A 72,089-nucleotide genomic window follows, 5' to 3' on the forward strand; every position below is an offset into this window, starting at 1 on the left:
TAATAATAGTACCATCACATGGCACTTACGAGGTTCATTGTAACAATCAAACTCAAGTATTGTCTTCTTTCTTACCAACCTGGACATTTTGTTCGCGTACAGTTTTTTTCATGCTCTGCTTTTCAAGTGGACACTTGTTTTCTGAGACTGTCCTGATGGGGCTGAGAAATTCATTGAAATCCACAGTACAGGAAGGCAGGGTTAATATGGCCACTGTAAGGCTTTTGATGCAACAACTTTTAATCTGAAAATGTTCAGAAAAATCTCTGTATGTTTGGTGGTTTTTTTAAAAATATGTTAGTGTCTTCTTCTTCTTTTTTTTTTTTTCAGTGTCTGAGTCATAATCTGGAGGATATTTTGCAGTAACTTACTGCTCTGGATGAATGTATCATGCACATTAAACAAGTGGTGCTACTGTTCACTTTAAGCCAGCTCACAATCTGTATACTCATTCAACTTTTTTCTCCAAACAGTATACATCATTCTGAGCAGCTTCTATAAACAGACCAAGTTCTGCTTGCTATAGCAACACACCTCCAATAAGTGAATTTTCTCCTTGATTAGACAGAGGAAAAGTAATATTTCTTAAGTGCTCTGAAAGAAAATTGGGAGATCCAGCATACTTGGGTCAATAAATATCTGCTTGTAGTAACCCCACAGTAAGGTCCTCATCCATCCTTAGGGTGTGATGGATGCGCAAAAGATGGGGGAAAAAAGTAAGAGATAATGATAACAACTGTGTGTAAACTGGGGCCTGTCCCAGTACAGAAGAAAGGTGATGGAGAATGGTTCTTCCCTGCTCATCTGAGGTATCTGCAATTTGGATGTCTGCCTCTAGATAGATGGGCTAGCTCTGAGATGAACTTACAAAGCAGGTCAGATGAATGCTACTCTGTTTCTCTATACCTATATTACCTATAAAAAGACACTCGATAATCAGCTTGAAGCTAGATATTTCCAGTATAAAATTAGGCAATATGAATCCCCTGGTTTCTGTGGGTGTGCCTATATTTCCCCATCTAATTCTGATTTCTTTCCTTTTCCTTCTCTTACTCCTATTTGACCTGACATACAGGCAAACTTTGGAACCCAGTAGGTTATTTCTGTTAAGGCAAAAATTAATAATTGTTACCTATAGGTGTGACATAACCTTGTTTAGTGCAAAGGACAAAGTGATTTCTGCTCAGAGCTGGTTAGAATCTTTTTCATCATTGCTTGAATGCTTTTAAATTAATACTGTTATTTTCCTTAAAATGGACTATTTTCAATAAGATAAGTACTTGCTTAGATGAACACTGTCATGAAGAACTATTAAAAATAATCTTTTTTCAGCTTGAAAAATTGACTTGGAATTTGAGTTAGAAATTCAAACATTGTTTTGAGAGTTGTTTTACAGATTTGTAATGCCTGTATATGTTCTTTCTGGTCAATGCCATCTCTATGTTAGGCCTCCATATGTCCTTCTGAGTCACAGCAGAACCTTCTAGGGTCACTAGGATTTAAATAGAAGGATTGACCAGCTCTTAAGTATTTTTGGATTAAAAAAACTGAGATTGGGAAACCATTTTGCAAGGCAAGCAAACCTATTCTGGAGGACAAGACGACTGCACGCCTGGACCTGTTCCCTCCTAGGAGCCAGCACGTGTGTGTTTCGTGTGACCAACACGGCAATTGTTCCTGCCACAGAACGAGACTGTGCCAAGGCACGTGTGACGAGAAGATCCCATTACTGGAACTGAGGGAGGTGGATGTCGCATTTCAGTCGGATCAGGGAGGGGTTTCACACAATGAGGAAGCGCTATGATTTGCTTTGGTGGGTCAGAGCACGGATACTTCATCGCCGGTTTATGTTCTGTTAAAGTATGCCAAGAATATACCATTTGTCATTTAAATGAGCCTATTTTAATGTATAATGAAGCATGATTCATGTTTCCTTATACAGTTTATTAGGCTTTTCAGTGTTCATATTTATCTGTTGTTTTTCTTCTTTCGTGCATATCCACCATGAGTCATGAGGATAAAGGGGGATGATTCTTGTCTAATAGGAAGAAAAATCAGGGAAAAAAAAGACTGAATAAAATATTTTCAATTTGTTTCAACACCACACATACTTTGTTTTGAATAAAACCAAACAAAACAATAATCTGACCTGGAATGAACAGAGAACAGTATTTCAAACTAGGTGACTTAAAATGAGTTCTAATTATCCTGGTACATCAGCTAAAGTTACATGTATCAATAGGCCTTTTACTGGGATGAAATGTAACGCTTGCATACATACAGCTGACCCTTAAATGTGCAGATCAATGGATTTAAAGTTATGCATGTAAACGTTTGAACCACTGAAGCATAAAATAGATAAACTTGCCCATAAATAGAATTTGTTTGTTGAAACAGTGTAAAATGAAACATAATCATAAGTGGAAACATTTTTGTCTTTTAAATTACAACCTTGAGTTAACAATGAATCACACTTTTTTCTAAACATTGTTTGTTTCTTGCTCTGAGCTTCACTTAGAGCTCGGGGGGGGGGGGGGGGGGGGGGGGGGAAGACACGAGGAGGAAGGGTTAAATTCTGCAGCCGAAGGTGGACTAAGGTAGCGTTTCTTTGGCAGCAGAAAGTAAGTCATTTTTGTTTGGCAAAAAGGGATGCTTGCATTTGCACAGACGTTTGGATTATGAGAAGCAGCCCTAGCAGAAATGAATGAGTGGACAGCGTGCAGGTGAAGTCTGAATGCAGATCAAATGGCTCGGAAATGTGGAAAATGATTGTCCTCAGATAGGATGCAGTCCCATATTGCATGCATTTAGCTTTCTGGATGTGATGAGTCATACGGACCCCAATGAGAACACCCATGTGTGCAAAATTAAGATTTGAGTATTTACAATGATATCACCACAGCAGGTCAGATCAGTCTAGTGTTTTAAACTTCAGCATTTTCTTTCTGGGAGATATCACTAAGGTTTAAAAGTGTTGGCAAGCCTGGACGGAAAGTATTTAATTCTTAAGCAAATAAGATTTTAGTATCATCAGCTCCTGACAGAAATCCCTAATTAGTATATCTGTTGTTTATAATGATATAGTATATCCTTTGTTTATAAAGACAGACAGTATATCTCAAATGTGCGTAACAACAGAAAGTTTTAAATATTTAATATGTATAAATTACTGCACTGTTTTTCTTCCAAAACTGATGTCATTCTAGAGCCTTGTTCAGGCCCATTTGAGAATTTCCGTTTGGGGCATTTTGAAGTATCTGAGAAACACATTTCTATCTGTAAGTTCCTGGAAAAGGACATTATAGATCCTGAGGCCAATATGCATCTAGACATAGTGGGAGATGTTCATAAATCAAAAGAAGTGAACAGCTGGAACATCCATTCAGTTCAATTGATGTTAGGAGTACTCAGCACCTCTGAAAATTAGCTTGCTTACCAGCTGCCTAAATAAGGATGGATTGGTGCTTTGAAAAATGTGAGCTTAATAAGTCAGTTTTGTAAATGAGCAGCAACATTTGCTATAACATTTCCATCACATGCCACAGTCAGAGAGGAAATAGGATGTCTGGAACAACTGCAGGTTATGCCTCTAGACTTCACCCTGGCACACACTGCATCTGGAGACTGGCAGGGTGGGATTCCCAGCTCTTCCAGAGCTCTGTTAAGCTCAGCGGTGTACAACAGCCTGCAAGGCGTCATTTTCAGGACTGGAGGCCAAATCGATGTTGTTATTTATGGAGAAACTTTTCTCCATACGGAAGGCTTTCCTTCTAGGAAGGTTTCAACCACAGCAACCAGCTCTGTTCTGCTCTTCCAGCGCTCTTGTACGGAATACAACACAACAGTGGGGAGCCTCTTTCTTTGCTAACACAAGTACTGAGGAGGGTTTTACAAGACCCATCAGGGAAGGTTGCAATCCAGGCGTGTGCTACAGCAAATTGCAGTCACCTTGAAAGCAAGTGATTTCAGTGGGAACTGCTTCAAAACACATGATGCGGTGTGGTCTTTGGCGCTTAGATCTTGTCCTACTTCAAACAGGGAAAAAAATCAGGAAAATTAAAATAAAACAAATTTAGATTAATGTAATCTCAGAGTTATGAATATATATGCTCAAACTTCAGGATTTTTTTTTTTCAGCCTTACGTCAACTCAGCTGTTTTGCATATGTTAGCCTTGGTTAGTTCTGCTCTGTTTTGAGGCATAGACATTAATATACTTTTAATATTTGTTTCATATCTCTGAGATTTACAAGTGATATGTATACTTTAATACTTTTGATAACATGTGATATTTGGCCCCCAGAACTCTGGGATGGTGGCCGTCAACCCATTCTTGCGTTGGTAAGCTAATTTTATGTACATATGCATGAAAATATGCGTAAGTGTGGATCTTATTTTGTGACTATGGCTCCTTGGTGTGATAGGTACAGGACCTATTTAACAGGATCATATTATGCACTGAGGAGGATGATTGTTATGAGGGGACTCTGGCTCTGCCCATGCCCAGCCTCGGAGGACCAAAGTTCCACAGAATGGTGGAGGCTGGCAGGTGCCTCTGGAGAGGGCCTAGTCCAGCTCCCTGCTCAGGGCTGGGCCCGCTACAGCAGGTGCTCAGGGCAGTGTCTAGTTGGGATTTTAACATCTCCAAGGATGAAGACTCCGCGGTCCTTCAGGACAACCTTCTCCAGTGTTCCGCCACCCGCACACTAAAGGCATTTTTTCTTACACTTAAATGGAATTTCCTCCATTTCAGTTTGTCCCTTCGCCTTGAGCCCTGTCAGTTGGCACCACTGAGAAGAGCTTGGCTCCCTCGTCTTCACTCCCCCCGAGGTATTTATGTACATGGATTAAGATCCCCCCTGCTCCGAGCCTTCCCTTCTCCAGGCTGATCAGCCCCAGCTTTCGGCCTTTCCTCACGTCAGATGCTCAAATCCATTAACTACCTCCGTGGCCCTACGGTTCTGCCCTTAGATCCAAACTCATCGCGCCTAATCGAAGCTGTGCCCCTCTCAAGACAAAGCCTTGGGCAGAGATGCTGCCTCCTGCCAGAGGTTGGCAGCGACGGGGCAGTGGCAGGCCCTGCTCAGCTACAGCCGCCCCACCGTCTGCCACAGACCCCTCCGTTTGGTCGCCTGTGACGGGACAGGCTTGAAAGGAAGCCTTTGCCTGCCAGCCCTCAGGGTGTGAGGTGGGGGGGGGGGGGGGATAGACGTGTGTGGGAAAGCAGCCCTATTGCCCGTCCGCTCCCCAGAGGGGAAAGGAGCTCCACAGCACTGACCGCCTCCCTCCAGCCCCTCAGGCCCAGCCGCCTCCAGAGCGCCGCCGGGCTGAGGTGAAGTGACAGGAGAGACTTCGCCGCTCCCTGTCCCGCCCGCAATGGCCTGTACCATTCCCTCCCCGTGGGAGGGGGGGGAGAAGAGGGGCAGCGCCGCTCTAGCTATCTCAGGGCCCCGGCTGCCACCCGCCCCCCCCTCTCCTGCCCGCGGGGTGGCGCCGTCCTGCCGCCAGGCGCGGGGCTTGCGGGGGCGCGCGGCGGCTCTTCCCGCCTCTCTTCTTCCCCCCCCCTCCCCCCGCGGCGGCTCCGCCCCGTCCGCCATGTTGTGGCGGCGGCGGCGGGAGCGGGAGCGGCGGCGGTGGTGGTCGGGGCCTACGGAGCATGCACGGAGCGAAGCAGCATCCCGCGGACGGGCACCCAGGCCAGTGGGTGCTCATTGCACCAGGTAACCCAGCGGGGCTCCGAGGTGGGACAGGCTCTGCCGCAGCGCCGATCTCTCGTTCTCCACCGCGCCCCGCTGACTGGCCCTGGCGGTGCTCGCCCGCATCGCGGCGGGGCTGGGCCGTCGCTCGGGCAGGAGACACGGGTGCCTTTCTCTGAGGGCTGGGGCAGGTCACTGGGCTGCTGTGTGCGGCTAGCCCCAGCCCTGGTGTGGTAAGGACGTTTTGAGACACAGGTTTACACAAGGCCCTACAGAGTACCTCCCTTTCTCCTCTCCAGGGACCCTGTTTCCCTCACTGCATTTTGGTTTGGTGTGTCATTAGGGTTTTCCAAAAGTCAGCTTCCCCCCCGGTTTGCAAACAGCGTTCTGAGCCCTGGGGGGAGGAGCTGTAGAAGAGAGGTCTTGTCAGCGAGGTCCCTGATGGAGCCTCGCCATCGTCTCCCTGCTGCTGGCAGCCCACCTTGCCTCCATCCCCTTAGTCCATTCCTGCATTTTTTGAAAGAAACGGTTTAGTGCCCTAAGCCTCAGCTTTAAAACAAACTCCTTGGAAACCGTAAGTCCTAAGCCAGAGTGAGATCTCCTCGGCTCTTCCTCCTTAACAGGCTAAAGAAGTAGACCTCCCCATGGCAGCTCTGCAGATGCAATATATTTACACAAGGCCTTAAACACTGTGTAGGCTTAGTTTCTCTCACTTAGCACTGAATAAATGGGAAGATGCCTTTCCCCCTTTACATTTATTTCTGCCTAGTATCAGGTTTTAGAATTTTAAATTCATAGATGACAAAAAGTTTTTGTGTTAAAAGAGGATGAGTGAAATAGGATGTGCTCAAACTCCAAGACACTAAGAGGAAGGAGGCGTTTTGTAACTGCTTTTTTTTTTAGTTTGATTTCCTAAGGAAATGCAACTTCCACAATTCTCTGTGGGTCAACTTTGTACTGTGCCTATTTCTTACCCCACCCAAAACTTTTGAGTGTTAATTTCAACCAAACCTGATAAAAAGGAGGAGCTCTTTGGAGTAATTTTATGAGCTTTGTGAAAATGTTGGCAATGATGTGAGAAATGCTATAAATGGCTCCACTGAAGGAAAGGTATAGCAAGAGCTTAGTTCAGCAGAGGGTGAAAACAAGGCAGGAGTTCAGTCTTAAGACATGCATCTGTGACAAACCAGGCTTCTCTAGTTACATGAGAAACAGAACCAATTGTTTTGATCTCACTGATTCCTCTCTTCCTCTGGTTTTAACTTTTCAATCCCACCCTTTGGTATCCGACATGCCTGATGCCTAAGAGAGGAATTTATAACTGAGGAATTCCGTTTTTTAATATTGACTCTCTGCAGACTAGGATTTAAAGCTGAATCTTGTGTATCAGATGACTGGCTATGCCAACAGATGTCCGTACTGTGCAAATATTTACAAATATGCTTAACTTATGCATGAGTAGTCAGTTCTGTGCAGTAAGTTAAATTTTTCAGTAAGTGTTTGCAGGATTGGAGCCAGAGCTTGTAACTTTCATGAAGCCAGACAGTTTGCATTACCAATTATGCCAGCACAGCTCTGTCAAAATTTATATAGTACTCCAGACCTGTAAGAAAGTTTATTAAGTCTTAGTAGAACCTCAAAGCACATAGTGATTTTAAAAAAAATCTGTGACTGATAATTTCGGAACTCCATGGCTGATGAGACTTTCCAATCCTATGAATAGGACTTCTGAAATGAAATAGATTTAATGATTTTAGTTTGATTTTAACTTTTTTCTTTTTTTTTTTTTTTCAGAAAAGAGATTTTTAAAGTTAATGTCTGTCACTTTTCAAAGTTTTGTATTTCTTAACTGTTTTGTTGAATGGATCTCAGAAGTTCTTCATTGGCCATTTAGCAGAATTTGTAGTAGGAAGACCTGATTACTTTTAGGAGTGAAGGTGGATGCAGTTGGATTTATAACAAAACATGCTTTTTCTTTGAGTATCTTAAATTTTATTCATATGGCAATCTGTGTCTTCATAATACCCACATGGCATTATGCTGCATACATGCATAAAAACGACTCATGTAAATAATTGCAGGATCTAGTTCTGGATATGGATTTAATACCATTTGTTAATAAGTCTACCAACACCTAGGTGTAAATAGCCTATTTATCTTCTTGTATCTGTGGCCATTATGCTGTGCATAGTGGGAGGAAGGAGCAAGGTGTGTTTTAATGCTATCCAAGAAGCTCCAAAACTTTTCTTGTAATAAACGCACTTTCTAAGGTCCCGTTTTCAAGTGCTTAAGTTAGTTTTAACTACTCACCTGGGTAGTCTGACTCCTAGAGCAGCCTGTAAGATTAATAATGTATACCATCCTACGCAACCTTATAACATCTCCACTTGGATATATGCCATTCCTCTTGCTTTGATTGTGACATCTTAAAAGTTCCTGTGTGGATGGAGATGGTGACTAGTTTTGCAGAGGGACTAGATATCTTAGTCTAAAAAAGAATGAAGTCTGTCAGAAGTATAGAAGTAAACCAATGAGAACTGAAACTTACTTTCTTAAGTATCAATATTTTTCAATCATTCAGACTGTTAGAGGTTCAACAGTAGCTTCCTAGAACAAGGTAAAGATATGGCTGGAGTTCTGAATGATGATGCATGTGTTGCTCTGATTCTTTAGTTACTATGTCATTCTGAGAATCTGTCTGATTTTGCACAAGTCTCTTGACTGGGGTTTTGCTGCTTATGTGACATGTAGAAACACTTAACTGCGTAAAAAGCGCATGTAAGAGAAGGTGAGATTCTTTCTTATTTGGACTTCAGCACTGACAGCACCAGGTTGATATCTGGAACACAGTGGCTAAAAAGTAGGCAGATTTCATTTTCTAATTGCTGTAGAAAGTGAGCAGAGTATGCTTGTCTGCTTTAGTGTTAAAGGTTATAAAATTATTACTAATTTCCTTGTTTCAGTACACATTTATACACTAGGTTATATTGCATAGACAGTAAATTGCTGCTCTGCTGTTCAAAGCGTGTTTGATGACTGAGGAGATAAATTTCAATCTTGTTTCTGATTTCTTAATTTTTATATTGATTTCAGTGTTCTGGAAACAGCTCAGAAACAAGGAATCTCCTCTGTCAGGTAGAACTGCCCATGTTCTTTGTTGAAGTCATGGTTATGGCTAGAGGAGTAATGCAGTTGGAGTGGTGGTTTCACCAATGATGTGTGTTATCCCAGCCCACTTGAACTGCTCTAGAGGGCCAGACTCTGTCACTTTCTGTTGCAAGTGGTTAACTTTACCATTTTATTTCCAGTACTGTAAAACTTTGATCATTAGTGTCCATCTTGTGCCTACACATCATAGGACAGAGCTACAAACCACACAACTCAGCAGGTATTTGACGTGGATTGTAGAGATGGGTGAAGGTAAGAAGGGGGAGCAGAGTTGCCTGAGCTGAGGGGCAGAGTTGATGTTCAGTCAGCAGGCCAGTCACCCTGTGCTTCATTTCAGTAAGTCTTTGCTTACCCTCATTCTTTCCTATGGCATTCTTTCCTCATTCACTGATCTTAGCAGCAGCCTGATGACAGTCTTTGCTCTCACCAGCCCTTTGCCACACCAAGACACTGAGGCGGTTTGGCATGGGAGAGTCACACAAGGGAAGTCTGAGTAGGAAGGGAAGGGAGAGCCTCAGGCAGTTATACCTGGGCTGGCTGGTAAGCAACTTCTAGGTGAGGTAGCACATTTTACCTTTAGAAATGGTAGCCTGCCCTTGTCCTGGTGAGAGCTCTTGTGGTGGTGTTTCTGCTGATACTTATTTTTTTCCATGGAGGCAGGATGATTTGATATGCTAATACAATCATCTTTTAGTTTTGTTTCTATAAGCATAATTGTCCCTCTGTTAGGGATTGAAACACCAAGGGCAGGACAAAGGGGAAGCCAGAAGTCAAGGGGAGAGGAGTTAGGAAGTGTTGGTCTGGTGGAGAAGGTAGGATGAGGAGAAGGTGGTAACCATATTAATCACTCCTGAAAGGCTGGAAAGTGCTGGTGTACATTGTGCAGCCTTGTCATGGACATTTAGAGGAAGGTTGAGAAATGGATGTGAATAGTCAAGAAAGAAAATGATGAACAAACAGGAAGAGGGTAGATGGAGGGATTGGTCATATGGAGGGAGGTGATGAGGACAGAAAACTTGGGCATGTGGATAGGGGTAGAGCTGTGCACGCTGGGCTCGAAAATAGAGTCAATTCTTTGGGTGGTTTCTCCAGTTGCAGATTAACTATGCTGTGGATATACAGGCACCAGATTTGGCCTAGAGCAGAGTCAGCTCAGCACTAACAGTTTATTAGTTCAAGTGCTGTGCCATGTTAACACATCTCTGCTGTTTCCAGGACCAGCTTTGCAGTGCAGCTGCTTTCAGACAGTGTCTGAACAATATAAGTCCTGATGGACCCAAGCTGGCTCTGTGCAGACCCACTTGGGTGTTTCTGTGCTGTGCTCCACGTTCCAGGGGGTTTTATTAGCTTGGCTGGAAATCCGGATCTGAACTTGCTTTGTGCAGGGTAGTTGATGTTGATGGTTAAGAAGACCTCCGGAATTTGGAGTTCTGGAGGAATCGTGGTACAGAGACACCAAAGTGCTAATAAGTCCTGAAGGACCCACATGGACTTCATTGGTGGGTGGCCGAGTTTCCAGATTGTGCTTTTCTGCATTTCCCATAGTAGTTGGATAATCAGGGATGTTATGTTACCCTTGTATCTAAGCCCCGCTCTACCCTTGAGAACGTAGAGCTTCCTATACAGGCTTCTTGTTGTATTGGTCTAGCTACTGAACAGGTACAAAGGAAAAGAAGTAGCTCCTGAGGATTAAAACCTAGCCATCTCACAGCTAGAAAGTTGCTAATGATGTGCTTTAGTAGAGGAGAGTCTGTCTGTGTTTACTGCATATTCATATACATTTTTGTAAAATCCTGATACCTGAACCGATGAGATTTATTTTTTTTATGTGAATACAGAACATTTCTAATTTGCTTTGTGAGCTGGGCCCATGGAACTACCATTTTTAATGTTTTCTCTGAAAATCATAAGAACTAGAAATTATGTTCTAGAGAGAGAAATAATACTGAGACCCCACCTAATTGTAGGGTTCTAAGGGCAGAGCCCTGGAAAACCCTCAAATACTGCGATAAAGTCACTGTGCGTGACATAGATCTGATCTGGGCTTTAATAATAAGAATAAACATTCTTACATAATGGCTTCAAACTGGTCTTACCAATAGCAACCAAAATCACACTAGCTGCTTAACAGGATGGGTGTGAAGGGCAGTCTCTTTTCAGTACACTTTCTCAGAGATAGGTGTTATGTCAGAACTGGAACTATTTATATCCTTCACTGGTTTTAGCAAAGAGGTTACGAATTGAAGGCAGTTTTCTAAGTCTGGTGTTCCACTCTACACCTAAAGTTAAGACTGCTATATTTAATTTGTTCTGTGTTTGTCTGTATTAGGAGAAAAAGTAGGGCTTAGCTGCAAGCTGAAAATTATTTTCAACCTTTAGTTTTCTGAAGTAGACAAGTTTAGTTGACTACATTTTTTCAGTCTGCTGTTTTCTTAAACAGTAAATTGATTAGCTTTTTTATTGTTTTATGGGAACTGCCATATGAATAGCACTGGAAGGATTGCAAAGGGGGAGGGAAATTTAACAATCCTATTATTTTTAGGAATTACTTATTTAAAAATAAAAGGAGCAGTTTCACATTAGACTTGGCAAGCTGTTTGAACAAATCTCATATATGCCAAAAGTCAGATGGAGGCAGAAATAAATGGACTGTGCCAAACCATAGGGCATCAGCACACATTAAATTAATCCTTCGTTCTTTCAAATGAGACTAAGGAACTTTTGTCTCTGTGCAACAACAGAGGAAGCATTTGACTTGAAAATTTTGGGCCATATTGAGAGAAGATGTCATAGCAAAAGAAGCTGTGGAATACTTAATGCATAAAAGTAGTTTGCTTTAAAATCTGAAGTAGGTAGGTTTTATTTTTATTTTTTTTCCATTCTTACACCTTGCACTTAATGCTTTGATACATGCTTTTATTCAGCTTTTAAAAACCACACTGCTGAGCTGTTAGGGAGCTTGATTCAGAAGTTGAATGTCAAATGAATGTCAAAATTGAGCAGGATACTTGAACATTAATACTTCCAGAATAATTGCGATAAACAACTTGGAAATAGTGTTTACAATAAACAAATATGTAAGTATTTTAACAGCTGACTTAAAACAGTAGAAAGATTATATAAAATATATGCATGTATTTATACACGTTTTTAGTAAGGTGAATGTGAATCTGCTTATTTTAGAAGTTAGCACTCTGTGGGCGTATTTTACTTAACCTCCCCCTAAATAGGCATTTGCATCTCCTGAACAAAGCCTTCTGCCTGCAGGTAATTTGCACCATTTCTTATATGTCATCTCTTAAAAGGCATACTGAGCTCAGCTGTGTATAAAGCAGATATAACTGGCAAGCTAAGGAGCCAGAAGGAAGCATAGCAAATAAAGTAACTGAAAAGAGATGTTTTAATGTGTAACACCATCTCCTACTTCTGCTTTCTGCCATCTGGCTTGGAAGAGACCAGCTTATGCCAACTTAGGCCTCTCTGCGCATGGAAATAGGGCTGATTCAGCCAGTAATACAGCTGCACCAGTGCTGACCCTATAAATATTGCAAAGGGAAGTATGAAGTTTTTATCCTTTCAAGTGATAACCTGTTCTTGAACTTCTCAAGATTGACCTCTCCTTCATTCAGCTCAAACCCCTGCATGATCTGCTAGCATCTAGATTTCAATAATGGATGAATTGGTACTGTCCATTGCTGCCAGTGAGTCCACAAACATGTGTTTTTGGCCTAAGAAGTGAACTGTGCCAGCATAACAGGAAGCCAAAAGATGCTCTCAGGCAGAAGTCTTAATATTTAGCTGTATTACATAGCTCTGTACTGGAGCAAAAGACCACTCAAACCATCAAGTAGCATTTGCATGTGAAGTTTTGCTCAAGATAGAAGACAGTGCCATTTTTAGGTGTCATTGTGTTTTATCATAGGATTTTCAGGTAAAGTGGGAGCCAGAAAGACTTTAAGGGGTGTGAATTGTCACATTAAATGTTATTTCCTTAGGGCACCAAATAATAAATGCTGTGGTTACCAGTCTGATAACCATTCTGTCTTTTACAACAGGCATGGCAAAAGTCCCTTCACTGATACTAGTACTACTACTATGTATGGTCAAGGAGAGGGTAAGGTGGTGAGGTAACATCAAGTTAACATAACTGTGTAACAACTAAGAAGATATTTCCAAAAATCAAGTGTGTGCAAGTGCAAAGCCATACCTTATATCTAAGCACCTGCAAAAGATGCTGTTTGCAGAGGTAAATCGAGCTGTGTGCCATTTAGTACTCCCCTGAGAGTATTGTGAGCCACAGAAACAACAGTGTAGTCTTGTGGCTCATCTCTTGCTTTCCCACCTCTGTAAAGTCACATACGATCTAGTTTTCTAATTAGCTTACAATGGTCAAAGACCCCCAGTGTCACATAAAGAGTAGGTTATATTCTGTGCCATCTCCTGCTATGGGTTCTGTCCTCTTGTTCCAGTGATCGTGTAACTATTTGGTGAGTGAGAATAGCTTACTGATCTGGGTGAAAATTAATACTTCTTTTTTCTGACTGGTTATTTCTCAGCTGGATCAGTGAACTGAGCCGCCATGCTGTGTGGCCACGAGGTTGCTAGCTTGAATGGAAAGAAAGCAGAGATGTGCAACAGGGAGGGAGCAGAGGTGGGGATCTCAGGACCCTGCTTTTCAATAGCCTGTGATCTTTGGTCATTTGAAGCCATTCATGAAACTGTATTCGTAGTCTGTGCGTCATTATGCTAATAGTTAATTACCTTGTAACTTAGAAAATTGTCAAAAGTTTGGGTGATACGAAGTACTGGATTTATTAACTAATTTTCACTGGGCTTTTTTCAGGGCATGCTGCAGGACAGAGGACACAGGCACTGAATTAAAACCATTTACTTCAGGGTTGACTGATTCTAAAAAGAACATAAATAAAATGATTATTAGATCTAACATGTCTGTGTGCCCTTAGGCTACATAGTTTAAAGTCTTCCATAAAATGTCCATTTAATGGGCTCCATCATAATGTCTCCATCTGACACACCTTTCGTGCATGGTTAGAAGTTAAGAAGGGAATGGAAAAGACTTGTGTAGGTGACGTATGGTTTAATATCTGTTTTTAAATGAAATCTTAACTTTATATTTCCAGACTTTTAAATAATCCTGTTTTTTTGCAGGGTGATGGTGGTAGGGAAATTTGTGCTCTCAGAGGGTTTTTTCCTCTTACGCAATTGACAGATATTTACAGCCTTCTTGCTTGCTTGGCTGGCAGCTTTTTGCATGGGAATTCCATATAACTTGATATTAGTCTGTTATATATAGTATTCTATAAGCAATTTTTAAAAAAAAAAAAGGTGAATAGACCTTGCATCATCCGTAACATTTTCATAGATCTTAGTGGGAGTTTTTATGTTCTTTTCCAATTTATTCATGTTGCTGTACCAGCTAACACTCTCTTTTTTAATGGCCAGATTCATTAGTGCCTCATATCTATCCATTGTGGAAGAAGTTATTGCCAGAAGTCCTTTGACAGCTGGTTCATTTTCACTTTGTTCTGTTTATATTTTTTATAGAATTTGCCTGGTTGTGTGTCTGACCTCCACGAAATACGATAGGCTTTTCTCCTTTTCTGTAATGGAAAGCTTTGTTTAAGCTTTTATAGTCTCTTTCCCTCGGCTTCAGGACTCTGAGGTTCCGTCTGCAGACTCCAATACAACTGATGGATATATCACCCACATTTTTAGATGGACTTCGTGTGATTTGGTTAGTAGTGAATGACAGAAGACTATAACTTAAGCAAGGTAGACATACTTATCAGCCCAGTGTTGGCTTTTAATTGTCCTGCATTGTGCTTGCCTCAGAACTCCCTCCTCTGGTATAGCTGTAGTGGTACTGTATCTGGATTCATTCTGTGTTGCTGGAGGTGTCCGTAAGCTTGATGGAGACAGAGGCGTATGCTTGCAGGGGATGATACAGGTGGGTTTAGGCTTTAGGTGGGTTCAGCTGCCTCCTGGAAGTGCCTGTCATCTGTCTTCCCTGGCAATTTAGAGAGTGGCTTGCTAATTGAGATGCCTCCTTGGGACAGGATTAATTGAGCCCGTATGTACCCTTGTATCAGTTTTTTGTATCCTTGGAATGAATGTTGTCCTAGGAGAATAGCATGCTGTACTGGCACATCTGTTAGTAAGTTGACCTGTACTGACTGTGTGTTACCGGCAGCTTACAGCTGCAAGACAGTTGGTAGAGAGTATAATAGTCAGAAAGGTCTTACCTCTCTCACTTGTTGTTCTTGTAGATGAACACATTTCTCAGGGGTGAGCTATGGAAACTGTTGTAGTAAGCATAGTGGCAATCATCTGATGTTTTCCTTTAGGATTTAACAAAAAAGCTCTTCCTGTAATGTCCCTTTTGTCTGCTTATTTTTTGTAAGATTATTTCTTATCTGGATGCGAACCTTAAAATGAAAAAAAAAAAAAAAGACCCAGTTTAACTCTTAGTTTTGCTAGAAAATTGCTATAGTACTGCTTTTTAAGAAGTCTTTATTTATTTAGCTGTAAGAGATCCTTGCTCAAATACAAGGACTGATAAATGTAATGACATTAAAGAAAACCAGTTACCTTTCCTGGCTAAAGGCCAGAACACACACAAGTTAGGTTTGGACACCTAACTTCAAAAATCCCTTGCTCAGCATTTTCCTAGTCATGAAGTGTTTAAATTCAGATAAATAGGGCCTTCTTCGCCCTTAAGGCCACGTTAATATTGCATCCAGTTTTCCAAGCAGGCATTCTCCCAATTGCCTCTTTTTATCTGCCAACTTGACATCTAGTAGAGCCAATCTGTAACAAAAATATACTTCAGGTGCCCCTGGAAATGGAGTGGAGTATTGCCTACATTTTGAGGAAACTGAAGGTAAAAGAAATTCAGAGAAACCACTTTTGCCTTTGCCCACTCCTTCCCTTCTTCTTGTGTGTGTGCACATGCGTGTGCGTGTCCCTTCTGGTAAACCATCCATCTTCTGTGGCAGCTGTGCGGAGGATGTGACGTATACTCTGATCCCATCAGCATGAGATACTGGGACCGAAGGCTGCAACTGAGACTATTGCACGACCACTGCTGTCCTCTGTGCAGTGGTGAACCCCGCAGAGCTTGGGGAGGACCAAAGAACTAAATGGGCAGAGCTGTGCTTCTCTTCACATGGGGAAGAGCTACTGGCTGAGCCAAGGCAGCTGCGGGGCCGGGCTGCATATACAAAGGGGCACAGCAGAGGGTGCTGAGCCTGGGATAGCATGGGGCAGGCCTTAGTGATAGAGAGCAGTTATCTGGGTGAGGAAGGCAGAGGATTGATGAGGAAGAGATGGGACACTGTATCCCTTGGGTTTGTTATACTGCAGGTGTCTCCCAGGCTTAGCGGGGATGGATAAATTCAGTGTTTTACTAGAAGGTTAGGAAAAGAACGTACCTACTAAATAAAGATGTGAACTTCATTAAAAACAGCTACATTAGGAATGATTGTCTACTTAATTGTTCACGTTATACAAGATGCAACTTAGGGCTCAGCTGGACTCATTCCCGGTGTTCATAAATCTGTACATGAAGAAAGCAGAGCAAGTGAGCGCTAAAAGTTCCTTTGGGGTTTTTTTTGTTTTGCTTTTTGTTTTAAATTTTGAAACTCACATTTAGTGTGTATATTTTAACATGTTCATGTGAAACACATCAAAGTAAACACATGCAGTGTGTTTCTTTCACTGTCATTAATCACTGTAGTCTTTTAAAAAGTAACAAAAAATACACTAATGTTAAACTGTGGTCAAGAATTGAAATATACACAGCTCTAGAAATTTGAAGTTTGCCTTTGCCAGGGCAAATGTAGCTTGACAACCGTGTGTGTTTATGTATCAGCATATGAAGCAAGTCTGGTTAGCAAATACGGACTTTTTCCGTTAAAACCCCTCAACTTATATTGAAACTATTAAAAGCACTTTTTCAAGCCACCTGAAGACTCGGCTAAAAATTCAGGGGAAGAAAATGACTGTAAATTCTCCGACCCACTCTGAGAACTATTATCGTCCAACACTTTATCACAAAACACACTTGCTTTTTAAGCCCTGCTTATGTCTTTATCTGGGCAATTTCTGTTTGTGACACGGCTGAATAACCAGGAGTGGATGTGAAAGATGAGGGTTGTTTGGGGTGCTTTTTGCCACTGAGGTGCCTATGAAGAGCCTGTGAGTCCACCTGTCCGTTCTAGATGTGTTGGGGATAGGCTTTCAGCCAGAGTGGAAGACAGCTATTTTTGGTTGTACTTGAGGTTCCTACTTGCCTGTTTTCCATAGAAAAGAACTGTGCTATCTCCCTCTCTGCAAACCTCCTGGATGCAGCTGAAAAGGGAAGGATGATGTGGCACTTCTGTTCTCTCCAGCAGCCTCCCTTGTGAATAGCTGTGCAGCCCGCCTCTGCTGCTCCTCTCTGCTTTCCTCAGCAGCACCATAATGCAAACGTCAGCCTGATCCCTGTCAGTCCATTCTCTGGGGCCTGGATACTGGTTATGTATGTGAAACGCTTTAGTAATTTTCCTTGCTCTGATGAATGCCTATATGAAAGGAATTGGGACAGAACTGGCAGTGTGCAAGCTAAGAAAGATGATGCTGTCATGTTGTTCTTCACTCAGATGTGGGAAGTTGTTTTCATAAATACAAGTTAGACTTTCCCTACAAAGAGAACTTGGATACATTATAATTAACTGGGGATCCTTATGGATCGTTTTTCAGACGTGAATCAGCATCCTTGTGGGAGCTGTTTCCTTTCTAATTTTTTTTTAATTTCAGAGAGAAATCGTACTTTTGTGGCTCTGCTTTTTGTCTTTTTTTACTTAAAGACACAGAAAAGAGAACAGCTGTCAGAGGCTTAAGCCAGAGGTGCTGTATTCTCTCAGCTTCTTTTTTCTGTGGGGGGAATTAAATGCACTTTTTCAAGATTATACATAACAGATAAACAAGTGTGCATATTTTTCACAGAATTAACAACTGTTCAGACAATTCCTGCCCCATATTCCTGCATAATCTGACTTCCTGAAAGCTTTAGAGGACCGCTGTTTCTTCCCACAAATATTTTACCTTTTGCACTTTTAACTTTTTAATGTCCACACTCTGCTTGGCCTAACTTACCAAAGCATTCTCATTGTCTTTGTGACTAATCAGGGCAACATATCAGTTCATTTCACTTAACTGAGATGTCAAACTTAGGAGCTCTCTTGCCTGGGGCTCTCTAGGGGGAAGTGGTTTTCAAAATCTAAATCATCTCCAGGTGCATATCTTTCCTGTGACAGATAGAGAGTGCCAGGATGTCTGGAATCATAATTTAGGTGTCTTGATCAGGTAGGATGAATTTGGGCTGAGGCATATAACTTTTAGGCAGAAAATACGTGAGTTTTCAAAAAGTGTCAATCCAATTAATTCTGAATGTCTTGGAGAAGCATTGCAGAATGTGAAATAATTTACAAGTTCATAACTTTTTCCTCTCCCCCTACAGAGTCTGCTACTGACCCCCCTAAGACACCTGACAGTGAACCTTTGTTTACAAAACTGCGCAATCCAAGCACAGGCAAGTTTTGGAATTGTGACATGAGCCTGTTAATGTTCTGGTTGATTCCCTTCACCACCAAAAGATTCATATTTTGCAAGCTGAAATAATGATGATAGTGTAAGTCTTATGTGCCAAAGATACTGCTGGTGATGCCAGATAGTTAATGCTGTGCAAACATTTAGGATTTCTTTTATAATTTTAATTGGTTGAACTGTTTATTCATCAGGAATATTGGCAGCACAAAAAAGAGTTGTAATTTAAGTTCTGTTTTTAAGTGCATTAGTTTTGGGGAGCTTGCAGTGTTGGGTGTTGAGCCTGGGCTTTTTTTTAATCCAAATTTAGGCTTCATAGCATTCATCTTATGCTATAAAAAAAATAGTCAGAGTTAGAAGAAGTGATTCAGTTATACTTACCAAGGTTTTTGAGCCTTTTCGTTTTTAAATCTAATTTTCTTCTTTCACTGGTCCAAGGGGTGGTGTCTCTTTCTTATTAATAGATAATGAGGCACTTTGAATTCAAAATACATTGGAAAGACCAGCAAATGCAGATGATACAATGACACCACCATCCCACAGTTACTTTCTTCTAGTCAGATTTTTCTTTTTGTCAAGGATTATTATTATATGAGTAATGTAATAATCAGAGTATGACATACTGCAACAGAAACTTGCAGTAAGCCTGTTAGGGTTAACATTTTGTTTCAAAAACACGTTTCATGTTGTGTTTTTTCCTTTTCATTAGCTCCTTTGTTTTCTGTAGATTTAAGTTGTATGTTTTTGTTTTGAAATTCACTGCTCATTTATATATGTTTGTAACTAAAGTCTCCAGGTACATTTTAATGCCACAGCATAGTAACTGCTACTTGTTCTTGAAAGAGGACAATAATTAAAAACAATAGATCTTGAATGTGAAATCACTTACTCATCATGATACCTGTTTTTCGATTGCTCAGATTTACAGTGGGAATATATAGCCACAGATATTTTCCACCTGCTGTATTATATTGGCTTTCTAATTTGCTATGTTTTTGAAAGCACAGATACTAATTTGCTTTTCTCTGTGGAAGAAGAGAACTGTTTACCTTGTAGAATCAGAGATCTTGGGAAAGGTTTCTGGGGAAAACCTGAAGTACAATGATTGCCTGGGTGTGTTCCTTCAGAATTTACAGGAGCTTATTTATAGACCTGCATAAACTTTCAGTTATGTAGCCTATTATAAGTATAGGGTCTGAAAATGGAAGGACTGAGAACACCCTATTAATGTGTTTTCCTTACATTTTGGTCTAAGAGATGAATTGCTGGTGCCAGATATTGTATAAATATGCGCTGAAGGACTCAGCACACTATAGAATTCATGCTAACCACTTTATTAAATAAAAGGGTACATGGTCCTTTTTATAGACAGGTAAAAAGGACAGAACTTATATCCCTTACAAAGACTATAAACTAGGGTTCAGCCTGCAATTCAGAAGTACCACAAGAAGCATTTTTCAAAGTGCTGAACTAAAAGAAGGGAAATAACCATACCACAAGTCTTAAGCAACTAATTGAAGTGGTAAAGTTGTGAGCAAAGCTGCCTAGGTTCTCTCTCCATCCCCTAGAGTTTCTGTCTAATGACACTGTTGGGAACCTGTGGTGACTGTCCTTTCAACATAAGCAAATAAATTAAGGAGCTGGAGTTAGGCAATAGGAATTATACCTTTCCCAGGATTTTGTAGCTCACCACCGCATTTGGCTAGTGCGCTCACTGGTAGGAGTCTTAGGTTGTTCAGTGAGCACTTCTGTGAGTAGTTTGACGTCTGGTGCTAATCAAACTATGGTGTATAGACCCTTGTTGAGAAGCACATGGTAATGATTGAAACCACTACTCCCCCTTGTATCTACTCTTCACTCCTCTCCTCCAGTTAAACATCTGGTCAGCCTTTTGGATAAAGGGGGAAAAAATGCATTATCAGTCATTTTTGGGAAGAGATGTGTCTGCCATTTTAGCTGGCCTCCCTCCGCACCTAGGGGTCTCTGTAGATGGAGAACAGCAGTGATGACGTCGGCTTGCAGGGGCTTACATTGCGACTTCTTTGAGCCAGCCCGTGATCTGCAAGCCAGTGCAGCTTTGCAATTTACCTGTTTTGAGCAGGACTGCCATGTTATAGTTGCTCTTGTCTCTTGAAGATGGATTGATAACCAAGACAGGACCAGTCCAGCCGACAGACTCAGCTGACCAAATTTCAGTGGCCCCTTCTGCAGTTTTGGCAACTTCTTGTTTTAGATACAGAAAATGCCAATCTTCTTTGCAACATACTCATCACCCTTTCATCGTAACGCAGAACTGTTGTGAAATGGCAGAGCTGTGCTGTGGGGTGGCCTAAAATAAAGCTTTCCTTTTCCTTCCAAACTATCAAGATTCTGATGGGCACTTCAAAGCAACTTTTTTTAGCTTTCTTATTCACCTCATTTGTCTACCCGTACTTAGTCATTGGCAATCCATTTTGATGCACAAAAAAAAAAGATTTTAAATTGTCACTTGAAGGTTTGAGACTTTTGTTCCCGTAACTCAGAGTCTGATATCTTGGAGACAAACATGATGGAAGTAGAGGGGATTTTCTTGTTTTCCACCTTCCTCCTTCAGTACAGACAAAAGCTGATTTCTTGAGTGATTCTGATTTGGGTTTGGATCAAAGGCTTTGTGTTGTAAGATGAACTATTCACACATCTTATTTATTGATTCAAATTCAGTTTGGTTTATAGAGCTGGTGAATGAACATCTGTATATAATAGTTTTCTTTGTCTGAGCTTTCTTTGTAGTGAGTTTATGTAGAATGTGTGTATGTTTGTGTGTCTATGTATATAAGGCACATTCTTCAGACGTATTGGGTATTCTTTTGATTTTTGTGAAAGCTTACAAACAGAAACCAGATTTCTTTTCAACAGGGGAAGCAACCCTTTACTTATTCAATAGTGGTGCACAGCAGCTGTTTGAAGTAAAAGCTTTTCATGAGGAATATCGTTCCTGGTTTATAGGTCAGACTGTTCAACAAGGTGAGTAATATAACATATTCTTCCCCCAACTGTAACTAATATTCATACACAGACCTTCCCTCTCTCTTCTAGTAAATTTTCTAGTAAATTTACAGGTGTTTTTCCTAGTTGTTTGAGGCATGCTGCATCACATCCCCACCTTCTGACACGCTCATTTGCCATCTGGATTTAACCAGGGCTGGGGGCTTTGTGGTCTCTCTTTAAAAGGCTGCCTTTGGCAGCCTCAATTAGACAGATGTTCATTTGTCTTTGAGGAAGCGGGGGAGGGGTGGAAGTCATTCAATTGTATTTAAACTGAAGTGCCATAAAATACTTAGCTTGCCTTGTCAATCAGACCAGCAAGTCCTCAGTGTAAGTAAAGTATATGTTACCCTACAGGAGGGAAGAAGGGCTGGAAGGCCTTAGCTAGCTAAGCAGAGCGGTGTGTTAAGAGCTCCAAGCGTTGGAATGTATGGTCTTGCTTTCTTTTAATAACCTCCATAGTCCCCTGTGTGAGTGCTGGGATCTCAGGATAGGCCTGCTGTCTGAAGGTCCCATTTCAGTGTTTGGTCTGAAGTGAGCTCATCTATACCATCCCAGTCATTCTGTGATCCTGGCTCGCCTTTCTGAGAATGAGGAAACTTATGCAAGTGCTTGTGACAGCTTTAACAATCCTTTATCAGTAAGGAGGTCATTGGAGTAGTGTTTCTCTGCCAGCCTGTCCATAGACCAAGCAATAAGTATTAATTCAGGACATGAAGGTATATTTATTTTGTCCTTTTTAACTATAAAAAATGACTATTTATAGTAATAACTAAAAGCAACCCTACCAGACATAGGCCTTTAGTGGTAATATCCCAAAGTGTGTGTTAACTTTTAAACATCCTCTGCAGGTGCATATAGCAATGCAAGCAGTATGTCTGTGAGCTTTTCCTTGCTCTGACTGGGGGTGAGCCAAAAGACTGAGTCTGCTCCCCGCTCCCAATTATGTCCACATTGTATTCTCCCCCTCCCTTTCTAACCTCTATTTTGGCCCTTGGGAAACAGTTGCCTTAAGGAATCGCCTCAGCTTTCTTTAAAAGATACAGGGGTAAAAATTGTTGCTTAATGTTAGGGCTGCTGCATCTCTGAAATGGTCAGGGGAAGAACAACACAAAAAAGCTGTGTGTTTGCAGTTAAGGCAAATTATCTTACCTGTAGAGAAGAGCAGAGGTCTTGCAGAGTTCTTTATACACCTATACTGAGTCTGAACTCTTTAGAACTAATAAAAATAACTCTTCCTGGAGGTACAGTGGAAAGCATTTAAATGGAAGCTTTGAGAAAGTGGCTAGTGGGTTTTTTTCCCCTCAGTTTTGTTATCAAAGCTTTCATGTTTGTAAGAAGTCCTGATGCTTGCTTTGCCTCACGCAATGCATCACGTTAGTAATACAGATGTGAGATTGGGTATCAGCTTAGTCCAAACCATGTTCTTCCCACACCATCTTTTGTTAGTTTTAGGGCCATCGCAATAGGATTTTCTTTTCTTTAATTATCTTAATCATGTGATTTAAAACAAAAAAAAGTATGTTTATTTGCTTTTGGTTTGTTAATTAATGTCAAATTGTCATCAATTATTGGGTTTCATTAGTGAATTTCCTTGATGTTACGTTGTTTCCGATTATCTACAATTATACAAAAAGCCTGACTAAGCCTTTGTCCTGCAATGAGCTCCAGATGGGCAGAGGTGTCTGTTTCAATGGGAGACCAAGTTCTTCCTTTGTGTGTAACTTTGAATACAACATACTGAGTCATATTTTCTGATCTATTTATTTTGTTCTGTTAGGAGACTGCATGCAGATTCTCCCCTTACAGATGAGAGGCAGCTCTAACTTAACTGGCTCTTGAAATTCTTTCTTGCCCTGCTTACCTCTTCTGCCAGCACAGTGTTGCCTTGCCCAGTGTTTGAGGTGGAGTATACTGGATTTATCTGGTATCCTAAAAGAAGTTTGTTAGACCCAAATCTGCCAATAGAGGGCAGCTTCAATTTTGCTGTTTTTAATACAGTCCTGTAAAAGGAAAAAAACCTAAGAGTGCTTGAAGCCAGCAGACCTGCAGTGGAGCTTGTGGTTTACTTTGGCAGGGTTGAGAATTGAGTTCTCACTGTATTTTTAATATAAAATCACAACTATTATTTTCCTGCCCATTTATTAAAATATTGGGATACTTACTGAAAAAAAAAAAATAATTCTCTTCTTCTCGCCCACACTCCTGAAAAACATCCAAAGAAAAAAAAGGTCGATATATTGTGCCTCTTGGTACTAAGCTTACTTTTACATATCTGTCACTTAGATGGGCGCCTGCTGTTTGTTACACCAATGGACCCCTTATTTCTGATACTTTACTACCTCATAAAGGCAAACAAGGAGGTAAGCCTGCTTTATTTTTTCACTGGAATTCTCAGGAGAAAACATTATTTCTGACTTAATTTTCTGCAGAAGTTATGTTAATTTTACAACGAGGTGGTTCCATAATAATGGAAATTTAATTTGCATTTAAAGCAGAGATAACTTCCCTAGAAGTATTTTTGTTGCATCAAGTTTTTTGGTCAGTACAGTATATTCCAGGAGTCAGCTTGCAATCCTCAACAAACTCTAATCACCTCCTTTTTGAGAGAAGCAGAGAATCTCTTTTGTCCTTTTGTGACAGCCTATCTCAGAACTATTGAATTTTAAATGATGAGGTGTCATCAGAGTAAAACAAACTAGTGCCCTTTCTGAGGCATCAGTAGATGAGTCATTTTGGGAAAGAAGGGAAAAAGAAAGAAGAATTTGGATGCTATGGGGGAGGAAAAAAGAACATTTCTGTGGCAGTTTGAACTTGAAAGGTAACACTGCCTTTTTAGAAGCAGTATTTGCAGAGATGCTGTATCATAGAACAGCAACGGGACGATCAAGTATTCAAAAGTTGGGTAATTAATAAATGGCTTAACTGTTTTATCATGTGTGTGGCAAAACCTCACTTAAATTTCTGAAGTATATCAAAAGGCATAGGCAAAGTTATTGATTTATTGTTTATAATCTGCCTGTGGAAAAAAGGCCATAAAATCAAATGTAAATGTTGATCCTTGTTTTTTTGTTTCATGGAGGCAATACTTTCACTTCATGCATCCTAAGAATTTTTGCTCATAAGAGCATTTCCTATAAGGTTGGTTGCTATTTTCGTCTTTAGATTGCAAGTGGAGAATGCAGGAGAACAATTTTTGTGTGGTGAATAAAGTCCCACTACACATTTGTAATGGTAACCTATTGTTCTGTAATTATTTTAAAATTATTTATGGCATAGGGTGTGCAAACATATTCTGTATTTCTGTGGGTGGCCCATAAGAAGAAGTAATTTCAGAAGGAATAGTTCAGCTCATTCTCTAGGTGCTGTGCTCTGTTTGAATTCAGCATCCCTTTGAAAGCTTTATACCAAGCTTAAATTAGGGAAACAGTAAATCTCCTCTGTCTGTGTGGTAGAGTGTTGAGGTAGCCTGAGTAAAGGACAGCTACTGCTGCTGTTCCTGTGCATGGGGAGAGTCCTGTACTGCCATTTACTTTCTTGGTACATTGTTTTCTAGGTTTTCTGGTTTTCTAGGCCAGGCATGATGCCAGGTAAATGCATATTGCTGTTCTGGGTCCTAAATCAGGGCAAATGCGTTCCTGCAGTGCTCTGCCTAAGTTAGAATATTCAGTAAAGGGAAGTCTTGAGGATTGTGTTGCAGATTCCTCATGCAAGGCCAGCTTAAATGTACCACCATCACTTCTGGCTTGAGCTAATGAGTATCAAGGTACCTACTGGGTATCTTAGGATCATCCTTTGCACCATCCTTTGGTTTTGATAGTGTGATGCAGGGTTGCTTAATGTGTTTTCTAAGCAGAGCCATCTCCTATCCAGCAGGCTTTCTTGGCTTAGGCTCTGTGCCCCTGCACAATGTAAATGTAGCTGTCTGGTTTTGGGACACAAGCAGGTTTGTGCAGGTAAGTTATCTATAGGAAACAGTTTACTGCAGCTTTATTTCTGCATCTCATAACCTTTTTTTTGCCATTGTTATTGTGCCTTTTCTTTTTCAGGAGAAAAAAACCTTTAAATCCTTTCTGGGTTTTTGTTATTGTTGTTCTTGGTTTTTTGCTTGTTTTTATTGTGATTTAACAATGAATGGTTACTTTTATTAAGCCTCTGATTGTCTAGCAAGAGGATTAATTAATAATGAAAGCAGGATACCCAGGTGGTTTTTTTTCATGCTGACCGATATAATGACTTCAGCTTTGGCTCCTGAGACCATGCACTCTCTAAGGATGGAGAGCTCAGAGTCTTTGTACTGATGCGCTGAAGGATCTTTCCAAAGGGAAGGCTGCCAGTTGTGCCAAACCGTGCTGAATGATTATGCATTGTTTGGCAACGGCAAAATTTGTTTGATGGTTCTGTCATGTGTGGGGCTATTTAAGTTGTGCCAGAATCACTTTATATACATACTCTGGCCAAACTGGAATTGACTTTGCAGAGGTGAAAGGTTAATACTGTGTTCCAGCAGCTGCCCTGCTCCTTTGAGATTTATCTTTATGGAAGGAAAAGTAAAATTTGAATGGAAGTTATGACACTGAGTTTAATCCAACAGGTTTTGGTCTAAAACACTATTGGCACACACTGACTACTGTGTCTTATGTCATCTTCCAAAAAATCCCTCTGTACTTCACATTAGTTTCTCCCCATGTTGTTTTAAATTTGGTCTTTTAAGTGCAGTAATTGAAGAGTTCAGCATTTTGCAGGTATTTACTGGTTTGAAATAAATATTTATAGCTTGCTTTGTAATCAGTTTCTCAATGTGTCAGGTGTTACCATTCAAAATATGATCTTCTTTAAATCCTTTATTTTAAGGCTATGGCCATTGCATGCATATATATTTCTATATATGTGTAGTGTGTACATGTGTCTTAACATTATAATAATGCTTTTTTTAATCCCTTTGATGTATTTTCAGCAGCAAGGAAAGTTCCAGCCACTCGATCAAGTTGTGCTAGACTCAGAGTACCCTAACTGCCCATTGCTGCTGAAGTGTGCAGATGTTAAACAGTACATACATCATGTAGCAGAAGAAAAAGGTGAAAAAAAGGGACTGGGAGGGGGAAAAAAAAGACTAGATTTATTAGTGTCACTTCATTACAAGATAGATTTAAATATTGTTTTTTGCTTTACCAAATATCCAAGGTGCTGGACAAAGCTGTACTTCTAAAACCAGAAGCTTAGGCTTAGAAGTCGTCATTGCAGTATTGTGAATAGTAATGTGTGGATCTCAGATTATCTGCTGTAACTCTAAAATACTTGCACAGTCTTGTTGCTAGGTGTCATAACAATGAAACTTATCAGAGCTGGCTTCTTGACATTATTGTATGTGTTCCGAACTTTCTTTGCGTTTGATGAAAGTTTTACATCTCTCTAAATTCCTTATTTAGTGTAGGATGGTCTGGTGTGGAGGAAGTTAACCATTGTCCATTTGGCTTTTTTTCTCCCTTTGTTGCAAAGCATTCAAACCATAAGTAGGAAAAAGCTGGAGAAGAGAGAATATGCTGCTGAGAAAGGAAAGCACAAGTTTTCTAGTTTTACATAATTTAGTGTTGTGGGTTTAAGTTCAAAGACTTAATTTTTTTAAAATAGAAAACTTGATTGGGACGTATGAGTGCGTGAGAGAGAAAACCTAAATGGAAAAAATCAGCAAAGTATCAACTCTGTACATAGTTTCTTCAGCCTTCCCCCAGAATTCCCTTTGGTATGGGGGCTTGTATTTTATTTGAAGACAATATATGCTTTCTAGGGAAGAGGAAGGAGCATTACATAATTTTCGCAGCTTGGCAGACCTGCAAAAGATGCAAGACCTCAGTTTTTATATTCAGTCCTTTAAAGAGCATTCTCCTTACACTTGCTGACTTTCCTGATAGTGAATGCAGATTTACCTACATGCAATGGAGATCTACAGGAGGAGGTACAGGAGTCTGAGAATATGGAATCTGCCACCAAGTGCAAATCAACGAAGTTGTCTGACCCTTATGCATGTAGGGCTCCCCCAAGGAGCTGAGATACACAGCTTAAAAGCCAGAAATATTAGGAATTTGCTTTCACAAAGCACTCTGCCCTTGTCATTGATATATGTAAGAGGAAATATTTAGGTGATCTACAGATAATTGGAAATTGGCTAAGGAAAGGTGGTAGAAAAATGAAAACCCTGCTAAGAAGTAAAACACTAGACCTCTTTATTGCTATATAGAATATTGGGGGGGGGGCTGTGATTTTTTTCCTGAAAGAATTATATGCACAAGTTTGAGTATTTCCTGTATGGTATGGTACATATGCAGTAATGTAGGACAGTTGCTTCCTGCAGAAAATCAATTTAAACTTTGGGGCAGGACATGTTTCCATTGAAAATGATCACTTTAACAAGAAAGCAGGAAATCTGGGCAGCAAGACTGTTGTTACATTCTTGCTGGGATTAGGGGAGTTGGAATTATGTGCTGTTGTGATACTCCTGGATTTCTGAAATCATTCAGTATCATTGGAAGCAGGCAACCTTTTTCTTTGGATGAGTTCTGCCTTTTGAGAAGGCTTCTTTAAGACAGGTGCATCTGAACTGAAAAACTGCTTTTGCGTTCCCATGAAGTGATAAATACTTCCAATAAAAACTGTTATTAAGCTTTTACGCAATTGCTGTGCCCTGCCACTTCTCTAACACTGGCTAAGGAGCTAGGGCTGAAAGAAGGGGTACTAAACTGTGCACCCATCTGAGAACGTGAGACATCATGTCAGATCCTCTTGGCTGTCAGACTAACAAGTCTATAGGAATGTAGGACAAGGTCTGGATTATTTTTCTGAAGGGGCACTTCCTCCAAACAATAGTGCTGCCTTTTGGCAGTATTTATGTTCCCTTTTTAACAGCAAAATAAAAATTTAAAAAAAAAAAAAGTATTTGTCATAGACAAGGTCTTGTATCTTGGTCTAACCTCTGTATCCATTCTGAAATTGTGTCTGCAGTTGTTATCCATCAGAGCATCCTCTGATAAACTGTATTCTGTTAGACAGTAGTGAAGATGCTTTACTGCTTGGTTTTTTGCACTGATGTTTTTAATAATGTATTATGTACACCTATAAGTTTGTGTCATTTTGCCAGAAGATGATAGTAACTGTTAAAGAAGTTATGTTGACTTCCTGGTTTTTGTTTTGAAGTGTAAGGTAAAAATTGCTTTTGACATTAAAGCTGTGCACACATGCACATGCCAGCTGTATGAGATGTTCTTGGATGTCCCTAGGCATGTACCTGCTCCTTCTTTTCTTGTTCAGGTTTGGACTGGGTAGACAGTAACAGTGGGGCTTGTTCTTAGGATTTCTTTCTTTTTTTAGAACACCAAGCATATTGTTATGCAACAAACACATTAGTGCTTGCTTGCCTGTCATGCACAGATCACCTTTCTGTTCATGCCGCTTCTATGTGTTTCATATTCTCATGTCTTTTTATTGCCTGTAAAAATCACCAATATTATGACTAAGGTACTCTTTTCCAGCTCTAGACCTGTTGTCCACCTTGTAGTCTTCCTCGTTTAAGGAGTAAGGCTTTAGGGCAAGAAGTATCTGTTGTGTTGAGTCTTCTGTGGCTCTGATCTGTTTGGCAGAACCTAACCACATAATTATTTCACTCTTAATATTAAGGCATTTAACATATGTCTGAAACAAATTCTTACCCTAGAGCACTCACAGTTTACACTTACTGAATTAGCAGAAAGTCCACCTTCCCTGGCCTCAGTGTTCAAGGGCACTGAAAATTCATTTTGCTGGATTAAATTCCCAGTAACCTGCTTTAGTAGTTGGGGAAAGGGTGTGTTACAGCTTGCTAAATCTGGGTGAGGCAGGTTGTTTGTTAATAAATTCAAACATCAGATAGAAAGTACAATAGAGAAGGTTTAAGAAAGGGTTATGAATTCCAGTTCTAGAGTGTTACTCTTTGTTTCATTTTGCAAGGCAAAAACTGCGCTGTGATCTTGTCTGATGTGATTAACATGAAGAGCCAAGAAAACTTACCTGATTAGAATAACTAAGTAATATTGCCAAGCTTGTATTCCCAGAAGGTAGGAAAAAAGGGGCCATATGAGTTTCAGAGTTATGGAAAACACTGAGAAAATTGATGTTAAAATGTGCTTTAGGCAGTTTGCTCAACAATACATCAGGGAAACTTCCAAGTCTACATAGCGATTACCCGATCGCTGAACATATTATTTAATTGTAGAACCACTTATATTCCATCTGTATTTCTCAAACCCAATCTTTCCAGATGTCTCAGACCAGTTTTATAGGCACCAGACACATTAGGGAACAAAAGGCTTTCCAATATATACTCATATTATCAAACATAGTCGCTAACTCTCACCAATATCAAATGTGCATCACATGTTAAATCCACGTTCCAATATTGAATCCTTTTGTCAGCAGTTTGTGACTTTCATAACTCACTCTAATTCTTCAGAGGTCTCAAATATTGTCAGTTTCTAGAGTTTAATAGTCAAAACTGTCAAGCACACAAAATATTTTCAAACAAACTGATCTCTGAAGGGTTCAGTGTAATTATTTTTCACATGTTTTAATGAAAATGGCTTCACAGTTCTATGTTTCCTTTCCCTAACTGAGTCACTTTGAATCATGCTGGTGTGGGTGAGTCTGCCTGGGAATCGGGACTAGAATTACTTTTCAGCATGGGCTGAGGAATGGTGGCCGGAGGATGTCCCTTCCTCAAACATTCTTAGATAAGAGAGGAATCCACAAATCATACTCACTCTACTTGGACCCAAACCATGCTGGCTTTTTGAGAAGCCGGTTCAAGTATCCAGAGCGTCTCCCCCATTTTCTGCTTCTTTTCTTTCAGAGCCATTTAGAAGCTTCTGAGTCCTAAAGGCTGCAGCCAGCAATGTCACAGCTACTTGACCTGTAACTGATCAACTTCATGAAGCAAAGTGTATATTAGTGGTTTTTCCCTTTTTGCTCTGAAGAATTTTTTGCATTTTACTCTTCTACAACTGTTGAGATAGATTTAAACTTTATCTTGTAAACAGCTTTCCTCGACCTTTCCATACCCCCTACCACACATACACAAACAGCACAGAATAGTTAGCTATTTGTATGCAATTTGAAAGAGCCAAGATAAACCCCAAAGAAGGAAATGCTGAAGGAATCATAAATACTGTGTTGTTGTTTGCAAGGGGAGAAGGAAACTCCACAAACCGAGTGTTGGAATATGATACTGGATTAGTAAAAGACATGAAACAGACATAGGTATTTATGGGAATGGTATACAGGAGATTAAAACTTATTGAAATACCTGGTAAAGACAAAGACTGAAACACAGTGGTCTCTAAAATCTCCTGTGAAATCTTTAACTAGGCATTTTATTCCATTTCCAAAATGTAGCTTTCTGTGAATTAATACTGAATTTTTATACTGAAATTTCTATGAGCCTTTGTAATTTCTCTCTCATTTGCCTCAGCATCGTGAACTTGCATATCTCCAGATAACTGATCGCATGTGAATAGCAAGTGTTTGTGATACCCTAGTTATCACAGGGGAAACACTTTCTGAAATTCTTATATCATTGAGTTCATTTATGTTGCTCAATAAATCATAAATGAATCATGTACTTCCTCCCACGAGGAGTGTGTTTCACTAGTTTGGATTCTGTATTTTCTTTTGACAATATATTAAACTACATAAAAGGGGGATAGAAGTAAAATTTTTGCTTTAGGCGTCCTGTGAAGTGAGAGGGGAGAACTGGGAGAACTGATAGGAAAAGGGTTTCTTGAAAGGGTGGATGGTTTGTCTTCACTAACCAACTATGTGTCCTGGCCCCCTAGTAGGTGCTGGAATTCAATAAGTAAAGATTTAAGATACTATGTTTTAAAGAAAAAAAAAAGGCACTTGTGGAACCAACATTTTGTGTTGTGAACTACATAGTTAAAATGACCAGTCTGGTGACACAGGTCAATGAAGGTTTGGCAAACTACAAGAGCTTGAGAAGAGTCTTAGTGAATTCAGGCAGCCCAAGATTACAAATAAATAAATAAAATATGTGCTTTGCTGGATTTGGGCCTAATTAAAGAATTGTCAAGTTGTTCAGGCTTGTGCGTATCAGCTCAGTCTGTTTATTTTTCCACATTTCCGATATTTTTGAAACTTATTGCCCTGATATCAAACATGTGCAAGCCGCAAATTAACTTTCATGCTGTATCTACAACTTCAAAGATTTTAAATATATTGAAAATGCAATACAAACTAGTCGTGACTTTCTTTCCCTTACTTTTTTTTTTCTCAGAGATTGGCAGTCAGAAATTCCACAAATACAGCCAAGAGAAGACACTGAAGTGGTTAAAGAAAAAGGTACTGTGTTTCTCTTTTGCTTTCAAAATTGCTTTGTGTTTAGAATAAAAATGCTTATTAGCTTGTCCATATGTGCATTTGAGTCATGTGGTGTGCCTCTGTTCAAGGTACGTCTTCTGTCCAAGAAGGACAGACATCACAGTAAAGTTGTTGCACTTGGGAACGTGATGAGGTATTAGAGAATTGACAAGTTTGTTACCTTTCTCTTTCTGACGGGGCTGGCATGAAGAGTATTCATGGAGTGTGGGGAGTCAGAAGAAGCTGAAGTTCAGCTTATTGCTGTGTTTTGTAGGCTTTGCATAAGGTGAGGGGCTTGTCTTTTGCTTCATCCACTTCCCAGATGGGCTAGAGAAGAGCTTTGACTGTTGCAACTTTTAAATTCTGCCATGCTTTAAAGCTGCACAGAAATGCCTTGGTTTTGTGCTACAAATGGGTTTCCTTGTGAAGTTTTGGCAGAGTCTCAGAACTGTCCCGGTATGGTTGCTGCTATCCTGATCCAATCACGCTGTTCAAGAGATCTGTACAGTATGCAGAAAATAAATTGTTGTTAAAGCTAAGCTTGATGTGGTCTGTGTTTTGGTATAAAGAAGGTGAATCTCATTTTACACTTGCACATGTGCCCCTATTATCATGCCACTTTGTAGAACAAGATTGTATGCATCACATGACACAAGGAAGCCTTGTCATTTAAATTAGTCCACACAAGCACAAAATCTGGTCTACTTTCTGCAGTGATGAGGCATGGCGATACCTATTTTGCAATGAATACCTGAATATTTACATTTGAACAGGTACCTGTTTGTGTTGTTGAAAATATCTTCTGCCAGTTATCTCTCTATTAGTTCCAGTATAGCAGTGCCTTGTAAAGTCCTTAATCTTTGATTTCCATCAGGACTGCCTTTGCAGTCCATCTGAGCTCAGGCATTCTCTGTTCTCTGAGCAGGTGTATTTCTCACCTGTATAATCAAGGCTGTTGCATCAGAGTAGCTCAGCTCATCTTAGGGTGCTGCAGAACTGGTGCAATGTTGCCAAGGCAACATGGTGAAAGACATGCTAGTTTCTTTGGGTTTTTTAAGCTCATATGCTAGTCATTACAAATGTATATTAAATTTCACCACAGTCCATAACTTGAGTGTTTTATATGCTTGAAACAAAATTACAAGACCTTTGTCACTGCATTAACATGTGCATAACAACACTGATACAGACATTTCATTCTGTGGTTTCCTATAGGTCAATCAAACAGTGAAAGCACTTAAAAGCAACAATATATCTGTAGGTGAAAGGGTACATGCAGCTACATATATCAGCGGTAAACAGATCACAGATACTAAAGAAGGTAAGAAAACTAAGCATTGTAATGAATTCCATTTTTGTGAAATCGCATATGTGGGGATAAAACACATGATTAGAATCTAAAATGTATTGAAATTGGCCTTTACAGTAAATTTATTCCTTGTACAGATAATTCCATGTATGTTGTGACTCTGTGCCTTGACTTTTCTGAGTTCTTTGGTATCTTCGTAGGATGACATTGTAATTAACAGTAGGTCTCAGCTGGGGTTCTTTTAGCTTCTCCTTAGTTTAAGGAGAAGACATTTTGCTCAGTGAAATATATGCTGAAGTGCTTTGCTGAACTGAGACTGTCTTGGACAATAGGATGCATGCTTACTATATGAGTATCCACTCAATAAGTGTCTCTGTATTAGAACTTTTTTATTATTATTTTTATTAGCATGCAAATGCTCCTCATAGAATTCTCCAAAAAGGGGAGGGATCTTAGGAAGTCATAGGCACAGAGTAAAAGCTCCTGGTCGAAACTTTACTTCAGGTGACAAATGTGTAGAATACACAAGTGTATGCTTATTAAGGGCAAAAACTTTAATAATATGTATATTAAATTGCCCTGAAATTGACAGTCCTAGTACGAAAAAGTCTGGAGTGATCCTGTTTCCTTCTAGTCACCTTTTCCCTGGGGAGGGCAATGTCCTGAATGTTACTGGGATATGAAGTTGTGTAGAGAAACCTGAAAATGGACTCAGAATAAATTCTTTGAATGTTAATGAAAATGAAGAAAGCTTTAGAACAAGATGAACAAAGGCAAATTGTTTCTTATTACAAAGACATTCAGAAGTCTGCATGCTGTTGAAAAATAAGGAGAAACAAAGCAACTTGCTGACAAAGTGGAAAATGAGTTACCAAGTAAAGATATCAAAGGAAACAACATAAATGAGATTTAAGAGGCAACTAGACAGTTTTATAGAACAGAGATTGTAATATATGGTTTTTAAAAAGAGGCAAAGCTGCAAAACTTGTGATTTTAACTTTACAGTAGCTTTTCATCCTTTACCCCAACCCCATTTTTTTAGATAAAGGGAAAATTGTCCTGAGAGCAACCATCTTGACTGTGCTTAAATACTTTATCTCTGAAATTTGTAATTAAATAGCTCATCTGCAGTGTTTTTTCCACCTTCCTCCTTACTTAGAGTAACATGGATATAATAGTCTTTTTAAAAGCCTTCTTTTAGATTTAAAAGAGTAGCACTGAAATAGGGAATACTGGGGGTTAAAAGTAGGTAAGTTTTGGAGGCAGTCCTACCATATGTAGCCAGGTGAATGACAGGAAGTCAAATGGACCTTACTCAACACTTATTTTTAATAAGACTAATTTTCTTGTCTGATCCTTTCACTGCCATGACAGTGCAATTTATTTCTTTATTTATGTAGAGAATTGCTTTCATAGGGGTATTATGAAATTTCAGTACCTTATAAATAGATGGGTATATGTAGTTAGCATCTACAGATGTTGTAGGGCAAAAATCTGGGAGGATTTAATGAGTGCAAATGGGGAAGGAGAGGAGGTTTAACATGTGAGACCTGAATATTTCATTCAGAAGACAAAGAAGGGAGGTAAGCAAGTATTCCTGATGTTTGACAGGAGGTTAATAATAAGAAAGCAAGGCTAGGGTGAGAACATAGACTCCCTACAAGGCAAACAGTGGTATTTTAAAATTGGTAAAGGAAGTCCGTGAAGATTGCTTCAGGGCTGAAATGCAGAGAGAATGGATTTTGTATTTAGTACAAAATATAGCAGTTGACTTGGACTCAGTCATTCAGTGTCATAATGCAAAGAGTGAAATGATGGGAATATTTTTCTTAAGCGATAAATTGGACATACTAAGTGCTGAGGTGAAATTGTCTTGGATTGGAATTATTTCTTGTTCTCTTCTGACCCTAAAGTGGGCTTAGGGAGTGACAAATCCTTGATGAATCTAGGCAGTAGAGGAAGGAGAAGTGCAGATAGGAGATACTAAGAATTTGATGTCAGTATAGTTGAAATGCATATGCTGCTGTCAGTTTGTTAATGTTTTCTGCTTCCGTGCCAGTTTGCATTGGGCTTTTTAGATTGAAAAAAAGAGGAAACTGTCTCTGGCACAGGAGAAATAGTTCCTTACCACCCTGAGGCTAGTTTACCACGTGCTTCTGAACTCGCTTAAGTGTGTAGGCATATGAACAGATAGAGCTGGCCTGTTGTAGATGGAATTCAGAGGCAAGATTTTAGCTTAATGTCTGTCTGGCAAATAATTCCTGTGCAGGGGTGCAGTTGCTCCCTAGCAGCCCCAACAACAGCAAGTTTAAAAGATCCAGCCCATGATCAGTAAGTGCTTGTGTAAAACGTGACCGGAAGAGATCTGGTTTAGGACTTCATGTTATTAAAAGGTCACTGGGTTTTTTTTCCTAGTCTCTCAGAAAAATATTTATAGCAGGAGTGCCCTGTACTGAAAACAGCTTCTAGTAGTTCTTATTTCCACAGATAATTATCCCATCTTTCCAGTGATGTTTAGATAAACCTTGGCATTTTCCATAAAGTACTGAAATTAAGTACAAGACTTTGAAATAGACTCATTGTCTCATCTAATTGTTTTCAGTTGAAGCCAGAAAACGTACTTTAGTACTGAAGCCCTTGCCAAATAATTGTAAGATCCAGATGCTTTAAAATTAATGATTGCATGTTCTGTTGAGTCAGCTTTTTACTTTTGCAGGTTTTTAAAATTTAATTTCTTCAGAAAAATACATGATATCTAGTATTCTCAGAAAGTGAGCAGCTTTTGTAAAGTACATACAGCAGATATTAATAACATGTGCTGACAAAGTGAGTGTAGTAAGTCTTTACTTATTTAAATAAACCTACAAGTGTCATATAACATAAACTACTCAACACAGAGAACCATCACAATGTATCCATTAGAAGTCTCTTACTATTAATTCAACCTTATGATTTATGGTAGAGCATGCAACATGGCTAAGGCAACGTGACTATATAATGTGAATGTTCTTTTTCTTCTCCTTCCCACTCCCTGCCCTGTTCCTGAAGACTATGTGCGGTATGCGCATGGGTTAATATCAGAATATATTCCTGAAGATCTGAGTAAGGAGTTGTTAAAATACTTAGGGTAAGTATTGTTCCAGCTAGCTACTAGTTTTATATGGCATGCATTAATGTCCTTTCGGTCATTTCTATTGAATACTGAGATTTGTTCATCAAGGTTGCAGTGAATGACACAATAAGATTATATTTGCCACACTTTAAATGTGATTTTTTTCAAATGTAGATTATGCCTTTCTGTTGTTCCTATCATGCTAAGGACCATGGGCTGGAGGAGAGATGTAATATATAAGTCTGATATGTCTGTTATCGCAGTTGCACCATGAAACCCTGAGCAATATATCCATTTTAAAGCAAGGCAGGGAAGGAAATCCAAAGAGTTAAAGCAATTTGTCCAGAATTGTGAAGCATGAGCAGCAGAGCCAGGAGTAGAATCCTTATCCCCAGTTGTCTTTCCTTTTCCCTACTCACTCGGTGCTTCTGGGATTTACCTTCACACATCTAACCTGTGTTAGTTTACATTTAAATCTGGAAGGTGAGCCAGCATCCTCATCCTGGTGTTCCCTGCCAGCAGCAGACTTTGCTTGGAGCATCACTGGGACCCTGCACCTGCCCCTCAGTTCAGTTCTGTTCAAAGGGTTCTGTTATGGTGGCCTATGGAAAAATGTGCAAATTGCATCTTGAAGTCCCATAGCTTAACAGTTTCACTGAAGAGATGTTATGTGCTTTATAATATCATCTTACTAATAGCCAAGGTTTTCAGAAGTAAGGTGGAGTTTTCCTGTTTTCGTTGCCAGATCTAAGACCTTTTAAAAGAGTCCATGTTTCTGTATGGTGCCTGCCTCTGTTTTAATCTTCAGTCAGAAATACAGAGTCCATGAGCTGCTTTTTTTGTGAACGCATGCCATGTGTGAGCAGCTGATAACCAAAGCAGCCTTTGTGGAGAAGGAATTGTAAGCTTTAGGTTGTGCAATCCAGCTCTCTTAATTTATAACTTAAAATCTTTTGTTCTACAGGCTCCCAGAACTTAGAAGCCCAGCACCAGAGCCTCCATTGAAGGTAGGAGAGCATTAAGATATTGATAGATATATTGTGTTGTAAGCTAAGTTCTCTGAATTATTATTACAACTAGACTAGGCTAAGCGCTGGGTGCAGTACAATAGGTAAGCTGGCCTTGTGAAAAGCCAGTCTGAAATAATGCAAGTAATTTACCAGGTACTTCATATTTTTTAATAAGGAATGTTTTGGTTGGTTTTCCTGTTTAAAAAAGGGGAGGGAAAGAGAGAGACGTATTTTATGTTTTTGGTCAGCAGTCTTTTCATGCATGTTTTGCTTATTTAGTTTTATTGAGGTTGATGGGACAATATGACCTCATAGGTTTTCTTTCATATGTAATTTATGAGGACCCTGAAAGGGACCTCCTGGGTCATGGATTCCCAGACAACCATGTTGGATAATCTCTCATACGCTGACCATTCTTCACTGTGAGTCTCATTAGGATTTTTTGTTTCCATTACTTCTCTTGGAAGACTGTTCTATAACCTCATTCCTCTGATGCTCAGAAACCTTCCTGTAAATTCCACCTTGAATTTATTCATGGCCAATTTATTCCCCTGCGCTTTTGTGCTAACTTTGTCATTGTTTTTTTAATTGAAATGGCTCTTTTCCCTCCCTAACATTAGTTCTCTCAGTGTGTAAAGGGAAAACATATATCCTTTCTGTTTTCATTTTGTGAAGCCAAACTTGGTTGTGTAAGATGGGTTCTCCATTCCCTCATCATTACAGGAATATTCCAAGATGAATTCAAATGTTTCAAAACAGGTGACCAGAATCATATATAATTATTTATGATAAAACCTTTATTGGTGCAATATGATGGCATTCTTCCCTTCTTGTCTTAACTGGAAGTACTTTATCTCATTACATCTTAGAATCCCATTTGCCTCTATTACTGTGTGATGTACCAGATAGCTCACAGTCATGCTGTGAACAGTTAAGACACAGTTGTTTTTTTCTCCACTGCAATTTTTAGTTGATCAGCATTCAGATTTATGAGACATTCATGCCGTTAGCTGCTGTGTACATGACCTTGTACTTCTGCACATTTCATCCGTTTTTAATGTTTCCAGTCTTGAATGTTCTCTGGCTTTTCCTTCACAGTGTTAAAAGCTCTTTAGATATTCATAATGCTACTCAGTGGTGTACATTCAGCAAATGTTAGCATGCTGTTATCTTTAATTAACCATTAATGAACATTTTGAATAGATACTGTTCATGGCACTCCACTAGTAATCTCCATCTGATCCAATGACATTCCTTTCTGCCTTATTTGCCTTTGCTTCCCTTTTACCCAGTTTCTTACCTACCTTAAAATTCTTGTGTGATCTTTGTTTTCTATAATTTCAGTTGCTTAAGTGGCACCATGTGAAGTCCTCTGGCAATCCTTCACATTTTCTGTCACCAGAAAATGTGTTATTCTTGAGAAAAAAAAGATAAGTCAGTAGGCATTACCTATGTTTAGTTTTCATTTACTCTAAATCTTTAATTATTCTCCCTTCTTTCACTTTTTCTCCCCACTTCACTCTGATGAGACCTACTATCACTTTTTCCTCCTCCTTACATATAGATGGGTGTTTGGCTATTCTGCAGCAATATGGTCCCTACCTGATAGAACAGTTGCCAGGTTTTGCCTTTGGACTTGTGATTTTTGAGGCAGTCTCCCAACAGTGTCAGCCTATTGAGTTTTACGTCTATGTTGAATAGAGTGATTTCTATTCTCTTTTCTGCCCCTGTGTTTAACCTTTTCATCTTTATTGAAAACAATTTACTGAGGTAAAGGATTTATTCCATTTTGAGGCTATGCATAGATTAGCTTTAATGTCTATGCAATCCTTACTGTATAGCACCTTCACTTTTTCTTTTTTGATTACTTTTTTGCCTCTGTGGCTAAAGAACCTTCTACTATTTGTTTTAATTTCCTTTCCAAGGTCTAACTCAGCTTGACTTTTTGGCAGTTCTCACTTTATCCCAGTATTACCTGACCCCTAAAACAAATCTTTTTTTTTTTTTTTTTTTTTTTTGGCAGTCATTTTTTCCCCATTCATTGTAGAATTCTGCTTGCTCCTAGTATATATATTTGGGGGGGGTGGAGGGGGGGAGAGGTATGAACGACACATGACTGTGTGTCCATCTGTGTGAGCAAGGGGGAACATTCATATAGTTTAGTCTGAGAAGTTCTTTTCCTCAAGATTTTTCACCTTGTTTGAAGTAAAAGATCCAAAATGACTTCTTCCATCTTTTTCTTTTACATTCCAAGTGTCCTCCTCACACATCAATTCCCTTTGCTTTGACTTTGCAAACCATATGCCTTACTTCTCTAAGTTTGCCCCTCTAGAATCAAGAACCCCACTTTTGATTATCCTTTCCACTTAATTTAAACTGAGGCACCCTATGTCTATTGAAACTAGGTCACTTACTACTCCGACCTTTGCTGCAATGTCCTTGCTACTTACCGAAACAAAGTCTAAAATAACCTCATTTCTGGCTGGTTCAGTGACTGTTCTGTTAAGCAGTATGTCAGCTAGCACATGCAGGAGTAATTGGGCCCTACTGTTATTAATAGCATTTGTTCTCCAATGTATATCCATGGATATAAGTTATTTCCATGTGGTTGGACAATTGTTCTGGCTGCACAGTTACTTGGCCCTTTGATTCAGTTAAGAATTATCTTTATGCATTGTAAGAAATATTAAACACACATCAGGAGCCAACTGATAGTCATTAGCCATATAAGCATGTTACAACAACTATATTAAACTACATGTGATGTACATTACATATTATGTATGAATAGCTTTTATACCATTGGGATAGTTCTGAGAATCTATTTTTAAAAATAGTTTTATTTCAGCGGTTTGGTTACAGAGGAAATGAGGCTTAGAACTGTTCGGTTGTTGGGCAGTGAAATCTTGCTGAGGATCTGATTAATTTCCAGAGCACTGACCAGGGTGTGTATGATGCTTCTGTGTTTAAGTCTTTGAAACTTCAGAGATTAAAACACTCCTTTATTTCACAATCTCAGAGGAGCAAGGCAGGCTTGTACACTGGAACCTATAGTCTCCTTCAGACCATTTTTATTCACTTGCATTGACATTTCTCTTCATGAGGGCAAGGTGTATTGACAGACCTAGTACAGGATTATTGCAAATAAAGGTGGGTCTAACATGTATTCCCTATTATGGTAAAGTAATTGCATGTTTAGAAGTGATTTTAAAATAAATTGTGAAAGGAGGAGAGATTTAGAAACTTCAGTGGTTAACAGAAAAGCTATGACAGATTCTCTCTCATAATACAAGAGTAAACTGGGTACAGTCTGGACTCTGTGATTTAACGATTAAATAAAAATTACATGTTCTTTGTATTAATTGTAAGCCATTGATCTTGTGTTGTAATCGTCATACTGTCCAGTTTGTCAGCATAGGCAGTCTGGCCATTGGCAGATGATGAGAGACATCTACAAAGAATATGTAGGCTCTGCTACAACTAAAGAACAAATGCTTTGCTGAAATGCAAACATTTTGTTGTAGGTTTTAAAAACATGTTTATCAGATTCCAAAAAGAGGAGAATAGTAATTATTCATTAGATTGTCATTTCAAAATGTACTCACAACACAGTAAACAGCCTTCTAGAGAGGCTGATCCAGATGCCATTGAAATCAAAAGAAAAGGCTGCTGTTGGATCTGGTTCTAAGAGCTGAGAAATCTAAGCTGCAGACCTGGCTTCTGTGCCAAAGAAGGGGAGGAAAGAGAGAGAGATCACAAGCACCATAAACAAAATGAATAAAACAGGATTTTAAAATGTATGGTACCATCCAAGTTGCTTGCAAAATCACTCTCTTTGGCACAAAAACTAGGAAGGCCACAGTTTAGATTTCACAGGATATTAAGGACAGGGTAGTAATATCAGATATATAATAATAATAAAAATAGTGTTGTAAAATACTATATACTTTTTTTCCCCTTTGGAAACATACCAGGAAGTTTTCACCTTTAAACTAAACACATGCTCACAGTTTATGGAAAGAAATATTCATTCTTACAGCCTGATCATGTGAAGTGCCGAGAACCGTTCACTTCCATTATTTCTGAAGTTAGAAGGCACACAGCACATGCAGAGTCAAGCTTCTTAATATACTGTTGGATTCAAGTGATGAAGCAGTCAGCAGAACTGTGTCAGTGTTTCACTGTTGCCAAACTGTAGAAGCTAATTACTTCTAAAGGTTGTGCACAAACAGATAATAGACTAGATGATGGTCCTCTTGTGTTGGCAGATAGCAATAACACTGGAGTTGCTGCACAGTTCCATGAGACCGTGGGGACCAGAGCCTAGGTTCCCTGGCTGTTAGACACTAACTTCCAACAGTTGCTCCATAAAGGTTCTCTGAATAGACTCTGACACCAAAGTCACAGTCATGGAAGTTAAAAATGGGATTCAGGTGATTTCTAGAAGTCATTCTTCAGAAAGCTAGGAAGAAGATGATGCTTCCCCTGACATTGAATGATCTCTTCTGAATACTGTAGAGATGGTATATATCCATGTGTAAAGAAGACAATTACAAAGAGAAATCTTCCACTGTTACTGCAGATTCTTCGATTGACTGCCAGTCCTATTTTGGTGCTATCGTTACGTTATAAAGCCAAAGCTTTAAACTTCCATGTGTGTACATCATAAAAGTGGTTGACACAGCAACTTCCTCACTCTAACATTTCAGAAAAGGAAATTATCAGATGTCCCTGTGGAAGCAGAAGAAGACTATACTAAGTTTAACAGCAGCAATCTGAAAACCAAAAAGGTAAGCAAGCCTTGCATTCATGCATGTTTTGCTAAAGCATAGATTAATACCCAGCATTAGCACAGAGTCCCTATTTTCCTCCTCCAAAACACATCAGAAAAACAAATACAAAATGACAGATGTCTGTAGTTTTATCTCCTTGAACTTTTCATTCGGATTTAATTTGACTTTGATAGTCTTAATGTCCCATTCGGAACTCTTCTATACTGTTACTGTGTGACTGTATTTTATCAGCGAACATTCCAGTGAACCTCACAGGCTTTGACACATGTTAAGGTACTCAGCTAGTGTTTGCAAAGCTCTTTGAGATCTTCAGATGAGAAATCCTATGGCTTAGTGATAGCAACTGTTACATTTCAGTTATTTGAAAAAGTAACAAAGATGGCAGCATTCACTTGAATTCCAAGGGATGCTAAGACAGGCTTTATTTTTACCTAGAAATATTGCTTGTGCATTTACTTATGTCAACTTAATGAAGTTAAATCAACACAGAGCTTGCTGATTGCCAGCTCCAACGCAACTTTGGACGCCAATTCAAATCTGAGTCTAGTGGTGCCTGCCACTGTACTATTCCTAGGAGAGCAAAAGGGATGTGAAAAGAAATAGATTCTGACTGTGTGCGCCAAGGTTGTGAGGCTTGCACTGGCTTATTCCTCTGAACATTGAAAGAAAATGAATCCTTCTCCAGTCTATTGGGAACCAAAAAGGCACTCTGTGCTGGTCTTGTGACCTTCAGACTAATGCTGACTACTCTTTAGCCCTTTGCAAAGAGAAGCAGCTGGTGACTGATGCATTCGATCCTTCCTCCAAAGCCCCCAGAATTTTTTGTACTCGGGGCACATGCTAGTTTTGAAGTAGGAAGAGGATTGCCCCCTAAGTGAAGGTGATAAATAGTTTAAAGTATGCATGTTTACCCCCTTCCTCCATTATGTACCTATAGCTTTTGAACCGAGCATAAAGATAGAAATAAACTGAGGAGAGATAATTCATTTTAACATTAAATATGATTTACTTCTGAAATAATGAAGCACATTGATGAGAGAATCTGGGAAAGGAAAGATAGTTCTTGGACTCTGTACAGTATACTACTCTTTTTTAAATACTTTGGCAGTGGTTTTGTTTGTATAGTAACACAGACGATCATACTGTTGTTGCATATCTCCATCCTATCCATAACCTTCTAGCTGATCCCAAGTATTGTAATTGTGAAGTCCTGCAGACTGAGGAGTATCATAAAGAAAGGTCAATGCAAAGTTTTCTTAATAGGGAAAACAGCTAGAGATTTAAAACATAACATTTTAAAATGTAAGAAAGAAAAGAGGTCAGCTTTATAAAATGTGGCTCATAAAATGTGTTTTAGGTGTAAAAGTCTGGGAAGTTGTCCCAGTGGCCTCGAAGTGCTTTTCAAATTTTAGTTACCTTCTTCATTCTTAGTTCTTCCATCTCTGTTCCCTTTATTTCACTGTGCATAGAGTCTTTGATAATAAATCAGTGTGAATTATTCATCATCTGTAATGCAAGGCTGTAATTCAGCCTGCTGACAGCATAATCATGAGATTGAGTTGGAGGGTACAGTATGCATCTGTTAGATTGCGTGCATTATTCCTCTTAATGTACACTCAGGGATTATCCCAAAGTAAACGTTTGAGTTAGGATACCTCATTCTGCAGAAAGGAAAGATGTTTTACCTCCTTGTCCTTGTAATTGATTCTCTGTCTTTGTCTGAGGCTAAGTAATTTGTGACAAGTATTTTTCTGTTTGAATAATCTCAAATTTGTTTTGTAAGGTTTCTCTCCTACAATTTAAAGCCTGCATAATATTATCTTTACTGCTGTATACTAAAAAAGCAATTCAACTTCTTGCTTGACTTCTGTATTTAGGAGTTTGTAGCTTATACTCCCCTCCTATGGAGATGCTGCTTAACTTTTTCTGTTTATCATTTCACTAACAGGCAAACAGCAAGATGTCTGCAGCACAGAAGGCTCTCGCCAAAGTTGATAAGAGTGGAATGAAATCCATTTCCACTTTCTTCAGCTCCAAACCTAAAGCATCAAAATAAAGCCTTGTTCTTGAAAGAGTTTTATACAGTGGTTATTTTTATGTTAAGCTAAAGATGTCTCCTGGGCTTTTTTGTTGGTATAGCATATGCAGGGCATGTCTATGTACATGTTGGAGTGTGTTGAAGAGATCTGTGAGTTAGTGTTGACAGAGCTGTTACGCCTCAGCAGGGCAAGGCAGTACCATGCAGATATTCCAGCCTGGGTCAGGAAGAGAGCCTAGCTGCATTAGCATGGTCCTGTGAGCTGAGAAGCAAGATTTAGCATGGTACCATACTGAACTGCTGCTTGTTCTAGAATAAGCTCAGTCAAGGCCACCACAGAGTTTTCTCCATTGCACTCCATTCTGGGCTGGAGACATGCCCTCCTTTGAGTTTTTAAGGAGAGTTTTTTCATTCATAAGGAGCATTATTTTTTGAGACTTTCTGGAGATTTTTACACAGTATAACACCAGAGTAGGATGGCGTCGTTAGATTTTTACGTTGACTCAAGTCTAAGTGCTGATGTAAGCATTGCCAATCGTGGCAATTTATTGAGGCAAAGATAGTGTCTATATTGGGATTTGGGTTGTTTTGAATATGCTAGAAACAAATTGCAATAAATGTCAATGTGCATGTAATGCAATAAAGTGCTTTGTGTAACAAATCTGTGCATGTTGTATTTGCTGTATGCTTCAAGAATTAGGTTAGGCTTCAGGACATTGTTGTATTTGCTGTATGCTTCAAGAGTTAGGTTAGTCTTCAGGACATTTCTTAAGGGGTTTTGGTATTTTCCTGTGTATAAATTTTAATCCTTAAAGAATTACAGCATCACTTTGGGCTTCCATGATAAATCTCTTAACACATAGCAATATAGGGGTATTTTTATGTTGAGTTCCAAGGTCAATAGGTCCTTACAAAAATAATTAGGGAAAGATTTATTTAAAGGCAAAACTGGGGTTTTAAAAGAAGCCTATTTCAAGCTGGATTCAAAAGCTTAAGTGTGAGTGTCTTAGATAAGGTTTAGTTTTATGAAGCTTTGCACAAGGTAGGACTGTTACTTAAAAAGCACTATTCACTCTTGGGTGTGTTCTTTCCTCATTACAGAGTATTCCTATATATTCAGAGGGATAGCTATCTGCTGCGTAGCAACTTCCCTGATTCACAGAATTGAAAAAGAGATGGCGTCACTGGGATCATTTGTATAGGTCTAGCCAATTCTGCACAACACTCGTCATTTCATCCACCAGTAGTTACACTGAGTCATTTCATTACTGTGGATCAACTACAATGTGCGTTTTAGAAAGACACTCTTAAGATAACGTCATTCTTTGCTACTTCAGCTCAGTAGAGAACCTGCCTGTATCCCTTGATAATTGGGAGTTTCAGAGAAACCAGGGGTTTCTTCATTTTTGCCATTTTTCCACTTCAGACTTGCTTGCTGCCATTTACAACCCTTGGATTACAGTGGTGTCTGTTAGGTTAAAGAGCTCTGTGGCATTCTCTTCCAACCAGAAAGCAATGAGGAGCCTTGCTATGTTGTGTGCAGTTTTGCAGTTGTTATTGGGGTTTGTATGCCTTTCAGACCAGTGGTGGTTTTTTTGAAGTTTCAGACATAGTTTGTAAACGGGGAAGTCAGTATGGTTGGAATTCCAGATCGAGGAGAATAATTTGGAAATCTATGGAATTACTATCTCTGATTACAGAGAGATTTATTTAACAAATGTGGATAGCGTCCCAATAGCGTACAGTGTTCCCAGTTTTAAAAATGTTTGTCTGAAGTGGATTATCTAGACCCAAAATGAAGCTCCTTAGAAAAAAATCCTTTTCAGGCATTCTGAGGAATCACTACTCTAAGTCTTCCTTATCTCTGAAAATCAACCCATAGTGTTAGTGCTTGAATGTAGGCTGAGAAGTGTGTGATTCAGATGCAGAGACTTCATTGATTTTTCATTTAGAATCATTCTCCCCAGTCATTTGGTGCTTTAATAAAATTCCAGGCATGAATGTCAACTTTTTGAAACAATATAGGGGGGTGGAGAGCAGTAGGGGACACAAAAAACCCAGGAATTGCTACGTGGAGCCATAGAGAAATTCCTGTTATACCATACTGCCTTGTTGCTCAGCTGTCTTTAGCAGAATTTCACCAGCCCTGTGGGTAAGGTTTCCTTTTCTGACATTAACTATCAGACAAGTTTAAAATTTAATAGTAGGTGTCATTGTCTGTGACAATTTCTATGTGTGCCACTTTTAGATTTGCCATCTTGCTTTTTTCTCACCTTACTTGCCTCAGCTGTAACTGAAGACCAGCCCTGCAGCAGCACATACTGGTTTATCCGATAGGTCTTTGCTGTGATTGGAAAGAACTAGCGTTCGGTGAGCCCAGAATGAGCAATCGCAGTCATGAACTGTAAGGGTTCGATTTTGAAGAACATTCAGCGTAGCCCAGCAGCTTATCTGACAGTCAAAGAAACCCCCCGACTTCAGATCAGTAGGAGAAGGGGTGCACCAGCGATGACAACTTTCGAAAACCACCACTCGCAAGTGCAGGATAATGTTAGGGAAAAAAAAAGAACAGGCACATGCTGTCACGTTAATGGCGTTTTATGCAGTAAGCAACATCCTGGGGCGTATTTTGGTAAATGAGAGGAAAGGAGTTGTGTTTCTATTAATGGAAAGCCAATTCCAAGCACTAGAAGATGTTGAGACAGCAGACAAGCATGGGATGGATGTTTGAGTGGAAAACCAAGAATGGGAGAGAGTTACATCAGAAACAGGAACTGTGAGGTAGGACAGTTAGATGGTAGAAGCTCTTCTAGATATTTAAATCTGCTAGGTTTAGGGGTTTGGTTTCTGGTAGTTCAAAAGTTTTGTGAAATAAAGTTTGGAAATGCGTCTTTTCATTGACTGAACAGTTCAAGAACCTTTCTTCTAAGGAAAAAGTCCCAGTTTCTCTGGTCAGAATTCAAGACAGAAGGAGGACAATTCTGATAGAAATGGGAGGCCTTTGTGCTGACTTCAGATCTGGGGTACCGATTTGTGTTTTTTCTTTCTCTGTACATGACTTTTACATCTGCCCCTGCACTCAAGGACCAAGTCTAGAGTTCTTCCTCTGTGCATAGATGCGTTGTGCTTTAGTGTGTCACATCTCGACTTCAGCTGTCAGCTATGCCGTAACTTACAACAATAGTAATTTTATTAGTGACTGTGCTTTTGGTTGAGCAGGAATTTGTGCATGACAAAAAAAATAAGCCATTTCCAAAAGCCATTAGAGCTTTCACATGAAAACAAAAACTCTTTTCCCTTTAGGAAAGAATGAAATACATTTAGTAACTTTGAAACTTCCTCAACATGTAGCTGTAAGAAGTTATGAAGAGCATATGGTGCCAAATACATAAAGCAATATTTCCTACCACAACGAGGATTTAAATATAGTTACTCTGCCTGGCCAGCAGTAGCAGTAGGTCATTATGAAGTGCTGCTTTGCTATTTCTTCCTTGGTTAGTTTAGTCTGAAACAATATGCCAGCACCACTACAGAAATGTGGTCTGTCTTTATTTCTTTTTCTGGATTAACATGCCATCTCTCCATGTTCATGTAAATATCTGATGAGTTGTGATGCTTTTATAGTTGTTGTTTGGGGAATAAGCAACTCTTACATTTCTACTTTTTTAAATTTCACATTGCAAGTGGATTGACATTAGCGGGCATGGAAAAATTAATATGGAAATGCCAGCACTGACTTAGGGACATGTAAGGGTGAACTTGCACATCATTTTCAGTCTTAAGTAATAAACCTAGTTCTATTTGTAGAAGTGACAACTGGTGATTTGAATATTTTCAGTGGAAAAGGCGGCATAGTTGGCAGAATTTGCCTTCAGATCTGAAATTTAGAAGAGTTCAGTGATGTTTGTTTTCAGGTGTTCAGTTGCATCTGACTTGATGTTTTTTAGAGGGAAACTAAATGCATGGATGCTTATTTGAATAGATTAATGTTTATGACTAGGGTTTTCTCTTTCCTTTTTAGATGCCTGCACAAAGACATGCAAAGAAGAAATGAAAGGAGCATAAGGAGACTCGCTAATATTATTTTAACTTGCCATAATCTCAAAGCAGCTTTTAAAGGCTTTTTTTACACACTTTCTGAAAATAAATGCTTGAAGTTAGACATGCCCTGTTCCAAGAAAAAGTAAATCTCAGCAGATTAACATTGTTAAATATGCGGTGTGTTAAACATACACTGCTTCAAATTTTATAGCTTATACACTATTGGTCTATCGGGCCCTTCCAGGAAAGCACTTACGAGCATGCCTAATGTTAAGCACATGAGCAGTGATCTTAAATTCAGCAGCGTTGTTCATGTGGGTAAGTGCTTTGCTGGATCAGCGCCTAAAGTCCTGTTAGGTGCTGAGCATCCTGATCTATATCCAGCAAAGCACTTACGTCCATGCTTATCTTGAAGTGGAAGAGCCAGTCTAGCTAACATTTGTGCATTAGCGTTCACCATAAAATCTCTCTTGGCACAATGACTCACGTGCTTAAAATTAAGCACCTGCCTGAGTATTTTGAAAGGTCAGACCAACAACATCCTTGAGCAAGTCTTAAATAATTACTTGATTTTGTATAAATTTTCTTTTTTTGTACTCATTTTTTAACATGGTATATGATTTTAGTGGCCATAATTACAAGTTTTAGAAGCTGCGAAGCAAAATATGTTGGATGCAATTTTCTTCTTTCTTTTTCAACATCTAGCCAAATTCAGCAAGATGGCCTTTTTGAACTAGAAGTGCAGTGTTCAGACATAGAATCATCCAAAATGAAAAAAAGTTAACTCTTATTTTTTTAGGACATTTACATTTTTTGAAATCATTTCACTGAGTTTGATTTACATGGTTTTGTCCAACCCTGACCTATCATCCAGAAGACGTCACCTAGTTCAGGTTGTGTGGACAGTCTCACTCTTCAAGTGCGAAAGCTTGAGGTAGGATGTGTGTTCAGAAGGGCAGATGGAGAAGCTGTATTTTTATTTTACTTCTTTTGTTCAAGGGATTGAAACCTTAAAAACATGTATAAAATAACAAGTACATTTTGTGTTGAGACCTAAACCAAAACCTTTGTAATCCCCCAGGTAAAAAAAAAGACCTAATTATTTGATTTTTTTTTTACTCATGTAAGAAGTGCTTTCTGTGGAGTGAACTTCAACCAAAATGTCAACCTTGGTCTATGTAAAACATACAGAAAATGGATGCTAATGAGATCATTAAGTGATGTTGTGTCGGATGCAGTCTGATGTTTTTAACTTAAATACCTGTTTATCAAACTACCATTAGTATCTAACTCTTTGCTACGAAACTTTTTAAAAGTAATAATTGACAGGATTTTGAACATAATGAATGTGTACCTCTGTAAATTTTAACTATGACCCCAGTTCACAGACACCGACAGCAAACGCCTAAACGTTCTGTAAAGCTTGAATATATTTGAAGCATTCTAGATAAGAAGTAAAAAAAAGATTTTGCTTCCACTCTGGCAAATTCTGCCTAACTTCAAGTCAAATGAGAGCTGCAAGAAGAGTTTATTAGGACATTGCTGAAAAAATAAATTCCAAGACAAAGAGGCAGTAGCTTATTCAACTTTCTTTTCAACTGATTCTGATCAACTCTGTTTCAGAATAGGAAAAACCTGAACTGTTAACCATTTAGAAATCATGTATGAAAGGAAATGTAATCTGAATGCTTATTTTTGAAATTTGCACTGAATTCTTTTTGTTACTTTTACACTTGTCTGGTTAAGCAATGTGCACTGTCCCTTTTCAAGGAGAAAATATTTATTTTAACATAGTTTTCTAGACAGTACTGCAAGAATATCATATGGGTCCAAGATGAAATTTCTGGTTTTCTAGCTTACATTTTAAAAAAGCTTGATGTATGAATAAGATTATATATTTCAAAGTGTCATTCCATTTTTTGTAAGATTTTATTTTTAATTCGTGTACAAGAAAGAAATAAATATCTTTGGAATAATTTGTTGATTATTACTTCATTAATTTCACAGAGAAATGCAAAGAAAAATGCAGTTGGACTACTAATTCTGTTAGCCTCCACAAGGTAGTCAGTAATTCTTAGACTGAGTTGAAGGAAATAATGAATCCTGAGATAGATACGACTCTAAAAGTTCATTAAGACAGACTCAGTGAAGCAGTGAGGCTAATCCTTGAGGACCTTACTGTACAGATGTTCTAGTGAAAACCCATTTCTGTGTACATATAGTTGTTGGCATAAGTACTCTGGGTATTTTGATTTTCATGAACATGGTGGTGAATCTCTGAGCGATAGTAGGAGGAGAGTGGAGGTGAAGATAATGATGTGATATTCATGTCTTCTCTTACATATTTTGTGTTCTTTACCATCACATAGGTAGTATATAGGTACTCCATCACAGACTTACACAGAACTGATAGACAATTCTTTTACATGGTTTTTTTGTAGCAGACAGTTAATCAAACACAAGGGAAAAGCTGTTCCTCTGCCAAAACATTATCCTCGTATCACTAGGATGCCATGCTAAGTGCTGACATGAGACTTCAAGGCTGTTAAGGAGCTTTATTGCCATTTCATTGGTAAAATCCAGAGAACAAGGGGCAAAGCAAAGGTGGCGTTTCTTTTATTTGGCAGTCAAGTTGGTTTATTGGTATTAATGACAACCAAGCAAGAAAAGCAGTAAGATTTGTGCTGTTTCATAAACCCATCACTCACCAGCGCTTATCTGTAGAAACAGAATTGCCAGTGCTAAGGACAAAGCACTAAGGCAGCTTCTGTTGAAATATGAAATAGCATTTACACTGCTTAGCTCAATAAAGTCAATTCGCAAAGTAACACAAAGACTAAAGAAAATGGCACATTGCTTTACGTCTTTGAAGAACTGCCATAGCTCAAGTGTCTAAGCTTAGCTCTCTGGTACCCTCTGTGTGCACAGCTGTTAGGTCTCTTAGGGTCTGTCACATTGCAAATTGCCCTAATTTTTCCAAAGCTCCCTTTTAAAATGCGTTTGGGACCCTGAGATAGTTGCAAAGCAAGCAATGTTACCACAGGTAAAACAACGCCCCAGTGAGGCTCATCAATTTTTAAAAGGGGAAGCTAATAGAAAAGTGAAAAGCTGTGCTTTAAACTCTGGCTTCTAATTTGGGCTAATGTTCGTTGTTGCATTCACCCTTTGTCTTTTCATTCTGAGGGCCTGATTCTTTTTCAAAAGATGTTTTTCAGAAGATGCCGACTTGGTACAGCCCTACCTCCCCTTGACTTCAGGCCAGCTAAGGAAACTGTTTCAGAACAGGCACCCGCATTCATGAAGACAGCCAAAATCAAAGCTTTCTGCAGCCCTACGGATGAGTGAAGCCGGTCCTGGTTGTGAATGGAACCACCGGCCGCTTCCTCTTGAATTTGCTGTGCAGCTGGCATTGCTAGAGGTTCTTCGTAAACAGTTCAGACTTGATTTAGTAGGAGTGAAAGTAAAAGAGTAGCGGATATACTTTCTGATCTCGTAGCCAGTCCTGCAGCGGAGGAACTGAGCAGGATGGTTACAGAGGTTGGTAGCCAGGGATAACGGGAGCTTCCTTGAAGAAGTCATTAAAGAGTCATCCCACCTCATTTTAACCACCTGAGAGCTAGGTCCCTACGCACCTCTACGCAGCTTCTCCGTTATTAACGGAGAGCATCCTGAAAAGGTGACTTTTGTATTCCGGGAAGAATTGTCCGCTGGAGCTGTGGCTTTTTCTCGTGCACAGTGAGATGAGCCTAGACACTCTGTGTGTGTGTGCCTGCACACACCATTTGTCGACGGCTGTCTTCAGCACGACTGTAGCGCTTTCCAGAACTGGAGGCAGTCCTGTGTTTGAGGAATTGAATTTAGCCTCCAGGCTAGACAGGGTAGGTCAGGCTCTCAAGACCTCTTTAGCTTTCCAATAAGTATTGTTTCTCTCTTCTCTCTCCTCATTTTATAAATACATAATAAACTTAATTTTTAACCTGTTCTGCTGGGAGGGGAAACCTCCTCTCTCCACCCTACAGATTATATTCTGCAGTGTTGCCATACCATTTTCCTTTACAGCCCACTAAAACAATCATTGAAATTTTGCCCTATTACTCCCCCCCCCCCCCCATAAATCACTGTTCTGTATTTGAGAGGGCAAAATTTGTTTGCAATAATTTTGCAGCCCGCTCTCTGGTGCCTAAAACATTCCCGTCAGCCCACAAGGAAGCACTGAGGAGTTGGACTAGACGATCTGCTTTATCTGCAAGCAATGAAGGTAGGCAAGTTGATCTGGGCCTCTCCCCCACCTTTCCAGATGTACTCTTGTGGCTGATTTTAAGGAGTTTTAGCCCCTTAATTTCCAGTTATTGTTTCTCAGCTGTTAACTGCCCCCTGCCCCTTTGGCTGCGATGCTGTGACTTATTGCGCGAGGCACATTCAGCCTTCCAGTGTGAATTAGAACAGCAACCCACAGCCAGAGGGTCGTAACTGTTTAAGCTGTTAAGGCTCAGCTGAAAGGGTATATCCAAGTGTACTTCAGCTCTCTGTCCCTCAATCTATAAACTGTGAATTATGTCTCCCTACCTCATCACAGTAGGTTGTGACAGTTACTAGCTCACAGGATTACACTTTAAGTAAAAATACATTTAAAACTGAATGCGGTGAACTCAACCTGAACTTCTTTGAATTCCCGTATGCTTACCACAAGCAGGAATACCTCTTTGGAGACCAGAGCTACACAGAGACTCTGATCCGCTCCGAAGTCAGGAAAAGCAACGTGAGACGACCGCTCGGTTCGTAACGGCGTGTGAGGCAGACAACCTGCTGCAGAGTAACCGGGCCCTGACCCAGGCTCCCGAAGCTTGGTGGAGAGAAGATTTTCTCTAGATCCAGGTCATCAGTGGTTGGTTTAGGCTGGGCTCTGCGGAAGAGAAGCTTTGTGGAAGACGTAATGCTGCCATTTGTTCCCACAGACAAAAGCCCCTACATTTTTTGTGCTGCTTTGGTACGATTTTGCCCTTAGTAAGCACAAATTGTAACTTCTGGCTTTCTGGAGTCTGCTTATACCATAAGCCTAGCAAAAAAACCCCAAGTTCATGAGATTTTAGCAGGATAGTTGCTCCCAGGATAACTTATTGAATGACAGGGTATTTGGGCAACTTGCAAGATCTGTGAGGACAAGGAGAGATTCCCCATGCACGCTCCTCCCAGGCAGGACAGGATTTTAACCTTTGCAAGTGCTCCACAGCCAGCACAGCCATAAGCACGTGCTCTGCTCCAGCTCTAAGCAGATGGAACGGCGGCAGAACTGGAGTGAGATTGAAATGAGGAAATAAGTTTGAAGGTAGTGGGGAAACCTAGCAGAGACAGGGACATGATCATCCCGCTCTGCTCAGCGTTTGTCAGGCTGCACCTGGAGAACTGTGTCCGGTTCTGGTCCCCACAATTCAAGAAAGATGTGGACAGACTGGAGAGGGTCCAGAGGAGGGCCACGAAGAAGATCGAGGGGCTGGAGAACCTGCCCCATGAGGAAAGACCAAAAGAGTTAGGTCTTTTCTCCCTGGAGAAGAGAAGGCTCAGGCAGGACCTCATTACAGTATTCCAGTAGTTAAAGGGCAGCTACAAAGAGAAATTAGGCTTTCTTAAGCCACATGGAGAAGACAAGGGGCAACAGGTATAAATTGCACTGGGAGAGGTTTTATCCTGATGTAAGAAATAAATGTTTCACAGTAGGAACAACCATTCACTGGAACAGCCTCCCCAGGGATGTGGTAGAGTCCCCATCGCTGGAGGTTTCCAAGACGCGACTGGAGAGGGTGCTAGAAAATCTCATCTAGGCTCCCCTTCCCACAAAAGGCCGAACCAGAAGACCTTTCGAGGTCCCTTCCAACCTGGGCTGTTCTATAATTCTATGAAACCTGTAATGGATGTGCTGCCACAGAACTGCAGTGAGTGTGCTATGTCCCTTTCTCCCAGCCAGTCGGTTGGAGAGCACAGATTTGGCAGAGAGGAGACTTCCAGGGAGGATTATCTGCTGTGTTTTTTGTTTCCAAGGCAAATTGTCCCTGTGTGCATGTGTCGGGCTTGAAGAGATCGACATTTTCCTTCCAGGGCTGCTGCTTGGTAACCAGCAGCATGGGCCAAGTGATCTCCTGCAGGGATCAGAGTATTTTTTTCGCAGGAAGTTATGGGGAAAAAAAGGCTCAAGATAGGAAGGGCAGAGAGGAAAGAGAGAGCTTGGACAGCACAGGGGAGCAAAGAGGACCGCGGCTCAGCACTTTTCCATCCTCTCATTTTGTCTGGGAGTTGTGCAGTAAACATTCTTTACTTGTGCCAGTAGTATGTGAAAACCACTAGGTAGCAGGCAACTACTAAAAAGCAGTAACTCATTAGAATGGACATGCTACTCCACAGCAAGAAGAAAACGTTACTGGACCTTTTTAAGAGAAAACCACCACAGAAATGAGTTTGCCAGTATCACTTACGAGGATCAGAGGGATTCTGGGTCCAGAGTTTTCCAGTGCCTTTTTCAGCAGTTCTTTATAGAAGACTGTTTAGTTTTACAGTGTACAAAGAAGTCCTGCTTGGCTTTGAAGACCACTGAGAGATGACGTATCTGTCCCACAGGACTTGCAGAATAACTACAAACAGTGACATTCTCAGATGTCCTCATACTTGTGTCCACGCGTTCTGCTCTATGCGCACATGAGTATTCTTAACTCTGTCAAAGCGTAACCACACAAGTCCTATTGAGCAGAATGGAAGTTGCGTAGCTAAATTCCGTCCTGGGGTTTGAAAGCATTGAGTTTAAATGAGCAGTGCCTATTAACATACTTAAATTTATAGGTTGGCAGAGCCTAAGCCATTATACTCACAACACCTGGTCTCCATGAGTGAAGGGAAGGGCTTGGGGAGGAACAGATAGCTCCGGTGGGTCAACACCCAGTTGCACACCTGGTGTCAATTGGGCATTTACGACCGTAGGACCCACTCTGAGGATTGAGCCTGCTAGGGAGAGATGGGATCCACCTGACAAAGCGGAGGAAAAGCACCTTTTGACCAACCTGGTAAGGAGAGCTGAACTAGGAAGGACAAGGGAGGGGGGTGACCCTCTTAAGTGAGGTAGCAGCGTACAAGGTCAAAACGAGGTTGCAGCGTGTTGCATAAGACCTCATAACTATAAAGCAGGGCAAAGGGATGCTTGCCTCAAGTATAATTACACGAGATAGTTCCTTTGCTCAGGTAACTGGACGCACCAACCAGGAGTGGTGCATAGCTGGATCTGCCACTCTCTGACAAGGAAGAACTGGCTGGGGATGTGATAATGGCAGCCTTAGCTATAATGCCCATGAAATAGTGGAATTTAAGATCCTGATGGGAGTAAGGAAGGAGAACAGCAGAATGCAGACCCTGGACTTCAGGTGAGCAGAGTTCAGCTTAGTCAGGGAACTGGTAGGTGAGATCCCATGGGGGCTGCCCTGGAGGGAAAAGGACCTCATGAAAGCTGACATATGTCTGTAAGGGCAGCATCCTCCAAGCACAGGAAGAGGTCACCCCAAAACTCATGAAAACAAGTAGTCCAGGAGACCAGCCTGGTAAAGCAGAGGGCTCGTGGTAGAGCTCCAGTGCAATATGGCAATATACAGGAGGTGGAAGCATGGCCAGACGACAGACAAGGAATTTAAGAGGAATTTCCCAGGCATGTTCCAGGCATTTCCCAGAGACATGAAGGACAACAGGAAGGGCTTCTACATTAGTAGTAATAGGCTAAACAAGAAATATGGGGGCCTGTTACTGAATGGGGCAGGTGATATATTGACACTGGACACCTACAGGGCTGAAGTGCTCAATGCCTTCATTTGCTTCAGTCTTCACCAAAAAAGGTGTCCCAGATCTCTGTGTGCACTGAAAGGGTTCAAGGAGAACCAGCAGTGCAGGACTGAGTCAGAGACTACTTGAGTGAATCCAACCTGTACAAGTCCATGGGACGAACAGGCTGCATCCAAGGTTGATGAGAGTTCAGCCCTTGCTAGGTTGCTCATTATCATTTTTGAAAGGTTGTGGAGGCTGAGGGAGGTCTCTGATAACTGGAGAAAGGTGACTGTTGCACCCATCTGCAAAAAAAAAGCCAAAAGAGTAATCTAGGGAACTAAAGGGCAGTTGGCCTCACTGCAGTCCCTGAGAAAAACATGGAACAAGCCCTTTTGGAGCACATTTCTGGGCACAAGAAGGAGAAAAACAGCACAGGTTTATGAGAAGTTAAATCACACCTGACCGACTTGATGGCTTTCTGTGATAAAATGACTGGATTTGTGGTTGAGGCAAGAGCAGTGAGTGCCATTTGCACTGATTTTAGTAAGGCTTTTTACACACTTTCCCATAGTATTCTTGTACCCAGGTTGGGACATTATGGTCAGGATGGGTGGGCAACCAGATGGGTGAAAGCCTGGTTGGATGGCCAGGCTCGAGGGGTCATGGTTACTGGTCAGACCCTACCTGGATGCGTGGGACTAGTGGGGTATCACAGGTCTGTGCTGGAATCTGTCCTGTTTGACAGCTTTATCAGCGACCTGGATGAGGTGAGGAGTGTGCTCTCATCAAGCTTGCAGATGACACCAAGTTAGTGGGATCAGTCAAGGTACTGAGGGGTAGGACCTGACTGAATAAAGCCCTGAACAACCTGGTCTGATCTCGTATCTGACCCTGCTTTGAGTAGGAGGTTGCATACAGACCTCCTGAGGTGCCTCCCAACCCAATTTATTCTACTGTCCTATAATAATAAAGGACCTAGATGAACTCCCATATAAAGCAGACCACCATTCTTACAATAAGGAACACTCAATGCTGATTTGCTCATCCAGACCTTGGCAAGGTGTTTGTGCTTAAGTATCCTCCTGATTGAAAGTATGTACTTTATTTTTATCCAAAGTATGTTGGGCTTTACCTTCTATCCACTGGATATCTTCCTTCTTTGTGGGGTGGAGAACAAAAGCACCCTCTGCACCCTGAGTTGTCCCCCTTCAGCTTTTTTGTGGAAGTGGAGTAGACTGGAGTCTTTCATCATAAGATTTACTCATCATGATGATTTACTCCCGTTCTCTTGGTTCAAGTCTGAATTTTTCAAAAATCCAGATCCTACTTGGGATTCTGCAATTCAATATCCAAGGATCAGGTTCTCCCTTTTGACCCCAATGTTGCACGTGGTGTGGGTGGTCCATCAGGAGCACACTGGGCCCACGCCATGCTTTTTTCTCAGATCATTGTTTCCTGGGATGGCCAGTGCTCTTTACCTCTAGGCACGGCAGCGCTGCCATGCATATGGATTGCTTGTGGCCCACTATCCTGACAGTGTCTAACTTGGCTTTCTCCTTTAGCACCCTATCAGCTGCAAATATTCCTAGGAAAGATTTTGTGTGTTTTGCCAAGTTGTTGTAAAATATGTATTTGCAGATGGCCAAAAAAGGTCATCTCCCTCCACCCCAGCCTTGCTCGACAGAAGCCCAGCTGATGCTGACCCTGATACCCCTTCTGCGCTTACAGGGAGCTTTATCATTTGGGCTTGCTGCTTTGTTCAATTTACCCACCTAATCTGTGGGGCATCGATTTTTTGTCTCTTGTTGAAGAAGCCATGTGGTGCTAATCTACTGGTGTCAGAGCAGCACTTGTTTGTCCAGCAGTCTTTAATCTCCTCAAGGAGGGCTTTCAGGTTTCACGCGGTTTATCTTCTGCCAGGGGCTGAGGATGAAATAAATGGACAGGAGGAAGGATCAGGAGGGGGTGTCTTCATGAACAGTGATGCCTTCCCTGGGAGACGAGGGAAAGAATTAAACCAGAGCCTGCGACCAGCGTCAGTGAGTAGGTAGGAAGAGCAAGGAGGGACCTGCAGAAGACGGGGACAGAAGAGTTCACATCCTGAAGCCAATGACATCAACACTGGTTCCCAGCTGGAGAGCTATGGGTCCCAGTAGGCACAGTTTCCCAGCGAGGCTCCTTGGGCTGCACGGCTGGGGTAGGGTCTCCTCATGTTCTGCAGATGTGTCCGGGCGGCAACAAGGGCTTCTGCTCTGCATCTCTAGGAGCAGCAGACCCTGGACGCCTGCACCCAGCTGGACCCAGACCACCAGCTGTGGGGTTTATTCTTCTCTCACACAGGCAAAGGTGACCTGACTGACCAGAGGAGGAGCTTAAAAGCCGAGACGGGCACCTGAGTGGTCTGGGTTCAGTTCTTGGCTTGCTCCAAAGCTCCACTGAGACCTGGGGTGAGATATATGCCTTTTTTTGCCTCATGGAGGGAAGGAAGGATAGAATTTTCTGCTTTTCCCCCATCAGTGGTTTTGTGATGCCTTGTATTTTTAATGTGAGCCCCTTGAGGCGAGGCCCATTTCCTCAGCCATGTTCACGCAGCTCTGGGCTTACAGGAGTCCTGATCTTAGTTGTCCCTCTGTAATCTCAATCATAAGAATTTTGCCTTAGTGAAGACTACAGGATTCGCCCACCTAAAATATCCATTAAACAAATAAATTCTCCCTTAACCGTGCTAAGTACTTTTTGATCTTGCCTAGAAATCCATTTAACTGGATGCTTAGTTTTCGACGTACACCGCTGTACTTCTTTACAGCCCCTGCTGTAAAATATGTGAGTTTACTGGTGAATATTTGATTGAAACATTTTTAAAAGACTTCATTTTTTGAAATATTCTCTTCCTTGGGCCCCAGATTCCTGCTGATTTCAATTGGGCACGAGTACAGCCCTTTGCCTGCGCTCGCTGGCTGCCGGCTTTGGACTGCTGTTGGTCTATTACACCCGGGGGAGTAGTATGAAGCTAATGACCAAGGGCAGGGGAGAGTTACACAAAAGACTGCTGAATAAAGCCCGTAACAAACCAAAAATAACTGGGGGGAGGCGAGGAGGAGGGAAGCTCTAGACCGGTGCTGTGTGCTGCATTACAACGACGGAGCCGTGGGGGCTGAGAAGGTCCCCGTCCCCGTTTCACGCACGGCACCAACCTGTGGCACACGGTTCTCGCCAGGCGAAGGATCCCCCAGCTCCAAGGATGTCGCCCGCCCAGCTCGGCTAGAGGGCTGATGTTCAATAAACTGGGAACCAGCATGGCCCTTCGCTCCTACAGCACTTGTCCTGGCGGCTGCTTAAACCGATGCCTAAATAAACAGCGCAAATAGCAAACAGGCAGCAGCATCCTGGTTTAACCAGGCTGGAGGTGCAGATAGGGTCGAAAGCCTTTATTTGTGTTTTAAAAGGCTGCTGGAAACCTCCTTTTCAAGGATGAGTTAAGTAGCCTCATTGTCATGTCGTTATTGCATTTTGAAGTTAAACAGCTCCATGATCTATGAACTCGAATCACACAGTTAATTACCCCGCGTTCCCCCTCCTTGCTCCCCTCCCCCTCCCGCTTTGCTCTTGAAATACATTATATTTCTTTGACAGTCCGCCGAGAACAATGTCTGCTTTTGTGACAGCGACATTGCCAGTGGTGTAAAAATCTATGCGTCTGTCAGGTTTCCCCATGTGAAACATAATTGCTTAATTTCCATTTGAAAGTACATCCCTGACATTAGAACAACGTAGACACACCAAGGATAACAATGATTTCCTGACACCTACAATGGGGCATAATGCGGTAATAAATATGTGTGCAAAATGAATGCTCTGCACACAGAGGGAGCAGGTCTGAATTTACAGCTGCAGATGAAGTGTTCCTCAGGAAAAAAAAATAATAATAAAAAGAAAGAAACCAACAGATTAGCATCAGTGTGAGTCTATGTCAACCAGATGGCTTGCTATGGAAAAAGAGCTTCCCTGCTTTATTCCAGTAACCGTGGCTAGCAGGCTGAATGTCTGAGATGAGAAGAGAAAAATGATCTCATTCAGTTGGTTGGGGTTTTTTTCCTTCTTGCATACATACAGCTTGAGCTGCAGCAGAGCAAAAGCTCTGAAAAGAACGCAGGCGTTGTCCCCAGGTGGTGGCGTGGGACGGACCAGGAGAGCTCACGGACCTGGGTTCAAGCGTGCGGGGAGCTCTGCCAGCTGGGAGGAGGCTGCTGCTCCTAGACAGGCGTCTCTGCTGCACCTTGAAATGACGATGTGCTTTCTCCTCCGACTTCTCCCTCCTTCGTGTGGCCCCTAAAACGTTTGGAGCGGAGGTGGCCTCCCCGGGCCCTCGTCCGTAGCATCCTTCGATGCTAACGTGATGCCAGTCACGGCCAGGCTCGTCGGTCCTCGCCTGCCAAGGGACGTGGCGATGGAGCGCGCAGGCAGTTCACGCGGGGGCAGCTGCACGGGGCTGCTGCCTGGTCCCGGTCACCTCACCTCATTTTAGGCACTGAACTGAACACTCGGTGAGGAGCAGTTTCGTCCCGAGTCACCGGAGACAGAAACGCGCCTTCGTTTGCGTGCTGACAAAGGGTCTGGTGGTGCCTCTCTCTACAGACTGGGGGGGAAAAATCTTAGTCTAGTAAGACTCTTAATTTGGCCTGAGGTTAAATGGGATGAGTCCAGGCTCAGATGCCCACCGTCAGGGTGACGGCTGCTCTCCTTCGCCGGAGCAGGTCAGGACGTCCTCACCGGCGGACTATCTGAACCGCACGTCTTCTCCCTGGAGACGCTGCAGTTTGACAGCGAAGTGAGGGACCTGTAACTGACGGTTTGAAGAAGGCCAAGTCTACTTATCTTTACAGACTTTTGAGACCTAATACTAGATTTAGAGCAATGGTTTGCTGCTAAAGGATCATTTCAAAAGAACTCTTGCACAATGGTTCCTAGGTCAGGCATCTTCTTTGGACAACGTGCTTCACGCAGCAGGCAATTTGGCTTGGAGTTTCTGGATTCCAGTGAGAACTAAGTGCATTTTAGTGACACTGTGATGAGAGTCATCCTACAGAGAGGTTGTAAAAGTAACTGGGGTGATGCGACCTCTCTTATCTGCAAGAAATGATGAGATGTGACTGTACACCGAGAGACAGGAGATAAGAGTCCTCCTTCTCATAGGTGTGACACTGTTTGTCAGGACCTGCTTCGAGGCTAGGGCACGACTCATAGGGCAAGAGCTGAACAGCTATTTTTCGTTTTTCTTTGTTTAAATTCTGTGCCCAATGGAAATTTCTCACAGTAAGAAGGGAGGAGGATGTTTAACTTTGATTGGGTCTATGGTAGATTTAATGTGCATGGAATATCCAGTCTTTGATTCTGTACTTGTCTTTGGCAGTGAATGAATGTCTGTCATTGCGAATGTCTACAAAATTACTATTTTAATGACCTGTTTGCTTCAATTAAGGCCTGGCTATTATCTTTCCAAGAGGCAGAGGGTTGGGGAGGGAGGGATGGAGCGGGAGAAAAAAGCTGATCACTAGGACGTGTGAGCAGAACATTTAAGGGGCCAGCTGAAACTGAGAGTGGATTTGGAAAGGCTGTGTGATGAATCTGTGACATTGCAATATTTCAATCATCACATTTCAGATTCTGGTTCATGCATCATTTGCTATGAAAGTTTTGAGATTTTAATCAGTGTTTCAAGAGTAAATTGATACAGCCTAATCATTCAGAATCTTTGGCAGAAGACCAAAGTGTATTATGTTAAGTGTATGTTATGTATTATAAAAGCTGCTTGCTGAAAATTAATTGAGTATTCCCGTGCTAGATAATGTTTCTCCATTCCCCAGAGCCCATCCCTTTGCGTGCGAGTGTTTTCCCAAGTGCAATGCAGATGCCAGAGAAAAGGTGAATATATAACATATGTGAAAGACTGGCTCAGTTAGACACAGCACAGTATCAAGCCTGCTAACCTCCCTGGCTAGATTGTGGGGCTGTTTATTTGTCTGCATGATGTGTAGGAGGAAAACTGCCGGGTACAAAATGAAAAAAAAAAAAAAAAAAAAATTTTCCATAGAAGCAAAATATAAGAAAGCCTATGCCGTGACTCTAATTCATGTAAAAAATTGGAAATGTGTTTGCATTTCTCCTGATGACTTATGCTGACTTGGCAGGGCAAGCAACCCAAGTAAATGACACGGTTAGCTGCCAATGAGTCTAGGTAACGAATGTGCCATCATACTGTGTATTCAAAGGCTCAGTAAATGCCCGTGTTAAGCTAGTCCTTCATTTTGTACCTGTGGCAATGCTGATAAAAGAAATGCGTTCAGAGACGAGGGGTTGGGCACACCTTCAATTTGCCAAAAGCCAACAGTGGGTGGCCACCGGCATTATTTATGCTCCGTGCCGACATTTCTGATACAAACCATTTCCATCTGGAGGGGTTGGTTTCTCGGGGGGTCTTGGGCCCCTCTTGCAAAGAGGGGTTGTTTCTGGAGCCTGCCCTAACTACCTCGTACACAGGCAATAGGTTCAAACTCTTCTGACCTGAGTTCAAACACCTCTGCTGCCTGATGCATGGCTCTGCATGGGGGGGTCCCCGGCTGAATCCCCCCCCCACCAGGATGTTCTCCCCAGCACCATGGTTGAAGCTGTCCTGACTCCTTCGTGGTTTTCAGTCATCCTCGATGTCAGGCACAAGGAGATGGGTGTTCGCTGCCCGCAGCTGGATCTCTCTTCCTCCAGCTCCAGCCTCAAGTCCTCCTCCCCATCACACATCCCCTTCCTCTTGCCCACACGGTTATGTTTTTAGAAAGTGGAACAACATCAACATCCAGAGCATGTGTCCATCCTCTCGCCTTCTCATAAGATGTCAGTGCGAGTCCTTTAGTCTGAACTCAGCAGACCAAAGGTTGGAAGCCCATTTGTACCCATCCCAGGCAAGAGCACCCACTCGCTATTGCTCCAAGATCTCCAGCCACGAAGTGAGGAGAAAGGCAGCATTTCTTTCAATGGCTTTGGCTAGGACAGCTACCTCCCCCTCCAACTGTCTGTCTTTGCCTCTCTGCCTTTTTTAAAGCCCCGAGGCAATGGAAGGAAAGCATTTGTTTGAGGTCACTTCAAATGCTTGTCAGCCAGAATTAATTCTTTCATTCTGCTGAATATTGGGAATTCTTTTCTTTCTGGTTCAGTTCAATACATAGGCTCATCCCCAATTGGACAATCAATAATTCTCAGTGGCCTCAATCAAAGCACACTCATTACCAGGCCTCTTAAGATCAGACGTGGTCCATAAGACGGAGGAGGGAGATAGCTGGAAGGAGGTCGTCCTTCTCTCCTGAGGAGAGAACATCTCAAGGCACTCAAGCAACTCCTTTCTGCTCAGAAGGTTTGTAGTCCCTTGCCTCCATACGGGGCCTGCTTTGCTTAAGACCATCACCGAAGGGTCAAGAGTACATTTGCTGGGCGCACACGTACCGTATCTCATTTACTGAGCAGGGAAATCCCACATCTGGCTTCCCCCTCAGGGCCTTGTCGTTCTGCAGTCACACATCTGCAGTTGCACCCTCTAGTACTCTCTGACCTCTCTTTCCAAGGACAGCTAGCTGGCCTCTTGTCAGCAGCTTAATCATCACCCGATGGCCACAAAAAAACCCTGAGGGGTTCCTGTTAGTGGGTCCCCTGCTCCCGAACGAGTCCTCCTGCAGTCTAAGGCCGTGGCCATTGCCCCGTCCCCTGACCATCTGATGTGCTGTCTTTAACCACTGGAGACCGTACATGGGTGTCCTACAGGACAGGTTTCATGCTCACAGGTGATTTAACATTGCAAAGACATGCAGCTTAGCTGCCCGCTTTTGTAATTAGCAGAAATAATCCAAGCATTTAATCACTAATTCTCTGTTCATAGTGGCACCTTCTGGTAGGACAGTGAGCAGGAAGTAGAAATGGGGTATCCGAGGAAGTAAAACACCCCCAAGGTTCAAAACCGATATCCCCCTTCAACCCTGGGCTTGAAAGTTCTTCCCTTTAGGAAGAAGTGAATGATATGTGACTATGAAATCCTCATCTTCTCCCCTGGTGTCATTTGGACACAGACAACATTCCTCCAAGGATAGGAGGCCAAGCTCTTTTTTCATAGAGCATGGAAGAGCTTGAAGAACTTCCTTGGCATATCCTTTAAAGGTACCGTAGTCTTGACACCAGATGCCAGGACACAAATGCTTCTGCTTCATTTAACACCTATGTGAAATGGCACAACAAGGCATAAAACCTAAGAAAGAGCTTGAAGTTCTGGGCTGCTAGAGCTGAACATCTCCTTCCTAAAGCTCAGAGTCCAATTCTTCTTTGCTGTCACTGGCTGCTTATTGGCCATACAGCTGTGGCCATCCAACCACACCTGGTCCCATTTGCTGGTCCTTTCCAGAGCGAGCCTGTGAGGTGTGTTATCACTGAGGAGCCATGAAGAATTCAAACAAATGCGCAAACTGTCTGCACTGGGGCATCTCAGAAAGCCTCCTTCCAGACTCCTTCCTCCCCTGTCCCATTGAGCTGGTCCATAACACAGGAATTGCTGTGATCCCCTATAATGCTATTGGCAGGTCTCTTGTTTCTCCAGAGCCTGTAACCCACCCGCAATTGCCCTATTCCTCTCTTAGCTCATCTCTGCATCTCCCAGAAGCACAAAGAGATGAGATGGCATCGGGACTTTCCCTCTGTCCCCTCTGTATTCTTCACCTGGGCCCAGGCTAGTGCAGGCCATGACACCCATGAGGGTACATCTACGCATTGGCTGGGGCACCTGGCTCGGCACACAATTCTGGAATTTGTGTGACTCTGGTTAACACAGCCAGCTAAAACAGGCCACAGTAATAACCACAGCTCAGCCCTGCCTTCACTCGGTTTCCAGTCAGGGAGGGTAGAAGTGCACTCATGGAGATGGGACAGCGTGAGTTAATGCTTGCCAGCTCTGCAGGAGCCGTGAGCACTTCTGTGCTCTTCTGTCTCCCAGGGATGGGCCTGGGAATGCTTGTGGAACCTTTTCTATGGATGACCTAAGAGAAAGGAAGGGATTGTGGAGGATGAGAGCCCCAGATTTCTCTTGTTCACATCCTGACCTTTGCCAAGTCATTTGGTCTTTCTGTGTCTGCTTCCTCTTGAGCAAAATCAAATGGTTCTTATGCAGCTCAGCGAGGCATCTGGTGCTCCTACTAATGAAGGAGCTAAATTGTGTCAAGGAGTAACCAAGCTACTGTGAGGTGTTTACGGGGTCTGATCTTGCGAATGCCTGCAGCAGAAAAGGAAGAAATCACAGGCAAAATATTCAGGCAGGTCTGTGCAGACATCAAGGAGTGACAGAGCCCATCACCATGAGAATCAAGCAGGTGTCAGGGCCAGAAATCACAGCTCTACTCAGTTCTGTAAATTCAGGGCTTCCAACTTTTTTGTTCCCTGTTTGCAGTTCCCTGAAGTTTTTTTAAGGGAAGGACACATTGCTATTTAGTGAATTTAAGTCCGCTAACAAGAGGCATTCCTGGTCTCCATAGGTCACAGAGACCCCAGGTTGAAAATATGTGCTGTAGCTGTAAGTAATAACTCTTAGGTACTTGCTGTTCCAGACCTTAGAGGACGACACAATCTCGGTTTCTTAGCCAAAGTATTACATGGGCCGCCTACTACCGGATCTCTGGCTCCCCGTGCTTAACTTTGTGCCGCGCTTCACTTGTGAATGAAATCAAGCATAGGGAGCCAAAGACCTTGGTCAATGTTACCTCTGAATCTTCTGTATAGCGCAAAGGGCTTGAATTATGACTCCAGATCCAGTTTGTAGATACCTGCCCTCATCCTGTATGGTTTTTATTAAAATAATCTCTCAGCGAATGTCATATTAGCAAAGCAAAGTTTGGGGGCTCTTTTCTCTTTTAAAGGGCAGTCACTGTGTCATGACATTATAGCTCATCATTATCTTTCTACTAGCAGCCAAAGAGAGAGACTCTAGCCTGTATTTGATTTTAAAAAAATAAGTAATAAAACTTCATCATTTTTCATTTTGGGACTCGATAGCAAAAGCACTGAACACTTCTGTTTACCTTTTATATTACACGGTATTGGCATTCTTAAAGTCTGGACTGAAAACTCATCATCTTTTTTCATTAAAGTGCTCAATATCAGGCTTTCTGCAATTTATTGTTCCTTATTTTCCATGTATCATGACAAAATACTAAGCCTAGGATGTCCGTTGCCATTGCTAAAGCTCTGCGTCCTTGTCTGATTGGAAAGCCACTCCTCATTGTTCCCTTTTGTACACTCTCCATTAAGCCAACTGGCTTCAGCTGCTGGCAGATAACAAGTGAGAACAAAAAGAGGTGTTAAAAAAAGTGCCAGGAAAATCTCCAGGCAGTCCTCAGTGTGAACAGATCTAGCTTGTTAGCCACCCCGGGAGAAAACTGCGGTGAAGCTGACAAGCCCCTCGGATGCCTGTGCTGTCCTGTGGGACTCGCTTGCTCTCCTGGGCAGGGCTGGTGCGTTGCGTCCAGCTCTGTCCGACAGAGCTGCTACTTCGCTTCTGATTTCTTTTGTCATCTGCCATATCGCAAGTTCTACAGGTCACGTAGCAAAAGCAGCAAAACCAAAAACCTCAGAGCAAAAGTGGGCTGGAAACTTGCTTACGGGAGACAGGGGAAGACAGGCGCAGGGAGGTGGCTTGACGGAACATATCAGACCAAAGGGGTGAAGTGTGAAGACCTGGGAACGATCCCCTTCTGCTTTGCGACTGTTACCCAGCAGACTAGAGGTGAGGATGATGGGCTGAGGGGAAGACGTTGTAGAAGCACAAGGGGTCTGCATTCTTACAGCCTTTTTTTTTTTTCCCCTTGGACCTGTACTGACTCATCTACCTGCATTTCCCCATGAAGCCAATAGCAATTTTACGACGTCCCTAGGAGACTCCAAAGTCTCCAAAAACACTCTTGAAAACTCAGCAATGAAGGTGACTTGTGATTTTGAAGTGAGGCTGCTGCAGGGCAAATGGCTACTGGAGAGGCAGGTGATTTGGCACCAGCAGGTGATGGCCTGTTCTACACAAACTAACTGACACTCGAGTAAGTCATCATCGACCCATAAATGTGTGAACTCTGCTGCGACCAGACCAGATTAGTACTGTATTTAACTGCAGCAGTGTTCAGCACGAATAAGGCCAAATCAGGTTATAAAACTGTTTCAACTTCTGTTAAAGGGTCCCACATAGTGCAAAATTCAAAATCTGGCTTTTAGCATGGCTTGCTGTGGTGAGAACCTAGTAGTGATGCCCTTTAGCTACGGTTGGCTTTAGCACTAACATAAACCCCCGCTGCCAAGTCCCGTTGCTGCTGTGGAGGTCCACCAGGCTGGAGCACAGCTTTCCACCAGATTGGCGATCAGGAGCCTTTGCCCCGGGAACAGCCAGGGACCAGGAGCAAACCCAGGTCAGCAAACAAAGCCACCGCTTCTGCCAGCAGCAAGCAGAAGTAAAGTGTTAGGGATGTGAGGACTCCAGTAGCAAACACAAAGGGCCAGATTTCAAAGGGACTTTGCTCCCTCGCTCCCAGGGCAATCAGGAAGAGCGGAGCACATAAATGCTGTGGGGAAAAAAAATAAATCTGGCCCTCAGGGCGCTATTTACCGTAGCAACCAGATGAGGTATGACCTGGCTTTACTAGGCTCATCTGGATCATCCTCAGCCCACCTCCCCATGTGTGAAATAAAGAATCAGGACCATTTTAATAAAATGAGCCTTGGACGTACTCAGTGCCGGCAGTGCCGCCTGTAGTGAGCAGCTGCTTGTCGTCAGTGTACTCCGAAACAGGGACCACCTTGCTGCCCAGGCTTCCTACAGCATCTGCCTCCAGAAGGAGTTAGAGGAAGAAAGCAGAGGTGACAATACCTAGTGCCCTGAGGAGACTGGAAAAACAAGGACACAAAAGAGGAGTGGGAGGGAAGGAAGGCTCTGAAGGAACAGGCTTTCTTACATTTTATTTTCCTTTAACGAGCGCAGGCTTGCTTGGATCCTCACATCCACACAGGGGTGTGTGTATTTGCCAAGCTGTGTTTGTGTGTGCAGCTATCACAGAGCTAAGGAGTAATGGGTCCAAAAAGGGATTAGACAAATTTAGAGAGGGTAAATCCATGGTGGCTGTTGAACTTGGTGGTCTGGACACAACCCCAGGCCTAGAGAGCCTTTAAATTGCTGGTTGCTGGAAGCCAGGAGAGGATGCCAAGCAGAGCCTCAGTCTCTGCAGTTCCCATTCTTAAGGATCTTCCCTAAGGATTTTCTACTGGACCCTGCTAGGATGCTGAGCTAGACAGATCTTTGACCTGACCATGTTCTTCTACCTTCATGTTGTTATTCTCATATGCAATTTGGGCACAAAAGTGGGAAATGAGCTTAGCTGTCCTCCTCGATCCCAGCACCATCCCCAGCGCATGTAGGATCTGCACTCCTCGTGTGTGCTGGCTAAAGGCTGGCAGCTACATGCATCGAGAAGGAATTCATAAATCTGTTACTGTTTTCACACTCCTGAGGTTCAAAACATTGCCTTTGCCAGAAACAATAGCCTTTTCATCTCACTAGATGGGAAGTGGGATCCTGCTGACTCGCTTTCTGCCACGGATGCTCCTGCTCTGTCAGTATTTCACTCTTTCTCTATGGTGAGGTCCCATCCCTGCGTGGAGGGATATATGAGCCAACGAACCGGCAGAACGTTTGCATCTGGACCGAGGTTCATGGGCCACTTCACGCTATGTTGCTGACATTTGTTTTCTTTGTTTACTGCAGGGTAGGAGCAAACACCCCATCCATGGGCATTTCAAAGACAAGCAGCTTCACGTGTTGCAGTGAAATCCCCTCCACTCGGGGACAGAGGTGCGTTAGTCACAGATTTTGTCTGGCTCCCACTGGCAGGAGGTAGGGTGGTACACAGCCCAAGAAGACACAACTTTCTGTGTGAGCACAGGCTGCCGCATGTAAAGGTAGGGGACAGCCCATATTCCATGCCCTGGAGCAATTTTATTTGGAAACGGGGCTCAGAAACAGCCATTCAAGTCAAGTTTCTAAACCTAAATGATTCCTCAAACTTCCCTCTCCTACACCCAAAGAAAGTTTCTATCTGTGCTTCTGACCCATTGCAATGCTCTTCCCCTTCTCCCTCATCCTTCTGTGTGTCCATCTCCTGGTCTGCCCAGACCATTTCAGGACGTGTTCCCCTAGTCCTGCTGCTGGGTGTCGTCTCCACCTTCCACTCTCCAAAAATACTAAAGTAACTGAGACAAAGAAAACCTGGGCTCTTATGTCATTTGATAGCCTATTCATGTAGGTTTTGCATTGTGTCCTCCAGTTACAAGTGCTTGGTCACTATCTGTTTTGGCCCAGGACAGTGTTTCCCATTTTACATGTATGGTTTCCCAAGCATGGGAAGGCATAGATCTAATTCTATGCCTACTGCTTAAATTTTCCTCTCCACCTACTTTCAAAAGACATCCTCCTATCTCACTTTCATATCATCCAGTGTGCTCACCGACAGCCAACAGGGAAGGGGAAAAGAAGGTATAACTGAGCACTGTGATATAAATTGAATTTCTTGAAGGATTTTCTTTGGGCTTTAAATGAAGAATGGCTGAGTTACTTGACACGTCAAAATAAATTGAGCTTGCTACCTTTTCCCAGAATTAGAGCAATATTATTTTATCTGCTTTATATTGGGCCAGCAGGGCCCCTGTACGTGCCTTTCTGCTCAGCCTGGCTGCCATGAGGCTTTGATTTCATCCTCAGTTTCATGCAGATTCTTCCTCAAAAAACATGTGGCCCTTTTACCTTTCACTTCCTCTTCAGTTTCTCTTCTTTCATGCATTTTGAAGTTTTGATTTGGCAGAGCTCTGCACAAGAGAAAATGTGGAAGTTAGGAGAAGGAAGCCTACGGCAACATAGGGACCAAGAATTATCAAAAGGAAATTAAAACCTGATATGACAGTGCAGCCTCATTAGAGCTGGGGACATTTTGATGGCCAGAACAATGGTCCCCAAGGCAAGAGCTGATTGTTCTAGGTGAGTTTGTGCTGTAATTGGTTCTGGGTATAAACAGCTCCCTGCGTACTATGTCCCTTTATACAGCATGGCATAAAAGCACCTAACAGTGTCAGCCCCAATCCTGCAAGCAGTCAAAATGCCACATATTGCTACTTCTGGTAAGGATCTACCTGCACTAGAAGAGATATCCAAAGCTCAGTTACTCTGAGAAAAGAGACCAAAAAGCTGGATGGAGGATGGGTTCCCTGGATATTAAACAGCTGTACAAATGAATTCAAACAGAAAACCCCTCAAAAAACTAGTTCATAATGTACAGCACGTGGACAGAGAGCTAAGGCACATGGAGCTCTCCTGCCTCCCGCCCAGTACATGGGGTAGCACTCTGCCCAGGCACATCATATTGCAGGACCAGGGCTCAGGGAAGCCTTCTGTAATGGCATATTTCGTTTAAGCATCCAAATTTCACACACCAACAAAAACAAAACAAGAAAACAGGAAAAATGAGCCTGTTGAAAAAATAGTGTGAGCGTCCTTATTTGTGGCTTCTGGTCTGATTTGCTCTGTTTTTACCAGGAAATCTTTTTTGTGAATGCCAGCTCTGCAACCATTCGGCCTCTGCTCTTTTCTGGCTCATGCATCATCACCAGAAATAAAAAATCCTGCAACTGGAACTTACAATTCCACTGTGAGGCATGAATCAGAAAGGAATCCAGAGTTCTCTCCTACAGCTCCATTAGCTCTGCAGTGCTAATAAAAATTATTTGTTGCTGGCAATTTTTTTGAGCAGAACAGAGCTGTGCAAGACTTCCCAGAAAGGGATCTGCTCTAGGCATTTAAGACTTCATTTGCACACTTATTTTGCTGTTTGTTATTGCACTTTACAGTAGTTATTGATGGTGTGAAATATGTGAAGGTGTTACATATAGAGCACAGCAAACAGCATTTCGTGACTCAATATTTAATGAGTATTTCTGTCTGTTCTCGTGGGAGCATGTGTCAGTAATGCACAATGCAAGTCAAAAAGACTATGGTGCTCAACTCTTAAAATGCATTACAAGAGCATTCTTCCTGCTTTATGTAACAACATGTAAATGACTTGATCTCACAAGCTGGGCATTGTTTTTCCTGCCGATAAACCCAGAACCATTCTGGGTTGCACAATACAAAGTGATGCCCCAAGTGACTAGGGGGTAAGATAGCTATCCGAGAACCTCGGTTTTACACAGGGAGCAGAGCAGACTAGCTTCAATGCACTGTGTCACTACTATGACAACTGCAGAGCAGATTTTCGATTACTGAGGCAAAAATCCCACTAACAGCAACAGAAATTTTGCCTGAGTATGGAATGCAGCGTAGGACTCTTTATTTGTTCACTAGGGGAGGAAGTAATGCCACAGTAAGAAAGCTGTTCTTGTAAGTTATTTATTACTGAGTTTGGGGTTGGTTAGGATTTGTGCCAGGTACTAAATCACTGCAGGTCATGGAAATTTTATTTTTAAGTATTGCTCTTTTGGATGCCCCAAAAATTGCTTTAGCTGTGAATTATTCTGAAAGACCATGACCAATAAAAATGTGCGAACCATAAATCAGAGCCAACACGTCCCTGCTGGAGAACCTGAGTAAAAATAGGAAACCAGAATCAGGACTACTAGGAAATAGGTTCCTTCTTCTTCTGCAGGTATGGGTAAGCGTAAATCCTAAGCCCAAGTTTTCACACAGGTTGCCTCAATTATTCCACAAAATCTATAGGTACCTGCAAAAAACTCATGTTTATATGCCCAAGCAACTTCTCTGCATCCTCTACATATTTTGCTTTCTTCTCTCCCCTGTTCTATGCTCTCACTTTATTGCATGTCCACGGAAAGCCTGGTTCCAGCTTATTTGTCCCACATTTAGCACTGCTGTAATGCACCAGTCTTGCAGAGCTCCTTCCAAGCAGCACTAGGGAGGACAAGACTGAGATGGTCAAGGACTCTCTAGATCATCTGCAGCTCAACCTTCTCCAGGTAAAAGCCTGAAAAGCAAGA

General features: G+C 41.5%; 1 protein-coding gene across 6 annotated transcripts; it reads left to right on the forward strand.

Annotated features, from left to right (window-relative positions):
• The first annotated feature begins 5,578 nt into the window (after positions 1 to 5,578).
• On the forward strand, positions 5,579 to 50,160 carry RNASEH2B (ribonuclease H2 subunit B). Of its 6 annotated transcripts, none has more exons than XM_075046272.1 (11): positions 5,579 to 5,719; positions 18,384 to 18,455; positions 21,365 to 21,472; positions 23,780 to 23,856; positions 26,454 to 26,571; positions 31,812 to 31,876; positions 33,110 to 33,215; positions 36,252 to 36,330; positions 37,280 to 37,322; positions 42,035 to 42,115; positions 44,067 to 46,791. In XM_075046272.1, exons 1-11 carry the CDS (start codon positions 5,656 to 5,658, stop codon positions 44,172 to 44,174), a joined length of 921 nt encoding a protein of 306 aa, XP_074902373.1. In that variant the 5' UTR covers positions 5,579 to 5,655; the 3' UTR covers positions 44,175 to 46,791. The 6 variants fall into 6 exon arrangements, with proteins under 6 accessions (XP_074902373.1, XP_074902372.1, XP_074902375.1 ...); XM_075046271.1 differs by having other exon boundaries at positions 26,451 to 26,571; positions 44,067 to 46,790; XM_075046274.1 differs by lacking the exons at positions 42,035 to 42,115; positions 44,067 to 46,791 and adding an exon at positions 48,178 to 50,160 and having other exon boundaries at positions 26,451 to 26,571.
• Positions 50,161 to 72,089: the final 21,929 nt, after the last annotated feature.

This window comes from Buteo buteo, chromosome 14 (assembly GCF_964188355.1).
Source record: "Buteo buteo chromosome 14, bButBut1.hap1.1, whole genome shotgun sequence".
NCBI lineage: Eukaryota > Metazoa > Chordata > Aves > Accipitriformes > Accipitridae > Buteo > Buteo buteo.

Bases quoted from the DNA above. Each gene is read 5' to 3' on its own strand.
- RNASEH2B (XM_075046271.1), top strand. From the start codon at position 5,656: ATGCACGGAGCGAAGCAGCATCCCGCGGACGGGCACCCAGGCCAGTGG. The intron at 18,456-21,364 runs GCAAGTTTTGGA...TCTTTTCAACAG, and splicing joins ACTGCGCAATCCAAGCACAG to GGGAAGCAACCCTTTACTTA. The intron at 31,877-33,109 runs GTACTGTGTTTC...GGTTTCCTATAG, and splicing joins TGAAGTGGTTAAAGAAAAAG to GTCAATCAAACAGTGAAAGC.